Genomic DNA, 70,288 nt, shown 5'->3' on the forward strand with positions numbered 1-70,288 from the left:
TGTAATTGTTATATAACAATTTCATTACTATTATTCTTAGTATTATTTAAAAACCATTTCTCGGCTTTTACCTTATTGTACTAAAATTTTTACTCAATACATATACATGATAGTTTTTTACACTTTTACACATATTTAAATTAGTGAGAATTGAGAAGAGCTTGGAATAAATAAGTACGTTTTAAAATTAATACTTCAATATGCACAGTTAAGTATAAATTTGACGTAATCTTGTACTTTTAAAATACATCAATCATAATTTTAATTACTTTCCACTAAATTTCACAACAAAAGCAATTAATTCATATAACTTTATGTAAAGTTATGTTATTTAAGCTTTTACCACTACTTACTTTAGTGTAAAGTCTAATTAAATTATAGATAAGCATATATTGTATTTCATTACGATTCTGAACCATATCCAACATACCTCTTTTCTATGCATTTTATATAAATCGGTCGCTGCGTGAATAATACTATCATAGCTGTTGTAACGCTTCAGTTCAGCATGTCTATTTCGTATTTTTCTCAGGGCATATTTACTTTTAAGATCCACAACTGCATAAATCGGTTCCTTCGTTGAAGTATTTGTAATTGACATCGTCGGTGACACTTCAAGTTCTTTTGGTATATCCTGTATTTTAGCAGTGTTTAGAGAATTGTCATTTTGCATTATAAATTCTTCCACGTTTGTTGCTGTAGTAGTCACTTTGGTATGTTTGTACTCCGCTGTCGAATTTACTGATTCCTCAGTTATTAACTCCTTAGCGCCTTTAATACTCATTCGATGTATTTTATTTTTCACAATTTCTATTGATTTGCTGAAAAGCATAAATGATCATTGTTACTTCAATATAATCATTTCATAGAGTCAGTACTAAAATCAAACATTTCAATTAGTTACTTTTCGAGTGACTGAATCTGCTCCCATTTAATGGTGCACACGTTAATAATAAAGTCTGTGCGTGTTGCTTGAAATGAGCTCATATTTTAATAGCAAATCTCTTTTTTCAATTTTATTGCAATCTTTGGGCAATATTTCAAAATATTGATATCAGATAACCTCATCAAAACCGATATCCGCACAACTGACACCATTGGATGCTGAACGCATGAATGCCAAACGTTGTTCTATTAAAAAAATTGAGTGTATTTTTTTAAAAATGTTCTGCTGCTTGGCTAATGGCAGAGATGAAAATAGAAAATGTTATTCTTTTTTTAACACATACAGATCTTTTGTTTATATTCGAAGTTCATTGCAGCCCCAAAGAATAACTAAAAATGATGCTTTCCAACTTCCCAAATGCAATGCATACGTGCATATATTTGTCAAGACACACACTAGTACTTATAAATATTTGTACAATACATAGAAACCCACAGCAATCTTGAGGGTACCGGAAAAGCACATAAGTACTGCTTTTTCTTTTAACTCATAGATTAAAAACTATTTAATTATATCTTCCGAAATGTATCCATAAAAAAATATAAAAACACAGCGACCATAAAATAGATTTGAGCTAAATTTAGTTTTTAAAACACTGTTCCAAAATAATGATGTACCCATTGTTCACACCCAAACTAAAATCTTACTATAATCTTCTTCTAAATTTTTCAATTTTTCAATGTATATGCATTGTAGAATAGCAAGTGTTATTAAAGTTAGACGGATTCGAATAGCAAAGAAAAGGAAAAGACAAAAATTTTAGTTAATTTATTAAAATTTGGCTGACCATAGAACGCTGTTTCAAGTATTGCCAAATACTCATCATCAGTGGTCTTAGGAAATATTCGAATTTCTTTTTAAATAGTTTGTAGTCCGTATATAATTGCATCCAAAAAAGGCGCTTTACATATAGTAAGTAAAAATATACATAACAGATATAGCTTTGAAACAAAAATAGGCAACTTCAAAAGTTAATTTGCAATTCGTTGAACTTGTGTTTTCAAATAAAGCTGTAGTTTATTAGCTCGATTTAATTTAAAGCAAAGCAAGTGCTTTGGTTAATGTCACTAATTAAATAAAAAGTGACAAAAAAAACCTGTAACTTGAGTATTGAAAGTTTGTACGGTCTTGGCTACTTGTGAAAAAACCGCTTCTACTTCGACAGGCACGAGTTCTAAGGCGGGCAGTTGCAGTCCAAACAAATTATATACGGACTATAAACTAATTAAAAAGAAATTGAAATATTTCCTAAAATCACTGATGATGAGTACTTGGCGTTGTATGGTCAGCCAAATTTTAATAAATTAACTAAAATTTTTGTCTTTGCCTTTTCTTTACTGTTCGAATCCGTATAACTTTTTTAAATAGTTTCTTTTCGTCATAAAGACGCGTTACTCTTGGCAAGAAAAAATAAACGTTATTAAAATTATTTTAAAGACTTACATTTCAACCTGGCACTTTATCTAAAAATGTTACAATTTTCCTGAGAAACTGCATATGCGCAGAGACTATAGGGTTCTTTTTCATTGCAGTGTTTTTCATGTAAAATGTGTTGCTATTAAATAAGCTCTATAGTTATTAATATGAAAATAATTTATTAATATGTTGAATAGGAATATGTATATTGTATATAGCCAATTTGAAATGATTGAGTTCAATTTAATTTACATCTAACATAGTATTTGGGTGCTACGTATCTCTAAACAAAATGTCAATGGAATAAAATATATGTCTTCGCTAGATTCACAATTACGGAGATATTACAGTCAATTGCGAAGCGGATGAGTTATACAGATAGGGTGTGTTAGGAATACATTTAGAACTTCTGAATAGTTAAAGCACATCGTTCGTGCAAACAATTGTTAAAATCGTCTTATATAAAACATTTTTATCTTAAATGAAAAAGATCAACGATATATAGACATCTGCAAACAATATAAAATATAAGTCTCAAAATTGGTTTGCTCACGGGATTTTATAGATTAGGAAACTAGGCAAAGAAATTGAATATTTCCTATAATAATCTTCTCACATCATTATCATCCGTAGCTATACAGGCTATATACGAGCTAACCTTGTTTTACAAGATTCTTCCATTCTTCTCTATTTTGTCTTCCAGTTGATGACAGTCATATTTCATATTTCTCAGATCTTCACGAACACTGTCACATTAGCTCTAGTTATATGTTATATTATATTTTTAAAAAACGAATGACATCTGAAGTGAATTTTCCACATTTTTGCAAACATCACATGCAATAAAAAAATATAATATTTACCTTTGGTTTGTGAAAGAACAAGTTGCATTGTCATAAAGGTTTATCCAGGAACTGAAAATATTCTTATCATCTAACCTATTTCCATTGAAGTGACATGCTATGCAATTTTCGAGGCCATCGATTTTGCTGTGTGTGTCTTGTGAACGATGACGACCATTACTCTCACTACACTTCGGAGCTAACATACGGCATGTTAAACCCGACGATGAATCTGCATCTTGATATGTTAAATCATTAACTATGTCTGTAGGGCAGGTACAATAAATTTCATCACTGAAAAGTAAAAAAGTGAATGTAACTAAAATGGATACTCAGAAAGTAAATAGTAATGGAATAAGAAAATCTTTGCTTTTAATTTTCTGAGATACATTTTTAATTTGAAAAGGAAATAAGAAAAAAACAAATACCGCTAACAATAATCTTAAGGTTACAGCAATTTCAATTCAAATAACTTTTGTAGTGACTTGGTTCTTCAATTTCTTATGCAGACCAGACCTATTTAACAGATTTCAGCACTAGTATTACAATTTCTTGTATTTTTAAACTATATATATATTATAATTACTATATTTTAATATAAATTATTACATTTATTGATCGAATCAAACTATGTTTATAAACTGAATCCTATAGTTATAATTAATAACTGTCGAGAACTTCTTCATTGCAACATGAAATAGATTTTTATTTAAAATTTTTTCTATACAAGTACAGAAAAAACTAGGATATTTACCAATTTGTCTTTTGATATCGTGTACAGCACGTATTTTTTGAAATCTTTTGGTTGCAAATCATTTGTAAATCCACTGAACTCACGCCGTTCCGCTCCAATATTTTAGCTGTACTGTGTGCAATTGGCAAGCGAACGCAACTAGCGGCAGCAATTGATGACGAAGTAAGCATTTGTTGCTCTTTTTGTTGTTGTTGTTGTATGTGCTGTGTTTTATGCGGAACTAAATAATTCGCTACATAACTTAGGGAGTCGTAACTTTGTGTTATGTCACGCCTTGGTTTGGAATTATTCGAACGCAACACATTCGGTATGTTATCCAAAGATATATTACAAAATCTTTGTGAGAATTTTTGTGTTGCTGTAGGTGCGTAGTTAGACAAGGCTTGAGTAGTAGCAAGACTATCTACAAGCATAGTTATCCACTCGCGATACACATCATTGCCATCATCACAGTGCTGTGATAAATATTAGTACAGTATACCTTATGAGATATGTAAAAAACTAAAAAATTGAAGAGTTTATAAAAATACTTACAAAAGTATATAAAGCTTGGGAGGTTGTTTCAATTGTGAAACGAAAACCTTCTAGTGGCCGAACGAGTGTGCCAGGCACTAGATTTAGTACATCTTTAAATGACACTAATTTATTGTCATAGTCTTCTTTGGAACTGTACGAAAGTAAAAGTTTGTCTTGCAGTACAAACCACATTTTACGCCATCCACCAACTTTCTAAGAAGAAACCAAGGAAATATGTATATTTTGTTCAAAATTCTAAATTTGTTTAAAAAATAAATCGCTGAAATATTTAATTCAATTCTATACTTACATTCCTTTTTTTCTTTAGATAACCACAGAGTTTCACTTTTGGATTGTTATTATAGTTATTCTGGTTGTTGGTCTTATCGTTATTGTTATTGTTATTGTTATTGTTATTGTGGCTTAAGCTGAACTCCTTATTTAAGGGCACAATTTGTGCTTTACTTAACTTTTTTTCAATAAGGTCCATTTTCTTTATACAAAAAAAAAGCAACTACTATTTCGATATGTTATTAAACATTCATATTTTAATGTCAACATATTTTACATTCACTGCCCCAAGGAATTTGTTCGTACCAACAACATGACGAAACAAACGTTAATCACGAACTGAGCAAGCATCAAACTCTTCTCTAGCTTCAAGCGTTATACAGACAGCACAACACGTCGCACATCTAACGAGCTCTGCTTCGTTACTCTACAACTCCATGGAGGGAATCACGGTCGAGTGCGTTTTCATTGTGTACGAGCAACAGCGCCACTCAGCGCTATCCAACAATTCAGTGATCACAAAATGACCATAGAATGAACGGAAGAATGGCAGTGAATCAGCTTTGTTAGAAAAATGGAGATAGAAAATAACGTTAGAATCAACTAAAAATTTTTATATAAAAACGTGTACTTCAAATGGTTATTTGCAATACAAAGTACACACATAGAAATATAAAAGTAGGTAAAATTTAATATGACGTCTATAATTCTTTAAGTGTCTTTAAGTGTTCAGTTTATCTATGTTTACAGAAAATACATATTTTTGTATTTATTCACTGTCTAAATTGATTGAATTAAAATCTGTGCAGGACTTTATGAAATAAATATTCATATTCAAAACTTTAACACGTATACTGGTTTATGTGTATATATAAATGATATTGCATTAAAGAACAGCTCACTTATTAATTAGAAGTTCAGATAATATCAATATCAATTCAATTAAAATTTCCTATCGATATAAAAAAATACTAATCTATTAATAAAAAGGTGTTATTTTTCTCAAAGCATTTAGTCTTGGTATATACATATAATACTATTTATCCGAACTAACCTTGATGCTAGTTTTTAAAACTGCTGTATTCAAAAAAATTTCTGACAAAATTATATATTTTAGGTATAGCTAAGCGCACAGAGAATTTAGAGATACATTCTCATAGATTTATATAAAAGTAGTAGTACTACATCTAAAAACTAAAGGGTTCACTGCTTACATTCTGGAAGGAGCGAACAAAATTCTCTATTTTATATATAAAGAAACACACAGAGAATTTAAAGGAATATTCTCATAGGCAACATAAAAGTAGTAGATATTTACAGCTTAACATGGTACGAAATAATACCACTAAGACTAAAACTGCGGGAAGGATTTAACATTGAAATTAAATAAATCATGGGAAATAAATCATAAAAAGTGGGTTTGTTTTGATAATACAGAAAAACACGTTAGCTATCTGACTAATTTGTGGATATTATTATTTTGAACTGGTGGTCTATTGTGTCATTTTGATAAGGCGATAATTTTTTTAATATAAACATTGGTAATGTAGAATGAAGGAGACTTTTATAAAATATAATATTTCATTGAGAGGAGACCCTATCCTATTCTAATACCTATCTAATAGAAAGTATCCTATTATTAAAGCGACTGTTATGTACAGTGAGAAAGAATGAAGGGGAAGGCAAATTCTTATTATGCGGAAATTTTTAAGAGACGTAAAAATATCGATTTCTTCTTCCTCATACCATAGCTATATAGATTGTACACCTGGTTTAATTTCACCTATTTAAACGGAGTATGAACTTGAAGAGCATAAAATTGTTGTTGTAGCGTCTATAAGACTCAATAATGCTAATAAAATGATTAAATAATTTATTTTTGAAAATGTAAATCTCAAAATATCTTCACATTTTATTGTATGTGGCTTGGTTCACATTTAATTTTGTCGACGCTTGGTGCTTCAGCCGTGCTGGTGCTTTGTGAGTTTGTTGTTGGTATTTGTGCAATTGTATTGTAATTGCTTTAAGTTACCTGTTTCATTATTCAGCGAATGATTCCAGTTAGTAAGTTGTTCCCATGCCAAAGTACGCATATAAATTTTATGTACCCATACCTTAAAAAAGCGCTTTCACTTTGTTGTTGTTATTGTTGTTACTCGAATTAATCTGGGTGACAAAGTCGTTTTCAAACCATGATCTTGCTTAAATATTTTTTATGTTAAAAATGAAAAATTGTGTTTTCTGTTTGGCACGTTAATAGTACACATTAATAATATACATACAGTAAGTGAAGTAAATAATTTATTTATATAAATTAAATGAAAATATTTATTATTATTTTTATGAATTATAATCTCATTATATTTCTTAACAATAAGTAGTATATAGTATTACTATACCTAAAATATTGCGTTTTATTTATTATTATTATTTCCTTGGTGTATTTACAATGTATTTATTATTATTACAATGCATTTATGTATTATTCTTTGGGTAAAGACACCGCTTTTAATAAGAGCATAGGGCGAAGACGAAGTTTTTCCATAGTTATCTGTCAAGAACCTTCTGCCGGATTTCGTTCCATGAACCAAATTACCGATGTTCAGTGCGGATAGAGCGCAGACAGATGACTCGTAGGCGGCCAGGTCTGCGTGAACCTTGGGGGTTCCAATCAAAGGCCATTTTCACAATTGCGGTGTTGTCTTTCCGAAGTGCGTGTCCAATCTGCGTCACTTCCGGCTTTTAACCTTGAGTTCTATTGGTACAATTTCTATTTTGCAAGAATAATGTTTTAAGAGTAATAGGGTTACAAGAATGGAGAAGAGAGATAATGGATAGAGTAAACTTATCAAACTGTGATGTTGAGTTATAAGAAGAAAAAATCTCTATTGCTTTCTTAAGCATGTGCTGAAGAATGCCTTTATTACTGTATTTAGAAAAAGATGAGTACATTATTTGTAGTTAATTAAACCAGGTACATAATTTAACTAATTATACATTTCTTATTAATATTTGATTAATTGGTATACGATTCACTACTTACAATGTTTTAAACTTTTTATAAAATAATCAAACTAGCAAGACACTGTATTCTTTTTGTTTAAAGGTTACATTCTATATCAAGTAATTATTATTGAATTTATTAACCAAATCAGTAAAGAAAACTGTCACTTATTAGTTTCTGTTGTTACTTTCTTATGTTCGATAATAATCAATAATGTTTTCTTTATGTTGTTTTGTCCAGATTTTTATATAATTATTTAGTGGATACATAACATCTTTTATTAAAAAACTTGATTCGTTTTTTAACGGTCTCAGTTTTATTTCTTAATAAAATTATTTTTAGTGTGATATACCACTGTGAGAACAGATCTCTTTGGTTTCTCTTTAAATTTTCTAAACGCTGTTGCTGGTTATCTTCATCACAAAATCGAACACCACACATTTTTTCTTTAGAACCAGGATTTACCTTTTGAACTACTACTTGAATTCGGTCTTGTTGACTACAATATTGTTGATCCCCGTATTGACGATTTTTTGGGCAATCAAAAAACAGATCAATAATATAATCAAAAAACAGCTATAATAATATAACCTAAGATGTACAACAGTTTATATGAGACTACATTAGCACAATTTTTGTGCTTCGGAATATGCAAAATATCAGTATTTTAGATGTGTATATGCAAAACATTGATTAATTAGTGACCTTGTTTATGGACTACGATATAGTTCCCATCAATCAATGGTGTGCCATTGATAGACGATGATGACAAATGATTTTCTTAAGGAATGTTACTCAGTTTTGGAGTCATAAGTCATCATGTCATATAAAGTGAATTATCAATTTAAGGGATATGAATATCTTAAAACAAAATTATATTCTGATATTGTAAATAAGAGTATATATTAATTTTATGCTATAAACATTAAATTTAATAGAATAGAATAATACAATAATTTGAGTATAATCAGAAATTACTTCGATCTCTAGGTTTTTGATTATATTCAATTTCTAGCAGCACAATTTTGTTTGTTTGAGTTTTGAAATATGTATATTATCACAAACTAAAATTTTTTAATTTTCTTTTATTTAATTTTTTTATTTATTTATTTATTTATTATCTTTTAAACAAAAACAATTATTTTCAACTGATTGCTAAAATATATTTTCACAAATTTATTTAATTTCACTCTTGGTATAAGTATATATCAGTGCTACAAAATATAAAATATATATTTTTTCAAGTTTTCATTAATTAATTCAAATATTTTATTAAGTTTTAACATTGACTTAATCATGGTCAAAATTTTCAGTCGAAATTATTTGCTTTTTATAGAGCATGACCTTGGCATTGTAATCCAATGTGTAATATTAAATATGTATGAGTTATTCTTATCGATATTATATAGTAAAACCTATTCGTTTTATATATTGACAATTTGGAAGCACATTTCATATAAATGATAACAATATAAACTATTTATATATATAAAATTTTTTATATTCTTTATTTACTAGAGAATATTATTGATAAGTTGCATATAATAATATATACGTTGTCTATGATACACGTTGCGTTTATTTATGTTTACTGGTAACAGAGTACCAGTAACCTTTTATAAGATCCCACTGAGATAACTTATTGTACTAGAATGATAAAGAAGGGTTCCTCAAACTGCATTCAACAACAAATAGAAGTTTTAAAAAGCTACTTTTTTTCAACCTTTTAGGCTTTCGAAAAAAATTTTATATTTTTCCCCTAAGTATAAATTAATATATATAGAATTTGTTACAGTTTATATTTAAAAAAAAAATCTAAAAAAGGAAAGTTTAAGGCATGAAAACGTATCTAGGTTTCACGGCTTTATTTGTATAATGAAAAAAAGTGCATTTTTTCTTCAAAAATAATTTTCAGCTACAATAAAATGATTTGATTGACTTAACAAATAACTAGGTAATAAAATTTAAGGATCGTGTCTTAATAACGTACAGGGAGAATTGCAACTAACAATTAACAACATTATTATGCTAATTTAATACGTTATCCAAATATGAAAGTATATTAAGTACATAATTTATGCAAATATATCTTATTATCTAGATATGCTTAGAAGTATGTCTGTGTGAATATCTAAACTAGGCACATATGATAATTAAATAATCATTTAATAAAATTAATTACAAAATATGTTAATACATGAGTTAAATCCATATTATATAATAGTAAAATATACAATTGGGTGATTTTAGAATGGTTATCTAGTAGTGCTATATTAGTTAGAAAGTAGAAAATATATAATTCCATTACGCGCATTATGTGATTATTTACGGGCTTGGCGATTCTAATTCTTTGCTGAACGACAATTTAGAACAATAAAAATACAAAATTGGACGACTGTAACACGTTTCGAGTTCCATCAAATGAAATCAATGAATTGTCAACATAACCTATTATGCGTAGAATGGAAATTTCTTAATTACCTAATTATGTAGTAACCAGGGACCGTAACAGTTATCATAAAAAAAATAAAAATCATCTTATAACTGTTATCATATGCATTTTAAAATAAAACTCAAAAAATAATAATTAAATTTGATTTTTATTATATTCATCAAAAATAATAATTATTATATGCCTTTTATTTTTTTCGCGCAGCAATAACTCTTAAAATTTGCTTCTTATTTTAAAACGCACAAATAACTGGTATACTTGCGTTATATAATATAAAAAGCAAGAGTATCGCGCAAATTCTGCGCGATATTTTTAAAATGAAAATATGAAATGCAATTTTCATACAAGGTAGTTGTTTTTGTAATTCCATAGAAAATGTTTTAAAAGGTTGGTGCAGGTAAAGATTTAGTTTAGTTTTTTGTTTTTGTATTTTGCATACATAATTTGTTCTTCTACATAATACATTTATAGAATACAAAATTTGTATGCAAAATACAAAAACAAAAAACTGAACTAAATCTTTACCTGCACCAACCTTTTCAAAACATTTTCTATGGAATTGCAAAAACAACTACCTTGTATGAAAATTGCATTTTATATTTTCATTTTAAAAATATCGCGCAGAATTTGCGCGATACTCTTGCTTTTTATATTATATAACGCAAGTATACCAGTTATTTGTGCGTTTTAAAATAAGAAGCAAATTTTAAGAGTTATTTCTGAGCGAAAAAAATAAAAGGCATATAATAATTATTATTTTTGATGAATATAATAAAAATCAAATTTAATTATTATTTTTTGAGTTTTATTTTAAAAAGCTCATATATAAAAAGCATGCATAATATTAAGGATAAAAGTTATTAGAATGATATTTACTTAAATAAGAGTTTAGACAACTTTTTGTTGCTGCTTTTTTTCATAAAAAATTTTAAAATAACTGTTATTTTCGGTCCCTGGTAGTAACTATAAATTCACAAAGTTTTTGACGAAACTCTCTTTTTCTCTCTCTCTTTCTCTCTGAACTATACATTTACTATAGCACAGAGTTGCTTTATACATAAATAGGAGATTTTAAACTCCCATAAACAAATTCATTAAGATTAAAGAGACTCCTCATGTTAGGTTTTTTTACTTTTCCTCTTGCTACGGGCGAACGCATAAAATAGATTTGTAATACTGCTTTCGCTGGTGCAACAGCTTTCAGTATCACTAACTCCACTCAAGGACTCCGCAGCCAATAAGCAGCTTGCGCTATGAGAATTATGTAGATTTGTTTTTAGTGCTGCCACTTTGGGAGTATGATTTTTTAATTCCGGAGAAAGTGAAACGTAATCTTCGCTTTCGTTTTTTAATACTGCCGTCGAGACTTGTGCTTTCAGCGGCGTATTGGAGTGAGTTATCCATTTGGGTATCACTGTGTGTCGACGTACCAGTGGTCGCAAGTGTGGTGGTGGAGGACGCAACACAACACTTCGTCTTGCTGCTAAATTGCAAATTGGATGACTTTCCCGCTTGATCGGTTGTTGAATTTGTTGCACTAATGAAAGATGTTTTCGTTGCAGGGATTTTGGATGACAAAAATGACTCTTCGACTTCACTGAGTTGAGGCTGCTGCTTGCGATGATGTGCATATTGTTGCAACATATGCTGATGCTCGTAGATTCGCTCTTGCGGCGACCACTTGTCTGTAATGGGATTATATCCTTGAGTGGCGTTGATGTATTCGACGGCGGGAGGTGCAGACTGGACGGACGATGAGGTGGATGAGGTAGATTGTTGACTTGCGCTACTGTGCTGTTTAACCATTTTTTTGTTGTTGTTGCTGCCGCTGGTAGTTCTAGAGTTTCCTGTTGCGATAATTGTATTAAAGGGTTGTTGTCCGGATATTCCACTTGATTTTGATGTGTGTGCTTGTTGCTGCTGTTGTTGTCTGGAGAAGTATGTAGTGTAGATTTCCGTTGGAACCAAGTCGGTACTTTGGGATCGCAACATTTGGCTAATTTAAAAAAAATTAATTTTAAAAACAATTAAAAACTTAATAAGCAATGGTATAGGAATATTATATATTAGACTTTTAGTAAGCTAACCCAAACCAATAGAATAATAGTTAAGTGTGTCAATAATGACACATTTTTAATAAATATTTTTTTATTCATTGTATTCTTTAATTAGCAATAAACGTAGGAAATGTTTTTATTAACAATTTATGTTATTGTATTAGTAACAAAAGAAAGCAAAGACACAACAGCGGCTTAATAAGGTTTTATTCTACTAAATGAATTACAAATATATACGAAATTTCAAATAAATTAATATGAAAATATAAGGGATATCTCTTTCAAATTTTCTTCATCTTAATATTAATTTTAAACTGATTTGTCCTTTTTCGCCGATAAGTAAGTTGCTATGTCTTTGCCTTTACTTAAATAATTTAGCGCTTGTTACGTACATTGATCTTTAGAAGGAAACTTATGTATAGTTTTTCTACTTTATACCAATATTAAATTAGAGATATTCATGTCCTTAAACAATAATGACAAACACTCTATATTATTGACATTTTGGAACTTTTCGCATATTTAGAAGCTACAAAAACACGAAGAGTTCATGTAGATTTTTGTTTTTGCGTTCTGAAATTGTAAAATTAAAGATATAAAATATAATAATAAATAAAAAGACGGATGGCTGAAGGATGAAATTAACAAAATGTTTATGTTGCTTGCATAATTGATTAGTTAATAAAAAGCATAATTTTCTAAAACGGAAGTAGATTGATAATTTATTTGTAATTATGTGTTAATATTAATAAATTGCTAATTAGAGGTGATATATTAAAGCATATATTAAAACAAAGTTAGCCAAAATGAATTCACAACAGTTATGTGTGGTAATTTACAGTTTAGGTTGTCAGTCGTCTTTTAAAAGAAGATTATGCTACCTTTTTTATATATTTTCGTAAAAAAATATATATGATCAACATTATATTTCTAGGGGATATACATATATAAAGAGTAAAATTGGTTTATTTTATTGGTTTATTTATTGAATCTTTCTAAATAGAAATTGACAATAATTTTGCAAATCTTAAAAAACTAACATATATGCTATTGAGCTAGGGTATTCATATTTATCAATGGTTTCCTTTTAAGGCGATTTAGTGGAGTTGCAAAAGATAAGTGTCGAACACGAGGATTTGGATGCGAGTCCAAATATTTGTCATTGTTAAGATCACCTAAGAATGATCTGAAGACAAATCATCAAAATATCTTATATCTGCTGATCCAGGAATATATTTCTGGATCGGCAGAGATATATTCCTTATTTAAACACTTGATAACACCGAAATCGAACAAATCGGGAGTTTTACTGGTATCGGTCAGTATCGGCCAATAAGTGGGATTTCCAAATGATATGACTTTGAGTTCCTTATTTAAAGTCGTACTTTAGAGTACGAGTATTGCCGAAAGTGTGACTTAAAAAATCATAAAAGTTTCTTTGCACGTGAAAATTAAAATCTCATTACCGTGTATTATTTTATGTTATAGGTTGACATTTCCTTAAAATAAGTATTACATACAATGACTACTGAAGTAGGTATAGTGAGAAGGAGGCAGAAGAAGGATATATTCGCATGCAACGCTAATTTTACAAAAGTTGGACGTGAAAAAATTAAATCTGTTTATTTTTATAAATAGACCAGAATTCTTATTACTGGACACTGTGCTATAGGTTGACAAGCCTCAAGATTGGATACTACAAACAATGAATACTGCAGAAGCTGTTGGTTACTTATCTCTAACAAGATTTCTATAATGTGTGATAAGATAATGATTCAACGAGGGTTGATAATTTGAATTAGATATCCTATTGGTATCATGCATGTTGAAACTGGCTCTAAGAGCGAACGGAACTATGTTTCGAAAGCCAAAAGCAGTTCATCTCCCCTTAAAGAAACTCATATTGTATCTGAGAAATCAAACGATTTATCAGGAACAATTAACAGAGATAACAGCGCTGAGTAAAACTAACCTCTCTTAGAAAACCCTAAGAAGCATCATAATGGTCAGCATGTCTTTGAATAGAAGTGCCTTACCTAACCTGATGTTACAACAGCAATATGTTGAGACATGGTTCTACGAGAGGCTTAGTGAAAGAAAATGGTGAAAAAATACAGTTTACAACTATAGTAATATATTGAGGTAATTATTTATTAGAACTATATGCTAGCCATACAATTTCAGCATAGTTTAATTTATTACAATTTATAATCACTGTGTTAAACTGAAATAAAGAAAATCCTCTTCCATAATTATTAGCTAATTCTACTTGTTTATAAATACGATTTTTATTTTGCTCTCATATTAAAATACGATAGGCATAGATTCGTTAGTTAAAATATATTAATATTTATTAAGACTAAATATTAGTGGGATTCATATTGTTTTTAGTACACAAAATTGTATATTTGAACCAATTCTTTTTTCTAAGGACTGTAAATAGAGAAAGGTTGGAAAACAGTGAAGTAAGGGTCAACAAACTAACTTTAAAAGTTTATTAAAAAACAAACCTCGGAGTCGATTTTCGAGGTGGAGGTAGAGGTACCCGACCTATAGGTCCACTCGGTGGTGGTGGCACTGACGAAGGGTAATTATGCTTTTTAGTACGAGGAGGTACCGTAACTGAATGTTCTGATGATGCAGATGGACTATGACGGTTATCATCTCCGATGCTATTCAAATAAATACATTAAATATCAAATACAGTTTATATATTTAAAAAATATATATAATGCGGAATATATGCAGATAGATAGGTGACATAAACGTATATAATGACCACATAAACAAATATTAACAAACTTGATGATGACCTACCTATCACTAAAAGTGAAATTCGTTTGTGCATTATTGTGCGATGGTAACGCTGGTGGAGGTGGTAAAGCGGAACTTAACGGCTGTATTGCAAGAGGAGTAGATGGTATTGTTGAAATCGATGAATTTATATTATTGCCAATATGATTTATAGCTTCTAGTGGTAAAGTGGCACGTTGTCCTGCAATATTCGCGGGCAGCGTATTTGTAATGGAGGGCGTTGTTGGCGCCGTACTCAAATAAAATTGTACAGATTGAGTTTCAGCACCATCGTCACTGCATGAAGAATCATCCCGAATATTATTTGAGCTGCTATTTATGATACTGCTGCTGCCACCACCAAGTCCAGCGGAACTTCTGCTGTATGTGTCGAGCATGCCTGGATAAAGACACAAAATTTCTTTCTCTTTCGATAATCATGTACTATAAATAATCCCTTAAATGCACATTTTACGAGTATTTTCACTAATTTCAATTTATAATGATATTTATGGATATGCCGAAATACATTAATTTGCTTTTAAACTGATTTTAAATTAACTTTATATTTAAGTTCAAAGTAAAAGTAAATAACTTGAATAAAAAATATTTAAGAACAAACTCTAAACACAAAAGTTTATTAATTTACTTCAACAAAGGACATCAGACACAATGAAATTGCGTTAATCATGCCAACACTCATGCACATATAAATCAAATAAACAAAAAAGAACAATACGTCAAGCACAAAAATTATTAATTACCTTACCTTTGCAGTGATACTTTTGCTACATAAAATTAATCAGGAACCATAAACATGATGCATAGAACTCAGAAATTGGTGGGGAAACATCAAAAATAAAAATGAAACAAATAATTTTCTTGTGCGAATAAATATGAACTGAAAAATTTATTGCAAAATTGTCGTTTTATTACAAAAATGTATTATTCTTTTTTATTGTTATTGTAAGTTTTTTAAACTTAAAAATATAACGGTTTTGTTGTACAATTTGAACAATTTGCATATTAAGTTTGTATGTGAAATTATTTAATCCATTCCGGTGAGAATCGTAAAACAAACAATATTTTTATAATAAAATTCGGGATAATTAATTTGTATAATGAATTCGAGATATGGATGAAGTTTCTTGTGTTGTGTTGGTGTTGGACATGACTTTAGCAACTTCAGTTAAATAAATAAATTAAATATTTAAGTATAAGTGGGACTTGTGTTGTTTGCAGTTTGTGCTGACCTATCGTAACGAAGTAATAAATTTAATTTTGAAACTCAACTCAAAACAATCATTTAAAATCATTATTCAAACAAAGAATTAACATACAACGTGTAACACCGGAAAGGATTAAGTACTTCGTTATTACATCGAAAAATACTTCTTAGTATAACAGATATGAATATGCAAAAATAATTTAACAATACATTATTTAAAAAAAAAACAAAGCTTTCTGTTTAAAAAATATATTTAACTAATTAGTTTACGATTCATTTAAGATTGAAAAATATGCAGATGTACTGGGGTATTGGTAATTAAAAAAGAAGTATTATAAATTGTGATATAAACTGTAGATGTGAAAAAAAATTAAGTAGTAATGCCAAAACTATGCAACTTTTCAAATATGAATAATAAAAACGTATTTAATTCTTAAATTTATTATTGATCACTCTTACGATATATGTTTGTTGTTGTTTTTGCCAACAATCAATTGGTGAACAAAACTTGTGTCTGGTGTAAATTTAAATCAAACTTCAGATATTAGATATTTTGGATAATTTAAATTTTCACAATTAAAGCGGAAATTGAATGGAAATTAGTATTTGTAAACAAATTTTGAAAAAGATCTAGCAAGGATATTTTGTTTTTATATATATGGCACATGTACATACAGCACATATAAGTTATGGTAGCACAAACTGAAACTAATTTAATACAATCACTAAGTTATAATATATTGTACATATTAAAATCAAAAACAATGGAATGAATAAAGAAGAATTTATATCATAGTATAAATTACATTATTACATTATAGTATGTGTAATATAATATATAATTAGTTTTATCGTTCACCAATATTTTTTATTCACGCTGAAGAGCAACACAAAATACAATAAAATTTTTCAGAAAAATCTTTAACGCTTTAAAATTCGTTACTGTAATATTAATAAAGTAGCTATCTAAAAATATTAAAAAAGATTCATATTTTTCACAGCTTATTGTTAATCTTAGAACTAAATAAATTTATATAGTTTATTGAATCTGCACACGTACTTTCCTCTTTCTTTTTCGAACTTTTTAAATGATTCCATTCAGTTTTCTAAACTATTTCTGTTGTTTTTATCAAACCAAATCATTCTGCTGCGAGCAAAGAAAAGTTCTCAAAATTGAGCTTACCTTGAACGGATTCATCATCTAAATCATCAGTACTGCTGCTTGTAATGCGACCTATTGTTTAATATATTAAATAAATTAATAGGTTTAAGTAAATTTTGAAGTATCCCAATAGTTACCTCTTGAACCTTTAATAGTACCACCATTTCGACCATATAAGACACTTTCGAGATATGGTAAACCGTTGTTATTTACAATATTTATTCCTAGGCACGTTTCAATTTGTTTCCATCGATGTAAACGTTCCTGCAACTCATGGGTTACTTCACCTAGTGCGTTACGGGCTTCAACTATTGATCGATCAACGTCATCAATGCTTTTGCCATGTGTCGAAACGAATGCACCAACTAAACTTGAACGCTTCTTCCGCAGCTTTTCACAAGCTTCACGTGCTGATTGCAATTGCTTCTCGGCAGATATACGTTTTTTCATATGATTTTTACTTTCTAATTCATAAGTATATTGTAACCAAGACTGCAATTGTGGCGGTGGTGCCCAACAATTATCTACTAATTCAATTTCAGCACGTGACAGTTCTGTTCGAAGTATTTCTATTTCTTTTTTAAGTTGTTGCACCTCAAGATCTGAACTGGAAGAACTAAGTGAAGGCGCTTCTTTTAAACGTCGCTCTAGATCCATTTTCTCCGTAGCTACATTTTCTTGTTCCATTCGTGCACGCTCCAATTCCTACAAATGTATAGTATCATTCAAAAATATATAACACATATTTTATATAGCTTAGAAATTACCTTCTGCATCTCTAAAAGACTTTGTTCAGCGCGTTGCAAACCTTCCATATCTTGCGCCATTCGTCTTAGGTGACGTTTAGCATTTTTGTTTTGTTGATATGCATACCAACATCCAATAATTGCACTTAATAATAATGTTACTAATATATAATCTTTCCATCTAGTACCGGTTTCTATAAAAAGCGTTAAAATGATTGATAAAAGATTTTAATAATATGTAACATGTGTTATTTAAAGTATTTACTAACCACGAGGTGGGCCAAAAAGAACCACATCCATTGCTTTTAATGATATTTTCTGTTTGTGTATTGGATCCTTGATGCCTAAAACATTACTCACATAGTGCATATTATTAACCGCTAATCTGAAACATATTTAAAAGAAATAATATATATTTTGTGGTTAATCATTTAAATGTCCATAATAAAGAAAATATATTATTGAAATAACCAACAACCAACAACAACAGCTAACATTTTTGATTTTTCAGCTTAAAAAAACTTGTATCTATTACTAACAGAACTTTACATATTTTAATACTGCGATGTATAGACACGAAACAAATTATTTTAATAGTAGCTGTGAACGGTGCACAACTAAACTAGACAGTTAATAGAATAGAAAATTTTGGTCCCAAGCTCAAATCGGTTAAGTAATCATTAAAAACTAATTACAAAAGCAAGCTTAATGTTTTATTTAATACAATAGCTTTATATAGAAACAATACATGCACAAGTACATAAACAACTTTATAAGTAAATAATTTGACTGTTTGAACTTGAAATGGATAAAAATGTTTCATTTCAAAAAATTATTTAGGTATATCAACATTTCCTTAAACGTTGATATTACATTTCTGTGTAATCTTTACAATGTGTGTTATAATTGCATGGTTTCGTATTTCAAATATGTATTTAAGAAAAATAAAAATTAAAAACTATAACTACTAGGTTGAAATAAAAACTACAAATCTGTCTTTACTGTCTTTACCACCAACACATCCTTCCCCTATCTCACACAACCCTTCTTCTCTTATTTCACACCCCATCCCAACCCATTTATTAGTCATATTATCCTTTTCTGTTTTCTTCTCTTTTAACAAGAACATTATTATCAGCAATATTAGAACTACTCTTGCATGGTGAATTTTTCTAATAGGTGGATTAAAACATCCGATATAATGAAGAAGAATATCTATTACACGTAATTGATGTTAAAATTTTATAAACATATTATTATGATAAAGACTATAATAACCCATCCCAGCCCATTTTTTGGTCATGTCATTGTTTTCTGTTTTCTTCTCTTTCAATAAAAACATTATTACAGTGGAAGTTCACAAATTAGAATTCTCTGAAATTCGAATCTTTCAAAAATTAGAATTGAAGTTTGTAAAGCATTAAACGCTCTAAAATTAGAATTAAAAATTCTAATTTTTGGGCGTGTTTTTTTTTTTGTATGGATTTACCTATGTTATTTCTGTTCATTTAGCAGAAATAGATCTGAACAATAGCATCTGTATAGAACATATTGAAAGATGGAATGAAGATGTGCTTTATGAAGGATCTACATATGAACCCAGTAGTGTTGTTGAGTATTCAGATAGAAGCAAAAGCAATATTGTTGAAGTCTTAACAGTTGTTTCAAACTCGACAACCATTGAGAACGTTAATAATTTAACGAAATGATGCAACTATAGTGAATTATTTTCCACTAAGCACATAAGCAATTTACTGGCTCCCCACTTTGATATAGTTACCTCAGTTTTAAAAAAACCAAAAAGCAAACAAATATATCTGAGAATATAACATATGTCACAGAAAGATTAGTTTTAAACTTATCGATTGCGCCTCTATTAACTTTGAATTAATTTCTTAGTTTTGAACATTATCTCAATTATCCATTTTTATATAAAAAAATATAATATGTACATGTGATGTAATTGCAGTAAATCTTTATGTTTTGTTGTGCATATAGTTAAAAAATACAAGTTATATGTATTCCCCCGAGATTGTTTAGTTTCGTTTTCTTATTTTTAATAAATAAAATAAATTGAAAAAAGAAATCTATTGTTTTTTTTTTTTAAATAAGTTTTCTACATTTTTTATTTATATTCGAATAAAAAAATTGTCCAGAAATTAGAATCTTTCAGAAATTAGAATTACCTTAAAAACTGTATTAGCAATACTAGAACAACACTTGTATGGTGAGTTTTTCTAACAGGTGGAATACAACATCCGATATAATATAGAAGGATATCTATTGCACGTAATTGATATTACAATCTTGAAAAATTTTTTGAAAACATTTAATCACGCTATTAAGCATAGTAAGCATGTATTTTCAAATATTTATTCATAATTATATAGTTCATATAGAAAGTACAAAATAAGAAAATTGTTAATATAAATTATTACAGCAACATGATTACGGTTAATAACTACTCTATTGAATTATTAGTGTTATAATTATCTAATTACCTGGGTAAAGTTGCACCAGTAACTTTATGTTGTTTAAAAAGTTCCACATATTGAGGTAACTGCACGGACTGTGCTAACCAGTCTGTCGTTTGTTCTATAGTCCAGTTGTGAACCTGATTACATTTTTTTAAATTAAATCTTAAAATTTTATAATATTTTTAATAATTTAAAACATTTTACCTCAGAACGCAACCATGCTTCCCACAGTTCCTTAACAGAAATGTGCATATCATCATTAAAGTGGAACACTTTTTGACGTTTTTCATATCCAGAATCATATTTCAGCTCTTCACGTAAAAACTGTATGAAATGTGTGAGAAAAGCGGAAATATTCATTAACTTGAAAACAACCACAAAATTATGTATTATTTAAATATTAATTAATAATTATATAAACATGTGAATTCTGTGATAATAAAAATGCTAATATTAGATGAGTATTTCATATTCAAATTCACAAATTGATGTAATGAAAATAACAATTAAATTTCAAAACATAACACATACATCATCAGATTCACTTAAATCAATATTGCCATTATCATCATCATCTAATTGACGATGTAAAGTGCGTATAGCCTCCATGCCTAAACGATCTTGCACATTCCCACTATAGCAATCCAAATCATCAGCTTGACAAGCACCATCTGCAGATCCACTACCTAAAGCACCTGAAAATTTGTTAATATTTTATAAATTCATATATATGCCAGATTTTTAGTTATTATTTTTTAATAAAAAATATAAAAAATAATTGTGCCTCATTTTATTTTTTTAAAAAAAGTTTATTTGAAATATAAAATATTCAAACTAAATGTGCGATTTTCGTTTATTTTTAAAATTTTTTTTAGGCGTGAAAGTATAATAAATTCTGTATTAGATACAACAGCTTAATAACAGTAACTTTATTTGCATTTTATAGCTTTTATCACATGCTCTATTATAACTGAAGTGTTATCTTGGTATGAATGCAAACATTAAAAAAACATTTTATGTATCAAATAATTAAAATAAACAATCTGATTAAAAAAACATTTTATGTATCAAATAATTAAAATAAACAATTTGATTAAAAAAACATGCGCGATTTTGCAAGAAATAAATTTTTTACAATTTATGTAATTAAATGAAAATTCGACAATTTCGTTAGTATATTAAGTGACCACCAGACTGTAATGGTTGAGTGAGTATCTGTTATCCAAAACTAGCACTCATTGTCACTGGCAATATTTATATAACATTTTCAGTTCAATGTTTTATTTTTCGGGTCATTTTCAAGCTGTAAGAATACTTTTTTTACCGCTTTAATACACATGGGAGTCATAGGAACTGAAAAACCAAAAAGAGAGAATTGTAATTATAACATATAACTCTTTAATTAGCATTAAACTGTTCTATTAAAATCGCAACCAATTAAAAATCGCTCTTTACTACCAATAGGTTATGATCAAAACATCAAATCCGGTAGGATTACGTTGACATCAAATTCTTTTTCATAATATTTAATATTTGGGACAAATATACCCCGATATTAAGTCACATATCAAGTGTGAATAGGACGAGTTGCGTGTGCACGAAAATTCTGTCCATTACTCACGTCAAATAAATACCAATTGTAATAAATAGTATAGTATTCTAAAAAATATTCCCGGTAATAACAGAACAAGCCTATATTTAATTGGTTATTGTGCGAGGATAAGACGAATGTTATATGATTCCATCCTTTAGAATGTTCGTTATAGGTGTATATATATATGTATATATTAGAAAGTTTTTAAAATGCCTATTTTAAATTACAAGTAATTAATGAGAGAATTATGTCGTTAGTTTTCTGTCATGTATGGTATAGAACGAAAAAAAGAAAAGTTTTTAGAACTTACTAAATTCGTTGCTAACAGCTTGTGACATCGCTTCGCTAAGTAAATTATAAGAATTTCTTTTCTCCATATGGCCACTACCAGGTGCTGCATGATATATTGAATGTGGTCCTCCTTGTGTGGGTACATTATTATTGCTACTACTGCTGCTGACTTTGTGGTACACGGAAATGGTTTGGGCTTGCTGTTGAGTATGATGATTGAGATTTTGTGGTTGTTCCTGTAGGTTTTGTTGTTGATTTGCTGCTACTGGCACTGCGACCGATTCGCTTTGTAGATGTGTACTATATCGATTTGCAGTTAATAGCCCAGCTGAATTAACAGCAGGTTCATCTGCCAATATAAGGCATCTTTGAGATATTAAAACCAAAAGTACTATCAAATGAAGGCACATTTCTTTAAACATTTCGTTAGAATTTTTCTCTCTTGTACACAATTAAGTAAAATTTCTATCTGCAAGCAAAGTTAATTCTTATGTAATTTATAAACACTGTAAGCTGTTCAGTATATGCATTTAGTCTATTTTAAAGTCAAATATAAATTGAAATATAAATGTACATCATTTTATCAATCAGTAAATTTATCTCTAAATAATCAATGACGAATTTATTGAAAAGTATAGAAATTTACTTATATTTAATTAATATTAGTCTCTGTATGTTGTGAACTAAATAACTTTTATTTATTGTTAGATTTTAAATGTAATAAAAATTAATAACTTCTAAGCCTTAAGAGTTTCTCTTAATTGCCAGATGCTTGCGTAGATAAGCCTTGTATAAATAACAATCTACATTCATGGAGTGCACATAAAAATGTATCTACAATATCAATGAAATGGTTTTGCCAAAAACTGTTATTTCAATTTTGTGTGACTAAGATCTAAGATATTTCTAAGATATTAGAAAGAAGATTTATAAAAAAAATCTTCTGTATTTAAATATTAATGTTTTAACTCTATAAAAAGAAAAAATAATGGAAAGACATGCAACAAGTTGTGAATAGTTTCCACTTCCATTGTGATAACTATGATGCATCTGTTTCCCCTCACCAATAGTTTTTTAATTATTAAGCTATTTTAAGAAGCCATACTTTAAATAATTATTAATAATAATTATTTCTACTTTTTATTAACTATTTTCGTACTTATGCCTATGCCGCCAGTGCAAGAGTCAATAAAATAAAACGAACAAAGTCAACAAAAATAAATTAATTAAAAAAATATGTACTGTAAAATTAAATATCGATTTTCTAATATTTTTTATACTTTTTTCATAGAAAATAAAAAACAAACAACGCACAGAGTCAATTTCGCAGGAGAGGAGGGCACGAATTATCGTAACAAACGTTACGCGGTTCTGGCGCTACTTTATAATGTAGCTTTAATAACAAACAATAGATATGATCACACAGTGAAGCAATATTAAAAAATTTCAATTTTTATTCTTATTTTTCTCAAATTATAAAATAATAATTGGTAATTACGATTACCTTAATATATATAAGTGCGGTCAGTCAGCTTGATTGCACTGTATGCACACTTAGACATATAAATATTATTATATGTAAATAATTTATATTCTGTAATTGCAATAATTCTTAGTTAAAAACATCAAACTTAGTTTGAATGCTAATATATTTATTTAAAATATTGAAAGCAAAAAAAACTGTTTTGCTATATCTTAAAGTCTTTACAGTAGCTTGAGACCAAAGAGGCAGAAGATTATTTATTAAATGTTGAAATTCAGGCTAAAGCACATATGTTTAATTTTTGTAATGAATAAAACGAAACCAATATCTTACAATAACTTTGATCGGAATTGGTTTACCGTTTTAACCTACTGTACAATGTATTACAGACATATATAGCTTTTCATGATCACACCGGTTTTTCAAGTACCAAAAATTTGATCACAAATTATATATGAAAGGCGCTAATAACTGTAAAGTAATTTAAAGTAATTATTACAACGAAATCTAGGGTAGATGCGAAAACAAAACCGAAAGATCTCATTTACCATTTAAAACATTTGTGTTTAATTTGTACTTATTGTCATATATATCAATACACATCTTAACGATTTTCATTTTCTATTATTTATGCACAGATTTAAATAAGAAAAAAAACTATTTTCGAGGTCGAAGCATTGCAAATTCTTTAGTCATTTTTAAACAAACATAATTTGTACAATTTTTACTATTAAAATGTAAATATATATTTTTTTTAAGATTTTGCTAAAACAATTGTGTACTAGATAAGATGCGCACTTCTATAACTTTTAAGTTAAATTATTTAATGTATTTTATATTCTTTGATGAACTTCTGTTTTACGTATTGCATATTAAATATAAAAATATTTTTAACCCATTACGATTACCACAATTAATTTAACATTTTCAGGTCACACAATTGTTTTATCTTAAAAATATATCACAAGATATTACATTTATTTTTACTAAATTCACTATAAGATTCATCCGTCGTCAAGAAAATGTATGTTTTGCAATTTGTCAAAATACTTCTGGTCACAGTGTTACCATATGCGGAGATTTTTTATTACAACATATAATACAAATATCAGACCTTTCGCTTGTACACAGTGTGACTTGCTCTATTACTCCATTTTTGTAGATATACATGAGTTACATATGCATTTACTTAGACGCATAATAAGTACAAATATAATATAATGGGCAATAAAGTTAACCCATTATAAAACATACATTTTAATAACTTTATTATATTGGATAATTTTATTATTGTTCCTGACAATTTCTGATAATAGAAATTTACTCATATATTTTTATCGTTAACAATATTGAATGATTTCAATATTGTTCGTGACAATTCCTAATTGGACAATTCATCACACAATTTGTATAATAAATAGAATCATTGTTTAATAAACTAATAGATGTTTATTAATTATGCGTATTTAAGATATAATAATGCATCTTTTTGACAACAAAATGCGATTATTAAACACGTACTCAATTATATCAGAAATTCTTTGATGATAATGTATTCAAGTAATATTGGTATAAAGTCACGATCCTAACATAAAATATGTTTTACGACAGATTTACATTTTAGAAGCGTCGATCCTATTGAATATTTACACAGACGCTTTTATACTACGTTTCCACTACGTACTTAGTAAGTCATATAGGAACATTGAGCTTTTTGCGTTTACATTATCATGAGTTACTTAAGAAATGGGAAAGAGCTTTTATGTGTCAAAAAGTTCTAGATTTAGATCTTTTACATTTTAATTGTGTACAGATGATATTAAATGTTGTATTATTAGAAGAAAATAAATCAGATTGAAAGAAAATGTAGAAAATTTAAATAATTTAATATATAATGTTTGTAATGTTGTTCACAATATAAAAGCGGCAGTTGCTACATATGTAAAAACACATACAATACTTTTTAAAAAATTACAAATAATTCAAAATCAACAAATGATAGCGCTTTCTTCAATGATTACTAGAAAAAAAGGAAGTGCTGGACTTTAGTAAGTACGGGCAGTAAATATTATTAAATAAAGAATAAAATTTTACTGAGTCGCTACTTTAGATAAGAATGAAATCCGTATGTCGATTCTAAGAAGACAACAGAGTGCTTCAAAACAAGTTTGAACACTAAATAACCACAATCTCAATAGAAAAGAAATAAGGCGTTGTTTCAATAGTTTTAATTTTCAGTAAGTATTATTTTCACTAAAAACTAATAATAACACTAATAACTTATAAATTAACTTATAAATTTTGTTTCATGTGTCAAATATGTCAAATTTCGATCATTTCCAATGTTGCCCATTTCCAAATTGATCGAATTTTGTTTACTATATTCTACAGTAAATGAAAAAGCACGGAAGCACTTTGTATGGTTAATGCAATTTACTCACTAAATGAAACTTACTAAGTACGTACTTTTAGATTGAAAATAGAACAACTATTCTGATTGGATAATCCAATCAGTATAAAAACAGTACACCAGTGAACTATGTCGTCGTTGTAATATCGATTTCCGAGCATAAACACATCTTGTTAATTATACTTCTTTCGTTTGATTCTTTTCTTCTTCAAAAATATTTAATGTTAAATTTAATGTTAATGTAAAACAAATATTTTTATTCAAAAATATAAATCGCGTTTTTTTAATATTTATGTTACGTAAAAACATAATTCATGACAGTTGCATAAATAAAACATATGGAATCAGTTGAAATTAATTAAAATATATATTACATTAAAAAGCAGATTGCGTAAAAACCAAATTTTATGAGTCGAATTATGCAGATAACGAATATTTATAAAAATTTTTTTAAGTGGGAAATTAAAAAGTTTGTTCCCATATTTTTGCTAGCAAAACTTTTGTCAAGAGCAAAAGAAGAAAGTCATGTACGGAAAAATTGGTAATAACTTGCCAAATATGAGGCAGCACAAATCAAATGTTCTATAAATATTAAATATTTATCAAATTTACATAATTAAAATTAAGTCTTCTAAATTAATACAGTTATCATCTATGTTGTTATCCAATTGAATTGTTAAATAAATTTTTCTTATTTGTACTTTTAATATATTTCTTAAATGCTACCAAATTTTTATTAATTTTTAGTTCTAAAAGTATTGTCCGTAAAAATTTATATATCTTTATAAAATAAGACATTAACACAAAACCATTATGAGAGGAAAGATTAAAATAGTGTTTTGAAATATTTTCTAATTATAAATTTTATTAATAATATTTAATTATTATCAAATAATTTTTACCATAGCTACAAAAAAATCTATTAAAGCCGTGTGAGAGTTCGGGTAAATTGAGGTAAAGTACATTGAAATTTCATATTGATTTTTTGCACTGCACTTATGTAATATTTATTTATTGCACTTATTTATTATTTTTAGTTAAAAGTTTCCATATTTATTTATTTATTAAGGTCGTGTGCGAGTTCGAGTAAATTGAGGGAAATAGTAAATTACGTCGGCATGTCAGCGAAAGTTGGTATTTACCAGAATTTCATAGGGTACGGTTAATTAAATGAAAATTAGGTAAATTGGGTGTTACTATTGTGAACATTTTATAAATTTGGAAACTTTAAACCAAAAATAATGAAAAAGTGCAATAAATAAATATTTACATAAGTGTAGTGCAAAAAATCCCTATAAAATTTCAATTTACTTTTCTTCAATTTACTCGAACTCGCACACGACCTTGTTAAACATCTTATAAAATGTTCACAATTACAAAACCTAATTTACCTAATTTTTATATAATTTACCCTACTCGTAATTCTGGTAAATACCAACATTCGCTGCCATACCGACATAATTTACTGTTTCCCTCAATTTACAATCAATTTACTCCAACTCGCAAACGGTCTAAAAATATTTGTTTTTCCTATAAAAATAATACACGAAGGACCCGTTTGCTCCGCTGTTTAACTGCACTATTTATGTGTGTTTAGTTGTTGCACGCCACCATATGTTATGCTTGATTTTGACATAAATAACATTGGAAACAGTTCCAAAATTTCTTAATAGAATATGGATTTTATTTGTAATTGTTTTACTTGAAGTTTTATAACAAAAGCAAATCTTTTTAATGTTATTTTGTTGTTTATTGTATAATTGGTAGAAAAATGGATCGTGTTAATAAATGGTCAATTTGTTGGATATGTACCAAAGAAGTGGGCACTTATTCTATTTATGATGAAATAATTAATAGTTACTTTAAAAATTTAACATCGATTGAAATAAAAGTACAAAGTGGAAAACCTGAAATGGTTTGTAAAACGTGTGTGGATAGTTTATTTAAGTTTCAGGAATTCCGGTCACAATGTGAGAATTCATATACTACCAATTTTTTAGAAGCATCTGCGGTTCTAATGGAAACTAAAATTAAAGTCGAAAACGAAAATGAAACGTAAGTAATTCAAGTAATCCTTCCATATATCCGTTATATTGAGGTATTATGGAAATGTAATGAAACTGTGATATCCTTGATTGTAGAACCATTATTGCTCTACAATAATTTGTGAATAAATAACTACATTTTAAGCAATAACTAACAGACAAAACATGTAGAAAAGTATAAAAATTTTTCTTTTTAAGAGCAACGTTCGTTGTTATACACGACGAAACTAATTTTGACAATATCATGGCACAACAAGGAGATTATTATAATAACGCTTTCGAAGAGATTGACGTTATGGAAGATAAATTGCAGCCGCAACCACTTTTCAATATTGACATTGTAAAACATGAATCACATATATTGGCAAATGAAAGTGATGCAAATTCTTTGAAATCAGGGGTTCAGGAACCTAAAATCAGTGATATTTGTCTTAATACGCCTGATGATGCTTCGAAAACACAACCGAGAGAAAATAAAGAACAGAATGTTGTAACAACAAAAAAGCATAAAAAACTTTGTAAAATTTGTGGGTCAACGTTTACTCAAACCAGCTCCCTTAAACAACATATGTTGAAACATACTGGCCTTCGACCATTCGTTTGCGAATTTTGCGAGAAAACATTCAACCGCCGTAATTGTTTAATTAACCATCGTCGGCTTCACACTGGATATCGGCCGTACCAGTGCGACGAATGCATTCTAACGTTTACAACGAAAGATAGATTAGTGGTAATATATGTATTAAATAAATTTCAATGCTTATTACTTATGAATGTAAGGCACACATATAACATACATATTTATTTATGTTTTCATTTAAGCGTCATAAAAACATTGACCACATTCAGGATGTTTCCAACAAAAGTGACAAACGCATATTTACATGTTCTATATGCAAAATTACAAAAAGCTCAAAGTTTTTAATTAAGTTACACAAACATCAGGAGCACGCAGAAAATATGAGAAAAAAATGTTCAGTACAAGTTCCATTAACACAAGACGAAGATTCTGTTACTTTAACTAATTCAAAATATTGTGATACATGCCATCAGGTATTTGCAACGGAAGTGGAATTGCTTACACATCAGGAAGGACATTTAATTTCAAAAATTTTCAAATGTAAGGAATGCAAAAAGGCTTTTAGTAGAAAAAGCGATTTACTTTACCATCAACTAAGATCACATAAGAACGCTGAAGACCTTATGAAGAAGACTATGGAATCTAATGAAACCGATAACATGAACAGTGAGGAGGAAGAGAAACCATTAAAAGAACGTATCCAAGAGATGAAGGTTGTGAAGCGTTTACGAAAGAAAAGTAATAAAGCAATGCAAATATTGTCAAGTTTTAAATGTCGTGGACCAAGAGAAAAATCAACGGATGAACATAAGTGTCTAATTTGTAAAAAAGTCTTTACAACTGGACCATCTCTTAAAGTGCATTTACGTACACATACCGGTGATAAGCCTTTTAAATGTGAATTTTGTCCTAAAGCATTTGCTCGCAAAAGTGTACTAAATGTTCATCGCAGAACACACACCGGTGAACGGCCGTATAAATGTGATCATTGTGAAATTGCATTCTCTACTAAATATGCTTTACTCGTGAGTTTGTTCACTTCCAAACAAAAACCAAATAAATGAAATTAAAATATTTAAATTCTAGATACATTTGCAAGAGGCTCATGAAGATAATGGTGATATAGTGTTTCAATCCAAATGTTTTCGCTGTAATAAAGTGTTCCCAGACAACGAGGAATTGCAAAAACATTTACCAGAGCATCAAGATCAAGATCAGGACCAAACATTTAGGTGTTATTCATGCGAAGAAACCTTCTTTAATCTGTCGGATTTTAGAAAACATGTAGAGTCTCATAATTCTCCTAATCAATATCAATGTGGAATCTGTTTAACTTCGTTTAAAGAAAAATTCAAATTGGACTTCCACCTAAAATCGCACACTGTGCATCAACACAGTTGTAAAAAATGTGGAGACACATTCGTTCTCAAGTAAGTAAAACACCGAATATATCAGATTATTATTTTTATGTCTCAAATATTTAAATTAATTTAAGGAATAGTTTAATATTACACATCAAGAATGTGCACATAAATAAGAGAAATTTGGAATTTGCCTGTAGAGCTTGTGATATTATGTGCTATGATGAGCTATGCTTAAAGGATCACTTAAAAACAAAACATAAGGAAATGCAGTGCTTATATAGATGTGAAAGTTGTCGACAAAATTTAGGGACTCCAATGCGCTACTCTAAGCACATTTATGAAAAACATGATCAAATAAGTAAAATCTGCTATGAAGAAAATTGTGGAAAGGAATTCTATTCCCAGAAAGCTTTTGATATACATATTTTAAAACATTTTATAAACTAATTTAATATATATAAAAACATAATTTATAATATTTATATATAGAGAAAATTCTTCCAAAGGGTATCTCTATTAAATGGATAATGCTGTAGAACGGAGACCCTAGATAACGGATATCCTTTTCAATAGACATTTTTTCAAATATAAGGTTTTTGATCATTAAGAACAAGTTAACTACCTTCGGTCAGATGTCAGTGTATATACTTTTAAATAACTGTATAATTTCAATGTTTACTTTTTTATTAATAGATTTATAAGTTAGCTAATAATATTATAAAATACAAGACCTTTATTTATGTTATTTTTAAATATTTATTATAATTTAAAATTAATGTGTTTTTAAAGTCACAATGTTAATAAGTTTTCTTTTATTATTTTTATAATGAACACTTCTACATTCTATTTTATGTATTTTACTTATACATGATACTTTACCTTGGCGACAAGTAGCGCTTAATTATATAATTTGCTATAAAAAATTTCGATATTGTTTTCTATTATACAAGTATATTGTTATTAAAAATGTATGTAAGAATAGAGAGATAATAATTTTTTTTTTACCAAAACAGTTTATTTTATAGTAAAAAACATTGTAATTAAAATTAATTACTAAGACGTAAACTAGTACTTTTAAGTAGAAAATATAAATACTGATTTTATATTATTGTGTCATTGTCTACGATAGTTCAATTTATTTAAGATAAAACCATTTTGCCCGTTAAATAAATATTAAGTGTGCGAAATTGTTGAAAATTCTTCTTGGCATTTCGCTTTATTATATAAATTTGTTTTTTAAAGTTCGCACTACTTTATTTTTTCATAGGTAAGCCGTCAGTTGGGTTCAGCAGAGCTTCTTCTTTTCCAAGTTTCTTAGCTCCATCGCCAACTTTTGTGTGTATGATGTACTTAAGGAGATTTTTACGATTGGTTGTAAAAACCGCATTTCCATTTAGAATATTGTGCTAAATTAAGAAATATAATTTAGTATATATAAGACTTAAAAAAGAAAAAGTTTTTATTGACCTCAGTTTTACTATATTCAACCGGTATACCTTTAAGATATTCTACATTGTTGGCGGCATCATTTGGAAAACTAATCTGAATGGCTGAAAGCACTTGTGAAACGTTTTCTTCTAGTACATATAAGCAAGCGTTTGGACCGGCATCAAATGTGTAGGCGACCACAGTGCTACCTAAAATTTTGTTGAATAAGTGTACAAATTCCACTATAGCATGAGAAACATCATTCATATAGACACATGGTGGGAAAGTGTCTAAAGCAATAGCATGGAATTGATTTGAATCTTTCATTGTAAGTTCTGCAAAACTACAGAAGTCTTGATTTTTAATTGCACTTGTAATTGCTTTAATCCGTTCAGGTACACAATGTTTGGCACGGTGTGCTATTAAGTCGCTAGTTTCAAGAGCACGTTTCATGCCTTTAGTCGAACTCGTTTTCTTTTTTGCATCATTTACAACTAATATAAGTACATGCATATTGGGCCAATGTGATTGTGGTGCAACTGGTACTGCCAGAGAATCAGTACCATCAGCTTTAGTTCCCATATTCCATCTTACAAAACCACCTAAGTAGAAATTCGTTTTATAATTCATTTTTCGAATTTGTTTTTACGTTTGTTGACGACTAACCATACAAACTTCTGCAAGCAGATCCACTACCTTGGCGTGCAATAGATGTAAGCTCTTCATTTTCAACACCATACAGACATGCTAAAGTATATACTAGACAGGCATACCCAGCTGCACTAGATGCCAGACCAGCTGCTGTTGGAAAATTATTACGAGAAACAACATGTAGTTTCCAATCAATTGGAAATTTTAAGTCAGACCTAGCAATAGCCAAACGTTGTACTAGGAGTTAAGTTGTTAGTATTTAAATTAACCATGTAATGAATATGCATTACTTTCTTTTAAACAGCGCAGTACTCTTGGATTGTCGTCAAAAGATACATCTTCGTCATTCAACCACATCCTATTCTGTTTAAAATTAGGCGATGCCGCTGCTGTTGTTTTGGCACACATCTGAAAAATTTAAATAAAAATAAAGTACGTTCAAGCGTTAACAGCAGCTTACTGTATAGCAAAGTGAATAATATTAACCTCTTTGGTACTTAAGGTCATACTCAGTGAATCGTTAATAGGCAATATTAGCTCTTCATCACGTTTTCCCCCTGTTAACAATGCATTTTAAATATATCACGACAAATGGAGAAAGTTATGATTTTAAAATTGCTTACAGTATTTAATTAGTGCCATATTCACAGGCGCAATACATGTTTCTATAAACATTTTATCAGTTTGATAAATTATATGCTTAAAAAAATTAAATATTTATTTAAAATCAAAGCAAGTAAGCAAAAAACAAACGCACAACTAAAGCACATCCAACTTAACTGAGACTTTCTCTATTAATAAACAAAACTTTTGTAAACATACTGTATGTAGATTACTACAATAATATGAATGCTGCCAGATTCCATATATTTTCTATGCAGTGTTGGTAAATGTAGAAACAGTTATGTACGGTATTCTTTTTAAATTTTGTAGTCAGTGTGAATAGGTTTGAGTCAGGGATAATTGAGTTATGTATGGAATGATGTTAGGTAGAAAAACAAAAAAATACAAATTAAAATAAAAATAATTAATACTCAATTCAACTTCGAAACCTTTAGTGAATTCAAACTCCAATCATAAAAATAATTATTTAAATTAAATATTAACTATGTAATATGTGTTTAGTATATATTGATAATATTTTATTATCGTATATAATAGTGCCGAGTATAATATATAACACTGTTTGATTATACATATTTAATAGGGATTAAAGAGCGTTAGCTCGTATCAATAGAATTAAAATAAAAAATTTAAAAGCAGTAGATAGTATTTCAATTATTAAAATATTTAGGCTGCAGCCTGCACGGATTGCTTCTGAGATGAACTTATTTTATCACCTAAACTAAGTGCCATTCCCTGTAAGAGACTTTTTTTTATAAAAACTCAAAATATAATAAATATGAACGTACTTGACTTTTTGCGCGAATACGAATATGTCCAGTTACTTTCGAATCGGGATTGTCAACTGGTTTTTCAATACTTAAATTAGCGAGTGCATTCTCTCCGAAAATCGATCTAAAACATGAAATTATATAATTGCATATATGAGAATATACAGATACATACTTTGCGTACATATTGGCAGCCATAAATCCACATTGTCCGGACAAAGCCTTCTCTGGTGTCAAACATTTCATGTTTGTGCTCTTTAGCAAATGTTTTAAGTACTCATGCAAATCCGTAAAGGTTGTATTGACAGTTACCTTAAAATAAAATACATCATAAATTCCAAATTTTCTGTTACGATTTAAAAATATAATTAAATAAATACTTTATTTTCCCATTCGAAGTCTTGCCACATTTGCCTGAATTCGGTGTCAGTGCAACTAGCAGGTATAATGTAATCCATTATGTCAATGTGTATGGTGTTTAGAACGACCACATTTGTTTTAGTTGAAGTATCATAAACTGTACAATAAATATATATATATTGTTTTAAATTACAAAATATACATTTTGTTTCAAATTGTTTGAATTCTCCTGCTTAGAGAAGAGAATTTAAATAAATCTTAAAATGCTTACCGATGTTACCAAATATTATTCCGTTTTCCGTAGAAGAAACTTTGACATTCGCTTTAATATTACAGAAATCGTGTGGTGCTAGAACGACTGGATGTGGACGTTCCACTAATTTTAAGTCGCCTAAAGTAGCTAACTCAAGTGTACAATTTTGTAATGTATCGTCTATGTAAGAAATGTGAATTAAGTTATTCTTTCAAAATGACTTTCATTTATTCGCTTACTTGTTTGGTTAACAATGAGGACATCTAACACAATGTCATATTGATTGACATTAACATACGCTTCAGCATATACTGGATCAGAGAATCCAGTTAATTGAGTGACTTTATTTAGTTTGTTATTTGGAGATGTAACATCGCTTAGGTTGGTATGCTTTGTGCCAGCAAGTGCTTGATTTAGACTTGATTCAAATACATTTTCACCCAAAAGGCTATCGCGACCATTGGAAAGCTGATTGAATGTAACTGGATCATCTGGTTGGACTTTAGCGGTTGATTTTTGTTTTTCCTTTAAAACACGTTCGTCTTCTTCGTGCTGCGCATCTAACATCTTACCTAAAGCATCGCGGCAATAATGTTTAAAAACTTCTACAGCTTCTAATGTGCCCTCGCTTAAAGTCCGTAGACAAATAAAGATACGATCAATGTCATCGTTGGTTATAATTTTGGAAGCAAAACCAGATTTTCCTAAATGCAATATGGAGCTCATAATGAGCATTACTTGTGTAGTTAAACGATTCTGTTTGTGCTGCGTATTTAAAGCAAATATTTGTTCATTTAATATCAATAGATTAATAGCGTTTAAATTCAAACATTACCAAATCATTTTCTAAGTCTGCATAGCGTAAAGCTAGTTTTGTAAGTGTGGCAGATAATGCGGCACCAATAAAGAAGTCACCATCCATCATGTATTGCCGTAGTGGTGGACGTTTTTCTTTCTTAGTTACTCTATAAGTTACTTATTAATTATTCGGTAAGATTTAATTTTGTTTTTTATTGCTTACGGGGCCAAACTGAAAGCACTTTGTGTGGCATATGTACCATCTGAAGTAACCTTGTTAGTACTCGGAGAAGTGGTTGAATTAGCAGCAATCTGCTCTGATTCTTCTTGTGTTTCACCTGTTAGGCGGCGCTGTTCTGCTTCTACCATGGGTATTTCGCCAAGAGTTTGAAGAATAACATCAATTACCTCTTGTATTTGATCACATGAATCTACGTATTCACCTAAAATCCAAACTGCAGCCCGATGTATTTTAGACGACTTTATTTGTAGAAACGATTCAAGCAAACGTTCTATTATTAATTTTCGTAACTGTGGGAATTTCTGTATAGCTTCTCGTATAAAGATCAATACATCTGCAGCAGCTAATTCATTTGTATCTGACAAAAATTCAACCAACACTGGGATTACATTGCCAGCTACATCAGGAAATTTAATCGAACAAGAATGCAAGGTACGAACAAGCAATTGCCGGTATTTTCCAGTATCCTCATGTTCAATATTATGTGTTTTAGAAACTTCTTTTTTCAGTACTAATACCATTTCTCCAATATTACGGGATGAAACTAAATCCATTGCCAAGGCCAATGTCTTGCGTCGTACTTCAATATCAGGCGAAGCTAAGACTCTTAGTATATCCATAACAAGATCCTGCATAACTTTTTCCATATTTTCATTTTCTTTCATTGCAATTAGTCGATCCAAAACGATAAGCTTGACATTATTGTCGCTTTCCTTAACAATAAGCTCAATGTAGCAGCCTGCAGCAGCTTTGATGGCAGTTGGTGCTGAAGATAACGTTATAAGCGTTCCAGCTGCCTCATATCTGACTGCATTTGATGAAGAATTTAGTAAGTTATAAATACAGCGTATGAATCGCGACCGTTCAGTAGGATTTGCATGGCATACTTTGTATATGAGTTCCACAATAACTAATTGTAAGATGTCACCAAAGTTATTTACTTGGTCAATGCATGAAGCGAGATAATTAAGAGCTCTTTCTTGATCAGCATGCAACAACATTAGGAAAGCATTTCGTTTACACGATAAATCCTGTTGTGTATCTAGAAAGTTAGCTATCAATTCTGGTCCATCAGGCACAAGCCAATCAAAGTTTTTATATATTGTAAAAATTGCTAATACTGCGTTTCGACGCACATACGAATGGCGATGCTCTAAACAAGCGCGAATAGCAGGCATAAGTGGCTCCAATAATTCCGGCTCTTTCAACTTGCACAAAAACCGAAGTGTAGATCCACGTAGAAATTCATTTGGATGTTGCAAGTCCTAGTAAATTTTATGATTATATGTATAATTTCAATAGGTTAGTCGTAAAAAATATATACCTTTCTATATGCATCACACACTAAAATCATTTCCTGCAGCAACTTACCATCGGCTGACGTTTTTGGAACAATTTCCCAGAATATTAGTAACAACTTTTTGATTGTGTGATTCTGAACTGGTAGAACAAATCGTATTATTGTCATAATGAGACCGGATAAACGTTCCCCATTTAACAACAACTGAATAACTTTCTTTAATGTTTCAATTTTGACATTTGTATCGCCTTTTTCCAAATCTTGCTTCAATTGCATTTCATTAGGCACTTCAATATCGGGGGAATTAATTATGGTATAACAAGGTACCTCAGCGAGTGCCATGGTATTAATTTTTAGCTTTATTTTTATATGCAAAAAAGTATTATTATTTAATATAATTAGTGTAATAATTTTTTGTGGTATAATACACTATAAATGAAGAGACAAACTCGCTTCAGCCGATTGACGTGTCAACGATTGACGTGACAAAAAAAGCAAAATAAGCGTTGACACAATTTGCAAATTTTGTATCATAGATTAAGACGTAACATAAGTGATTTTTTTTATAAGTTTACCGATTCATTAATCAGTAACAAGCTTATTAAACAATTTCTGTTTTTAGAAAACTTTCATTTACCACGTACTCCAAAATACAATTTCATTGCAGTTCGACATACTCTACTAAACCTCATGTTAGTGTTGTAAGTTGTTAAGTTTTAAAGGTGAGAGTTACATTCTTATACCTTTTGTATAAAAATATCATTTGTTTTAATTATATTGTATAGAGAAATACATTCTTTTGTGGCGATGTAAGTAGGCAATGAGTTTATTGAAATTGAAATGTAAAATTCAATTTCAGAAATGTTCAGTTTTTAATTTTGGTGAAAGAGACCGTTCAGACCGAATCGAAGACCTTTTTCACAACCACGCTGACCGCTACCGTGAACTGCCTATTGTGGAACCCGACGCAGACATCAGTTTGGAAGATTGCCAGGGCATACAGTAGTTGTCTTGTCCCTAAAACCGAATTGAAAGCAAGCGATTATCCGATTTGCAGAACTAAAAGAGATCAGTTTGCTAGCTATGAAGGTTATATAGAGCTTACTGACTGAGCTGAGGAGGGAACTCTATTATGCTTTTGCACAGACAGCAAGCATAAAAATCGGTTCTCAGGTGCATAATGTACTGAGAGAGATATTATGCATTTCAGGGTTAACTTAATTTGACTACGCGTTTCGACTTAAGGTATTGTAGAAAAAATATATATATTTAATATATATAAGTTAGTCTTAACATGCATTTAATAAAGAAAACATCTAAGCTAAGCTTTGTGTTTTATTCAACTAACATTTCTTGCGCGAATCTATTAAATTTCTCAAAAGCTGTAACTTTCAACAATATCTAATTATAAAACTCTATGAAATTAATTTGATCATTTATATGTAAATTATTTATTTACATCAATAATTTGTCTTATCTCATTTAGGCACTCGCTCATTTATATTAGTGAGTGAACGTTCTCATTACAATGATCTAATTTCATGCATTATTTGAAATGTATAAACTTCATTTCATAATATATTACACAAAAATACTAAATATTTTTGCGGATGGATAATTGATACATTTGTGGCGAATCCACCACACACAGACTCCAGCGCCATCTAGTGTCAAAACATTTCAGTTGGCATGACAACCAACTTCAGCATCAAGAAGAGAAGAAGAAAATGGCATTGTGCCTTTTTGTAGTCAAGCAGTTTGTTTCAACGACGCGCCACTCGTTAACAACCACCGTTTGTAAAGAACCAAAAACACATTTATTTTAATTCATTTTTCATTATCGTGTAAATAATTAATATTAAGTTTGTAAATAATTCATTAGCAGTAAGAAATAAACATTGTGTGGCAAACTAGCCACATATTAAATCATTTATATATATTTTACATGTCAATTACATATTCATTTAATAAAACCAAAAATTTTATTAAGTACATTTCATTTAAGTAAAAATTGGTAGTTTTAATAATTAGTTTAAACGTTATCCGAACTTAATAAAAAATATATAACATATAACATAACACTTGACTGCGAGTCCCTTACTAAATTGAAAATGGTAGTGAATTGCAATACTAGATACGTCTACAGCCTTAAACGGTTTGATCATCTAATACTTTATAGGAATGCTTTTCTGGGTTGTGATATTGAGCAGTATTTAAATATTCGAATCTGTTTATTTCTGTTTAAATTGAAAACTACATTTAAAAAACTACATGTATTACATTTACAATGCCAATAAAAGTAAAAAAATTAGATTTTGAAATTTCTTTTATAATATACAGTAGGCCTTTTCGGTGGCAACACAAAACAACAACATTATTTTCTCTACCTCGGTCAGTATAGGTATACTAGCCATACACATCAGCCATTAAGAAAAAATGTGCTACCAACGCAAATTACATTGTGTATAAAAATAAAAAAATTAACATAAAATGAAAATTAAATTGGATACAAAATTAAAAGGAATGGTAAAGTTGTTGAAAATATCAAAATAAAACATTAAAATTTTTTTTTCCAATTTTTTAATTTTGTAATTTTGCTACCAACGCAAATTACATTGTGTATAAAAATAAAAAAATTAACATAAAATGAAAACACTTTCTTTTTATTGACCGATGTGCTTGGCCAGTATACCTATACTAACACTTTTAAGAGTTTTTATATGAGCTTAAAATGTATTTAAAGAACTTCAAAACAACTTTTAAGACTTGTAGAAGGTAAAAAATCGTAAAACTATGTTAATATAGTCAGTATATGAGTACAGTTTCGCTTTATTGCTATCCGTAGACTTATGTCAGCTACTATGAAAATGTAAAATTCAACAAAGAAAACTTGAAGAAACAGCTGATTTATTTTGGCTTCGTTTATTTATTTGTTTTGTTTTGTGTATAAAGTTATAAAATAAACTATAGAAAATGATGTAAAAAGAAGGTACTAATAACGACACGAAGCATACAGCTGAGAAGATTAAACTATATAACTTTTTTAAGAACCAATGAAATCACTGCGTTATGAAAAAATGAACGGACGTTCCATACGCATACATCGTATTCCTGCAGCTATTGTTGCCATTTTAGTGATATGTTTATTAATATATTTATGTAATACCGATGAAGAACAGCAGCCGGCAATGTATGGTATGCTACGCAACCAAAATAAGGTAAACATGAGGAAATTATTAATTGGTTCAATACAAGCGGCGCAGCGTGGAGGTCTAGAGATTTTAAGTGTGGCTCGCACTCGCAATTTGAAGGAACGTAGTAAAGGCAAAACGGACGAAGGAGTGAGTATAATTTTATACAATGTTTATTTTTATGTTTATTTTATAAACATTTTTAATATTTTACAAAAGGCTAATGATCCCTTTACTGATGCAGACGCTCGTTCACATTGCGTAATGAAGCATGGTTTACAACGTATATTCCCTAGAATTCAAATATTTTCTGAAGAAGACAAGGAGCAATGTAACGAAGCCAATACTTTCGACTTAGATCCTACAGTTTTACATGAAACAGCAAAAATCCCTGATGAATTAATTAATATAAGTGACGTAACTGTGTGGATTGATCCTTTGGACGCAACTCAAGAATTCACAGGTATTTGTTAATAAACAAGTATAGCGTCAATATCATTAACATTTTTCAATTTCAACTTTAGAACAATTGTATGAATATGTCACTACAATGGTGTGCGTAGCTGTGCGTGGCAAACCTGTTATAGGAGTAATACATAGTCCGTTTATAGGACAAACGGCTTGGGCTTGGATAGACCGTTCAATGTCAGAGTATCTGGCAACAATTATAGCAGGTGAACATGACACATCAAATCCAATTATAACTGTTTCACGATCACATGCTGGAGATGTAAAAGATTTGGTTCGTGCCGTTTTTGGTGAAAAATCAAATATTCTGACAGCTGCCGGTGCAGGTTATAAAGTGTTACAAGTTGCATCGAATAATGCGACAGCATATCTACATTCCACCAAAATAAAAAAATGGGATATATGTGCAGGGGATGCTATACTGCGAGCTCTTGGCGGTACCATGACGACTTTAGATAATAAGCTGATTGATTATGGGCGAGGCGAAAGTCCTGTGAACGCTCGAGGCTTACTAGCAACAGTTGTGCAGCATGATCAATACATTGAGAAACTAATGACCTATCGAGAAAATCAAAAAACGAAACAAAGATAGCTAAAATCTATTAATAATAATACATAATTGAGTTTGGTTTTAATTTAAAAGAATCTCGCTCATAAAACCAAAAGTATACATATGTTCTTACATCTTTCACTTTGTTTTAATTTGTTCATTTTATTTTGTGTATTCTGTTTGAAGCATAGGTTGGTATGTAAAACCTGTTTCATCAAAGTTTGGCACGCATATGTTATCATCTTTTTAAATTTGGGGTTAATAAACTTTATTAAATATTTGACAAAAAGTATACAAATGTTTACCTTAAAAAAAATATAATTTATTGCTTTAGAGTTTACTTTACTTTACTTCAATTATCTAATACTAATGATTAGATGGCATTACGTATAGATTTAAACGCTTTAATAAACCTTAAAATCGGAATTTGTTATATCATATTTCGTTAAACGTATGTATTTGCTTAACAATTTCAATGTGTAGGTTAATATTGATGAGTTATGTCGTTTTTAGTTCGTAACGAATTCGGAACGATAAATATTTTGCAATAATAATCAAAGCAATATTGATACTCTTAGGACTGATTTCACAGTCAAAACCTAAGTATCCATACTGACTTAAGTCAGACTAAGCCATCAATTTTGTTGATTTGATTTATACTTAATTCAGTTTTGAGATTTAAGTCAGGACTGTGAAATCAGTTCTTAGTGTTTAAGAAGTTATGGTTCGTGTGCTTACTGGTCTGTAAATAGAAATACGGTTCCAAATTTTTAAATTTTAAAAATATCCCTTTTTAGAGTTAATAGCATTAAAAATTAAGCTTATTGGTGTCCTTAGGTATAAAAATATGATTAAAAATGTGTATTTGGTTAATTATATCTTTTGGTACATACTCGTTTTTAACGGTTAAGGTGAATGAAAACATTTTCCACTATTAATGTTTATGGAATATCTTTTATCTATTTCTTTTCATCTTTTTTCTTTTAAGCGCCCTTTACCTAAGAACTGCATAGATTAATAAGAAATATTCAAAAGTGATACCTATAACTCTATATTGTTATCTTTGACTTCTTTTCCAGTACTATTGGTTATCAATGTGGTGATATAAATTTTTTACTTTAAGAATTTAATATGTAAAGTCAAAGTAGCTTTTATATTACGTATATATTATATATATATATATATATATATATATTGTATATTACGATTTTGCAACGTATATAAAATTTTTTTGATATTTTGCATTAATTTCGTTAGTACAAATATATACAATATATGAATTAGAGAGATAGATTTAGATTTAGCTAAAGAATTTGCTAAATTCTTGATATATACAAATATATATATACAAATATATATATATATATATATATATATATATAAGATATAATGTGTTAATAGGGTGCAACACATGATTGAGCAACATATCTTATAGCACATTCACAGTGTCTCATTTAAGCGGTTTTGCTCAGTATAGCCACTAATGAGGATGATTTACCATATAAAAATCTTTCATATAAATGAGTTCATTATCAATAAATCAGCTCATTTAAGGCGAAAAATGTCGAATGCAACTCTTAAAAACACATTTCCCAAAATGGAAATTACTAAAATTTAAAATATGTGTCATACGTCTTATATGTAAAATGTAAACAAATAAGAACTGAGCTGTAAACAAAGGTACTGAGGAAGTAAATATTTAATAAAATCTTTGTTTTTATTAATTGAATATGTAAGTGATATATAAAATGTATATAAAAGATTAATATGTCAATTATATATTTAATTTTTTGTGTGATATATTAGCTGCGTTTCAGCAAACATGATCCGCTCAATTTTACATGCAAAACAAAAACAATGGGGTGAACCAGCAATTGATCTGGTTCACTTTCTGGTTCAATGTGGAATGTATGTAAAAGATAAAAGTGGAACGCATTTTAATGCAAATGAGGTTGGCAATGCGATGCAACGGTGCAGTAAAATTATAAACAAATCTACATTTATATTTATTTATTATTGATTTTATTTATTTATTATTTATTTTATGTACTTATTTATTTAATATGTCATTATTATTTATTTCTTTGTTTAAAGTAATGCTTTAACTATAACTATAACAAAAATTATTACTTTATTTATTTACGTTTTATTATTATTGAAAAAGTGTTTGATAATTTATTAAAATCAATTAATTTGAAATGAATGTATATAAATTAAGTTGAATATATTTATTTAATTAAAACAGAACAATACATAAGGAACCAGGCTCTCCAACATACACGTTTATAAAAAATCCATTTTCATCACAAACTGCCTGCAAGATTAAGCCAGTCATGCTTCCTTTTGAAATAATCCTATTTGCTATGGTTTGGTGCATTTATTTTTACATGTATACGGTCTATGCAACTAATACGAACGGGAATTTGTTCGAAACTTCCACTTTTGCATTATTAGCAAGTGCGTATTTTATAAATTAGTGTCCAATTGATATACGCTAAACACTAATTCTTTTAATTATTCTCCATACAGAAGCTCTTGGTATGCCAAAACAAATATCAAATTCGGAAAAAGTATTCATATTTGCCATATACTACAAAAATATATAAAATTCATTCATTACTCTCGTCCGATTGTGATCATCACGGTTATTTTGCACTCGCTGATTGGAATTTATTAACAAATCTATTAAAATATGAAACATAATTAATATATAGCAATTGTATATTTTATGCGCAAATATCAATCAAATAGTCTTTAACGGAACAATTATTGATCATTTCCACAAAATTTCCACTATATCCATGCTGATGCACTTCATCCCCTGAGCTTAATAAACTTGGACTAGTGTTTAAAAAGAAAATAGAGGAGTCAGTTTTGCTTGATAATTCTAATAAAACCTGCAATTTTCATTTATTTACTATAGAATTAAATTTAAGTTTTTAAGTAAATACTAAATAAAAACTTACATTTAATACTTCAGACATTTCAACAAATTTTATTTTTTTTCTATTTTTTAGATTTTTTGTATTCAAAATTTTCTCACATATTTTTTTAGTGCCAAAATTAATCACACAAATCAAAAATTTTGTACACAAACCCAACTGGCATAATTCATGCGTTGCCAATTATTTTCAAACGTGATCCGTATCGTTTCAGCAAAGATGTTCCAGATCATTGAGCGGATCATGTTTGCTGAAACGCAGCTATTATTAAGTGAAGTTTATAAAAGTTCTATTAGGGCCATGTTATGTAAAGTGTCTCGGGCACGGAGTACAATTGTTGTTGTTTTCAATGCATATTTTAAATTTGAGCAAGTGAGAGAAAACAATATGGCCGTTCAAACTCCGGCATGAGAGCCGGCGTATTTGTGCCCCGGCACTAAAGCAAAACAGTGTTGTTTAGTAATAAATTTTAAAATTTGCGCCTTTTAGGAGCAAACTACTACAATTCTAGTACGTTTTGGAGAAAAAATGGCAGTATGGCAACACAGTATTTTTTTTATAAATCGCTAATAATATAATTATTACTCTTTCCGATTTTAAAGAAACGCGTAAGTACTGTTAACAATTATTATAAGATAATACAATAATAAATTAACATTATTACAGCCTCTATGTATTTTTTCATGCGAGTTATTTTTGGTGGCAAATTGAAAGTGAGCATACCTAAATTTCCTTTTAAATTTAGGCACAACCAAGAAGTAGTAAAAATACAAAATTGGCAATACTGATGTGACACTCTGCATAACATGCATTTTTGGCATAGCCTGAAAGAGCGTAATTTGCCGTGCCCGAGACACTCTGCATAACATGGCCCTTAGGTTCATAAATGAGCTCATTATAATGTGAGCGTTCACTTATTAATATAAATGACCAAATACCTAAATAAGACAGTGTGAATGTATTATTATCGTGATATAGTAATTTTATAATCAATACATATTAAGTACACAAAAAACTATGTAAACGAAAATTCTATATACAACACCTTATCTGTCTAAAGAGAGAATCTTAATGCAGTGTGTATCAGCTGATTTTTGCATCCTTCAAAAAAAATTTCCAAATTAGGATTATTTACATTTATAAAGTTTGTCATGTCTCGTTGTTGCAAGAATCATTTTATTGAAGTTTTAAATATTAGTGACGGCGAAACTATAAGGCATTCAATATTATTGATCAAAGGTCGCGTCGCAAACTATTGTTTCAAAGAATCTGAGATATTTTTGCATTTGGAAAAATTTCCAAATTAGGATTATTTACATTTATAAAGTTTGTCATGTCTCGTTGTTGCAAGAATCATTTTATTGAAGTTTTAAATATTAGTGACGGCGAAACTATAAGGCATTCAATATTATTGATCAAAGGTCGCGTCGCAAACTATTGTTTCAAAGAATCTGAGATATTTTTGCATTTGGAAGAGAGGATTCTTAAAACGTGCATTTCGCGTGCTGGTGAATATAAATTTTTACTAGATTTGCAATCCTACGAAGCGAGTAATGTGGTAAAAATTCTAAAACTAAAATTTAACTTTTGCAGCGCTGAGCGTGAACTTAATGTTTTATTTAAAATTAATGAAAATTGTTACAAAATTCAGCCCATTTACGTTGTGTGTAGTGACGAAGAACAGCTAGTTAAAGATATTGACACTCAGAGTGCATTACAGATAATTGATCTAAACTTGCGCTTAGTGCAGTGTATTTATGCTGATAAATTGCGTGCTGCTGGATTCGCTAGAGATACGTTTAATCTAAATGGTTCCTGTCACCTGTTCTATACTTCACTTAAATGCGAACAAGCCTGGGAGCTTAGTGAGACAGAAATTTGGCAAGTTATTGCAGAAGAGATACTAACTTCCCAATGGGCAGCTAATACATATCTGAAATTTGTAGCATTTATTGCATGCACAAAGTATGATAGCGCGGCTGTGGTGGCGAGTGGTGATTTCAGTTATGCGAATATAAGAAAACATTTGAAAGCGCATGCAGCTTTGGGAGGCGGTGGTCTTGCCTTATTTGGAACCGCTTATTTCTATGCTTGGCCAAAAACTTTTGGAAATATAATTAATTGTTTCTATAATCAAAAACCCATTGACTTGGCCTTGCTTCCAGACGATAGTAACTATCGGCGAACTTATGGAGGTGTTTATGCTACCACTTTGGGCGCTATTTGTCACGAACTGGGGCACATATTTGATTTAGGACACACTATTGAAGGTGTGATGGGTAATGGATTTGACTATGTTAATCGTTTGTTCACAATAGACAATAAAACTGAAAATTTGCCAAATAGAATTATTGTTGAAGGAGAAACAACTAAAATAAAAACTATTCAACCACGATTAACTCAAGTTAAACGACAGTCAAATAGCTTTTTGGAAAAATATCATGAACAAAAATTAAATGATGCATTTTACTTTACGCGAAGTTGTGCTTTGATACTATCGAAGCATAAATGGATATACAGTTCCAGGGTGGAGGAGAAGGCTGAAATCTTTTTAAATTTGAATGGATATTGCATTATAATTGAAAGTAGCAAAATTCCCTTCAAAATCATTGAGGTGCGTCGTAAGGAAAACAGTCTAGTGGAAAACTTTTATGAATTTGATGATTCTTTACCTGTATATTATTTTGAAGTTCCAAGAGAAGTAACTCAGAACGTAAAATCAAAGTCGCACTATTTATTTGTGATGGTCATAAATGGCCAGAACATTTGTTGTGGAAGAGATTAAATATGCTAAATTATTTTGGTGTATCTAAGAATCTATAATCTGCAAATTAGAATTTGTAATTTTATTTTAAGTAGGAACACACTAGGATTTCTATGTACTACATGGTGATTAATAAACTATACAACAAACCGCAGTACAAAAAACTCTTCATTGAGTTCGCGTTAAAATGAAATAAAAATAATTGATACTTGCATGCTTTCAGAAGCCACAAAAACGTACAGAGAAAAGCGAACATCTTCACAAATCACGTGTGGTTATGATGAAACGTTCGTGGCTTTTGATTGAGAGTCGTTCGAATGAGTCGATCAGTAGCAGACAGAAGTGAGTCAAGAATTCGGTTTGTCGCAGTTATTCGCAACACTCAATTTGATACGTCATCAATGCTTGATTAAATGTAAACATTCCAGTTTGTCTTTGGTGATTACCGAAAGTGAAAATTTATCAATTGAATGATAACTGAAACAGGCGAACACACGCACTACTGATAAGATAATTATGTATTTAAAGCTGAATCGATGGCAAATAGAATTTGTTTTTATTAAATGAACTTAGTGCTAAATCAGAGTTCATAGTTACAAAGCTGAAGCGGAACGTGTCAAAACGTTTATTTATTAATATTAAAAATATTATCGAAGTACACAAATAAATTTTGAGCTAAACTAAAAAGAAATGGAACAACCAAGAATTCAATTCAAAAAACTGAAAGGTTTCCCAAAAGTAGATGAGGAAAAAGTACAAACCGTTGCCTTTCTGGAAGCAGCCACAGAAATCGTATCAGTCCTTGGTGAGTCACTATAACTAGTTTATATTTTTGCATTAATCTTTTTTCAATTATAATATTTATTAAAATAAAATCAAGTTCAAATCGTTCGAGTCATTATAAATTTGTTAACAAATACTAATACATTTTTTAATACTTTGTTTTCATAGCAAAATATCATACACACATAGATAGCTTAATAGGTAAATAGGAAACATGTTTATGACAATTGATGAGGTAAAGATATTAACATATACGAGTATAACGGTATGAGTTAATACACTGTCAAATAAATTTCATATATATATAAAATATCTACAGATAGTATAGTAAAATTTAGTAAATTAATAAATATCTATTATTTCCATTTTTTTAGATTAAATTCTTTTTATTGTTTTCGGATTTATTTTAATACGAATCGAATTCCATATTACTATTTTCGATCTATCTACTATTTACGTACTATTAATTAGATAAATATTGTTTGGAGTACTCTCAAATAATATAATCTCATTTTAAATTTCGGTTAAAAAGAAAGATTTAATAAGAAATTTCTTTCTATTATTCATTCCTAGTGTATTGCGAGGAGTGAGCAATATTTGATCATATAAAAAGATGAATGACTGGGGAAGTAAAACCTATCGTTATATTACAGAAATATTAGAAGACAGAGTGGTACACTGCTATCAATTAGATCTCTAAAAATATAAACATTAGTTTAATTATAATTTGTTTAGTAATTTTGTAAATTTTGTTATTTTTTTTGGTTCTCTGTAGTACTTACTTTTTTATTATTATTTTTATTAAAATAGAGTACTACAAAAATTATATCCGCCACTTGAATATTGGAAGTTTTAATAGTTTTTTTTTAATTGATTAATGTTACTCATTTAGCCATATGGGTCATCATGTAAATGTAGACTTTAAGACTCGTTAAATTATTAATCATTATTTGAAAATTTTTGGCAATATTCGACGACAATAAATTTTATCTTTGATGACTAATTTTCATTGTTTTTATGAAACTATCTAACTAGCAAGTAAACATAATATAGACGACCAGATTTTTTTGATTGTAATTTATTTATTTATTTATTTATATTTATTTATTTATTTATTTATTGTTAACAAAATAATTTTTGTTTTGATTAAGATTAAATATTTAATGCTAACAAATTCTTTCAATTATTGTAAATTGTAAATATTTAATTAAGAAAAATTAATTTCTATTTGTGACCAAAAAATCATTTGCCCTATATCGCATATTTAGGTTAGGCTATAATGTTGATCATAAGAATTCGACTATGTCTATGACACTTCATGTTATCGTACAAAAGTCGAAAGGTAAAAAACCATTTGTAATCTTTAATAAAGCTTACGATACTCTATAAGGAGACTTAGCTGACTAAGATCGTTTAAAAAGTTATGAACCTACTCGGTTCAAACATCGATGCGCAATTTTTAATGCAGGTAGTGATAGTGCATAACTTTCTATTACTGTTCTTCGTATTCGGTGTTATGAAATTATAGAAGAATCCGATTCATCGAATTTCAACGAAGCATCCGGAGACTTCGTGACCAAAAGTTAATTTCGAATATGGGTAATTACGATAATGAATGGGATTCAAATATATAAAATGGACGCTTTCAGTACTGTTATGTGTTAAAGCATATATGATCTTTAATTAGTAAAAATTTATTTTATAATCCTTTCTGTTATATATTCGTAAATTACTGATTACTTTATTTTATCATATTTTTTGAACTGATTATAATTTCTCTCAAAGCCAATAAGAGTTATTTTCATTATTTTTATTAACAATTTGGCTATTAGGTAAAATCAAAAACTAATTAATTTATTATTGTAGAAACATTTGGAAAGCTTTTTTCACCTGTGATTAGTGATATGAATGGAAATATATTGGTAAATACATCAAATTATTTTCTGTAATATAAATTAAATAGTTCTGTCACTTTAAGAAACTAAAAAAATCTTTTGAAAAGGATGAAATTAAATATGAATACTTGGAGGACATGATTACATTAAACGTGAACGTGGATAACTTTGCTGCAAATGCTTTGCTGTGGTTAAAACGGGGATTACAATTAATTTGCAAATTCTTTGAAAATATTTTTCATGACAAACAGAACACAGAAAGTTTAAAACATCATTTACAGAATGCCTACGAAAATACACTAAAACCTTATCATGGTTTCTTGGTGCAGAGCACTGTCAAGGTTCTATTTAAGTCAATAGTCACCCTTACTTATGTTAAAGTTCTTTTTATTTTTAGATAATTTATAGTTGGGTCCCCTCGAGAACTCAGCTTATTGGAAATGGTGCTGCCCATGACGAAAATTTGGAAGTATTAGAAATTTTTTTACCAATTATGCGCAAACATCTAAATAGAATTGACATTTTATTAAAGAAATATAATTTAGACGATGCAAGTAAACCTTAAAATTATCTGAAAATAAATCATTTATATAACGATGCTTTGGTTAGAAATTTAACAACACAATCAGTTAAATTGTATTAAGTGATGAGTTTTAGTATTAAATAAAAGAATAGTATTTTATATCAAAATAGAGTCTTCTTGCAATGCCGCTAAAAATTTTTAAAATAACAGCAAATACGCAAATACGCAAATACGTTCGACTTTGTAACAAAGTATATTCAAATATCTTATAAAATATTTACAAAATAGTAAAATTAATTTGACGTTAACAAATTAAAAGTTTAATTAATCAAAGTAATTAGATTAAATAATTTAAATAAGTATTATTGTTTTGAATACAAATTATTGTAACTGCATAGATTCTTTTAATTGTAAACATAATGCAACCATTTAACATTCGAAAAAATTTTAATAATAATGCACGTTTCAGTGTAAGATAAAAGAAATTAATTATTTATATATATATATTAAATATTTTTATTAATAATAAATGAATTATGTTCTTGTATGCGCATTTGTCTTTTTAATTTGTATAGTTCAGTTTGGTGATGTGACATACTACGCCAAGTTATAATGCCCACTATTGTTTCGAGACACAGAACATTAATATAGATCGCTAGCAAAATAGTTATGAGCATCTTGGGACTTTTCACTGATAAGAGCAAAAAAAGTAATAGCGGCAATTGAATTAAAGGAAAAGCTGCTAAAAATGTACTCAAGTGTCCAATCTATTAAAAATTATACAAAATAAATTTATGTACGTATTTAACATAATATATAAATAACCTTTGCTTTCAAATTGCCTCTGTAGCCCATGTACAACCGCCAAGGTTCCACTGTAATCTCAACCACGAAGGCAATTATGGTGAAACTGCTATGAAAATTTGTTAGTTCTGTTATCTGTTATTCGAAAAGAATTATTTAAAATTTATAGTAAGATTAATTAATAAGTAATTTCTGCCCATTCTGATTTCTTTTCACATACAATATCGAGAATATAAAATCCATAAATCAAACAAAATACCACAAACAAAAAAACGTTTAACAGCAACAACATTTGCAATAGTAGATTTGCTTTGTACGGCGCGTCTAAATTTATGTAAATAAATCATTATTACAGCATTAATTTTTCAACAAATAATAGAATTGAAATACCTTTTAATGTTTGAATATCTAATTTAGCCATTTATTACACTTACATATGTTTTTACAACAACTAATTAGTGGAAATTAAAATCTGTTGCCATGGAAAATATTGCAAGCATTGGGCATTCGTTCAATAACTGTAGTGTCAACCCTTATTACATTAACTCTTAGTATTCTTTTGTCCTTATATTTAGTTGTATTAATAACAAAGCTGAACTCCATAAAATCGTTTTTTATACTAATAATACCTTATTTCAATTTAAACGAATTACACAATATTATTTGGTAGGTCAAAAAACCAGGCTTTCTATTACTGTATTTTCGAATTTCTTTTTTTACAAAAGGATTTTCGAAGTCATTGGATGAAGAAGTTTGTTACATATCATGAAGTTTTACTATATCTTGTGATATTTTTTATTGATGTCTTTATAATATTTCTTTATTGAAAATCATGTAGTACTCCAAACTTCTATGACGTATGTGTAAACTGGTTTAAGTATAACTTCTACAACAGAACCTTGTTCTGTTCAGTTTTCTATACTTTTTAAAGAGTTTGTTTGAACTTCTATTTTTATTTTATTTTATTTTAATATAAATTTATATAAATACTTTAATAACGTACTTTTCGCCAGTTTTCTTAATTATTGATGAAATTTTAATTTTTATACTTTAATGTTTAAAATATGGTTAACTATTAGTTAATAATAACACATGAATACTTTGACTACCATAGAGCTTATCTGGATGCTTGTATAATAAACGCGTGAAGCCAAATTAGTCCATGATCTTCAGCGGTGCATTGTTTCGCAAATCACTATAATTAATTTTAATATGATTTTCTGAAATTATCCATTCGCGTTTATACTATAATAATAGAAATTTAATCATAGCATTAATATGACAAATACACAAACAAAGTAAGCAACTCATAGTTTGCTTTTTAGGCAAAGCAGAGAAACTGGCAGTCAATTCACTATAACGGGTTTTGATCGAAATAATATCCTTATTGATATATCAATAAGGAACGCTTGTACAAAATGCAGAATCTAGTCCGGATACTGTAAAAATGAATATTTTATAATTATTTTTTTTTTGCTTAAGTTATGTCTTAAGTTATGCTTACAATAATTATTTTGATTTAAATAAACCTCATTGTGTAATGAGTCTGCAATATATTGGTGTATGCGTATATAAGTAATTTCAAGTTCATCTATTTGTATATTGTAACGACTTTGCTGTAAATTTTCATCTACATCTTCAGCTAAAGGATGCTTTCGATTTAATTGTTTGATACAATCTGCCCAATCTAGTTTAACAATTAAAACCATATGAAGAAGCTAAAAAAAGTAAACTATGTCGAAGGTTACGGTTTAAAGTAGTTAAAATGTATACCTGTTCAATGCCAAGTTTCAAATGTTTTAATTTATTTGTTAGAAAACATCGTTCTATAATAATATTTATATAGTTTTTATGCAGATCTTTAATTTCAGTTAGATTTTTGCATTCTTTTAATTGTGTATCGAAATTTTGATTTTCTGAACTTAACACAGTGGTCATTAAATAATTTTGTATATTTTGTACAGCATACATCATCCATAAACGGAGCATTTCCAAACGGCGCATTGTCAAGTCAATTGTATCAAAGGGCGAAAGTGAACGCATTCGTTTATCCGCAGTAGAAAATGTTAAATTATTTAGAGTCATTACTGCATATTTAACTTTCAGTAGGAAATTCATAAGCTGATTGTAATATTCCAATTGTTTGTCATTAATAATATATGCAATCTCTAATGGTGTATTGTAAACTATTAAAAACTCATCTACAGCTTTTATTACCTTTAAGATATTTATGCAATTTGAAGAAAGTTAATTTTTTTTTTATATAATAAAATATTTTATGAACTTACTTTACTTGAAAAAGTGGTGTAATTTGGAGCAAGTTTAACGCGAAACATGGCAGTCATCCATGGAAGTTTGGCATTTATTACATCATCCAACCGCGAAGTTAATATGTATTCATTAGCCCAAAGTTCATTAGACTCAATCTAGAAAATGAAGAACATATAGGAAACTCACATCTCATAACAATAATCATGCATTACACACCTGAGTAAATAATTTTTCAAAAAAGTAATACATCAGATCTGCCGATTCAAGTAAGAAAACCTTTCTTATATTTTGTAAATGTATTTCAATACAATATTCTTCAAAGTAAAGTTTTATCAAAAACGAATTAGTAAGATTGAGACGAGTTTTTAAAACTATTGCCAAGGCATCCAATACCATTAAATTAAGTTGCAAGCCATTTGGAAATTTATTAAAGTATTGACATATTTGTAGTGCGCCCCAATTATGATATTGGGATCCCGAAGCAGCTTTACTTATAACTTCAGGTTTATTATCATCATAAGAAAATGCAAAAGTTAGAAATGGATCTGAAGTGGTTAACTGAGTTTGCATAGTTGAAGTACAGATTCTCTCAACGTCACTAGCTTTTGAATCTAGTGTAGTCGTAATTTCAGTATCTAAAGTAACATCGGCTTTCAGCGTATTATTAGCATCGGAATTGATCTTTTTTACAATAGTTATGATTTTGTTTATAAAAACCTCATACAAATCGATTTCAATTGTTTTATGAGATTTATGTAAATCTGTAATGCGATTGATGTCATTTAGTATATTAAGTGAGTAAACTGCCTCTTTTGAATATTTAACCATCAAATGATAAAATTGCGATGTCGTTATAACATTAGATATGTTTACAGGAATATTAAGCGAAGAATCTTCATCTTTGTTGAAAGTTCGTATATATAAATTAGGATCATCTTCATCCTTTCTGAATCAAACATACCACTTAAAATGAAAATAATTTATAATAAGACATTAACGTTTACCTTTCACCTATAAATTCATGCCGCCAGTCACCTAATACTCCTAAATTCCAGCAATCGTTGATGATACTAAGGTATACTTTAAATGTTGATAGAAATAATGACATTCCTATATTAACTTTCTCTGTGCTTACATTTTCCTGACAATATTTTAATAATCTTGTTAGTACAAACGTACTAGCAACATGAGGAGGAAGTTTGAGTAAGTTTTGCTCCACCTTTATATGAATCATAAATACATTTTCTAAATGCTTTAAAGACTGACGTAAAGTATATTGAAAGTTCATTAGAGTATTAGTGTCAAAGTTTTGTTGGTTCATTAGACGTTTTTCATAATTTAAAAGATCCTCTTCTACAGGATTAAGTAATGCATTCACATTATATGCATAACATTCGACAGTTTTGGGTATTATCTTGCCCTGATTCTCTTGCATTGATTCAATAAAAGTTCGTAATCTATGCATCATTTTGATGTGTGGTAAAATTTTGTTTTCCATGTAATCAAGAAGACCTTTCTGAAAGTGTTTTTTAAATGTACTAATGTAAATGGTTTAACAAATTTAAGGGAAATTACCACTGTTAAACTTGGTATGGTAACATATTCGCGCATATTAATACTATCTCCTTTAACTTTAAAAAAGAAACAATCTTTGGGCACAAAAAACATCCAAATTATTTCACGTAGTAGACAGTACTCAGTTGCAGTAGAAACTGGCTCACATATTAAATACGTATTTCTCTTTAAGAACTCTTCATAGATTTCAGCTGTATGTGCCTCTGGGTGAACGCTTCGAATACTTGCTGCATTTGTCTTATAATTTTTTATCCACCATTTATCTTGCAGTAAGGTATCTACATTTTGTTTCGCCTTACTATCATCATATAGAACATATGGCACTACTTTTTGTGGTGGTTTAATATTGGCAGTACATTTTAATATTTTTTGTTGTATCAATACCGTTTCATTGAGAGTTTTCTCTGCGAAAGGGGGTGAAGTAGTTTCGTCTTGGTTAGCATTTGATTCTTCATCGTTCGACCAATCCTGTTGGGTAAATATGTTATTTACAGTTAAAAATTAAATTTTGAATTCTTACACTTAGTTCAGATTCAGATGAAAACGTACTTAGTGGTGGTAAGTCTTCATTTAGTAAGTTTTGCCAGTATTTTTTATTATAGATCTTATTGTCGTTTTGTTCATCCGATTGCACTTCAAGTAATTTTATTTTGTGTTTATTTTTGCGAAGTACTGCTGCTGGATTGTAAGCTATTGAAATGAAGAAGTCCACCAGAGCCCAATTTAAATCAAATTCGTAATGATTAAGACACAACGGATGTGTTATGATTACATTACACAAATCTCCAAATTTTTTCGCATATTCTGCACAATTTTCAGCAGTAAATTTCTCTTGTATACCTTCAATCTTTCTCTTTATTTCGTGGCTACTGATACTTATTTTACGATAAGTACGTAAGACGGACCAAGCAAAAGATTCACACACCTTTAAATTTTCATCGTCATCCTGGTAAAGATATTATTAATTATTTGCGTTTTACAAATTGAAATGTTTACTTTAAAACCAGTTAAAGATTTAACAAGTTGAGGTATGTTTTCTTTAATTATCTCATTGCGTATTTCTTGTATGGACATTTCGTTTGTAAGATTATTTTCAGTAAATACTTATTTACAGCTAGTTAACTTTAATAAACTAGGAACATATTGCGGAGAGTAAACAAATGAATTAAATTAATTCACCACTTATTTACAATTTGATGTGTTGAGTATGTTCAGTGTACACCTATTCAAATGTCAAAAAAATCTAAATAAAATAAATGTTGCGATATATACATAATTTTGAAATGTATACCAGATTTGTAATATGTGTGGCGAACCCAGTTGGGAAAATTTTGAATACAAAAAAAATCTAAAAAATTGAAAATAAATAAAATCTGTTGAAATGTCTGAAGTATTTACTTAAAAACTTAAATTTAATTCTATAGTAAATAAATGACAATTGCATATGTTATTAGAATCATCGAGCGAAACTGACTCTTCCATTCCCTTTTTACTAGTTCAAGTGTATGGTATTAAGCTCAAGGGATGAAATGTATCATCATGGATATAGTGGAAGTTTTGTGGAAACGATCAATAATTTTTTCGTTAAAGATTATTTGATTGGTATTTGCGCATAAAAAATACAATTGCTATATATTAATTATGTTTCATATTTTAATAGATTTGTTAATAAATTTCAATCAGCAAATGCATAATAACCGTGATGATGACATTTGGACGAGAGCAATGAAGGAATTTTATATATTTTTGTGGTATATGGCATATATAAATACTTTTCCAAAATTTGGTATTTGTTTTGGCATATCAAAAGCTTCTGTATGGAGGATAATTGAAAGAACTAGTGTTTAGCTTATATCAATTGGACACTAATTTATTAAATACGCACTTGCTTATAGTGCAAAAGTGGAATCTACGAAAAAATTTCCGTTCGTGATTAGTTGCATAGACAGCACACATGTTAAAATAAATGCACCTCACCATAGCAATTAGGCTTATTTTAAAAGAAAGCATGACTATGGCTTAATCTTGCAGGCAGTTTGCGATGAAAATGGTTTTTTTTATAAACGTATATGTTGGAGAGCCTGGTTTCTTATGTATTGTTCTGTTTTAATTAAATCAATGTATTCAACTTAATTTTTATATATTCATTTCAAATTAATTGATGTTAATAAATTATCAAACAACACTTTTTCAATAATAATAAAACGTAAATTATTAAAGTAATAATTTTAATTACATTGATAATTAAAAGGTTACTTTAAACAAAGAAATAAATAATAATGACATATTAATTAAATAAGTACATAAAATAAATAATAAATAAATAATATCAATAGTAAATAAATATAAATGTAGATTTGTTTAAAATTTTACTGCACCGTTGCATCGCATTGCCAACCTTATTTGCATTAAAATATGTTCCACTTTTATCTTTTACATACATTCCACATTGAACCAGAAAGTGAACCAGATCAATTGCTGGTTCACCCCATTGTTTTTGTTTTGCATATAAAATTGAGCGGATCATGTTTGCTGAAACGCAGCTAATATCAAATAAAATAACACAATGCACTTTTACGAAAAAACACGTGTTATGATTTTACTTCTTTATTTCTTAATTAACACAATAATAATAAAATTTCAAAAACATTAAGTAATGTGTTTCTTTTTGCTGGTCAATTTCATCTGCTACCGGCAACAGATTGCCATGCGAACGTAACAAATTATAAATGACACTTACATCATTACACCAAAGCCAAATTACAAATTATAATCGAACGTGTATTTCAAAAGCTGCAGCAATACAAGTACAGTTGAACGATCTCCTAAAAGACAAAGAGGTTCGATACGATCGAAGTAGTGTTGTTGTCGGAGCTCAATGCAGCATTCGAACAATGTAAAGTAAGTATCTCATCAGCCGCCAAATTAGTACACTTATCACCAACATATCCATTACGATTGTCGACGTAATTGCACCTAGTTCCCCAACTGGTTCTGTTCTTAATCAACAAATAGGTGATCATTGGAAGCCAGTTTCAATTTACTCTGCAAAGTTAAGTGCAGCCCAATTCAATTACAGTGCTTACGATAAGGAGCTCTGAGCAGTTTACCTTTCGATCAAACTTTTTCGACACATGCTAGAAGCGTGACACTTTACAATTGAAACAGATCACAAACCACTCACTTTCATATTCAGACAAAAGGGAAGAACTATCACCTCGCCAAGCGCGACACTTAAGTTACATTGCTGAATTTTCAATTGATATAACACACGTGTTTGGTTCTAACAACATAGCAGCTGACGCTCTATCACGGGCAGTCGTAATAACAATGGCTCAATCATGCAGTTTAGAATGCATCAGTGAAGCTTAAATCAATAACGAGGAGTTGGAGCTCAAGTCCAAATCAAGTACGCCGAATCCAAAGTATGTTTGGCCGTCAAATTGTAAAGATGTAAAGTCATGGGTTCGTCAATGTCATAGCTGTCAAAGAGCAAAGGTCAACAAACACAATAAGCCAGCTTTAATGTTCTTTCCAGAAACAGACCAACGATTTGATCACGTTCACATTCACCTGATCATTCTTCCAGAATACCAACGTTATAAGTATGCTCTGACAATGATCGATAGACGTTATTGTTGTTGTAACCCGCCGGGACCTGAAAGCAGATAACATGTAAGGATTACGAGACTAACTAACCAAGATCCAGCCGAAGAAACCTAGCAATCTCAAGAAGACGAGTCCAAAGGTCGATTGGATTTAAATTGGTGTGTGCATTGGGGCAAGAAAACAGACTTCAATGAATTTAGAAGACCTACCAATGAAAATGTTCAACCCTATTACCTCTAAATATTCGTCATTCGTCGAGGATAACGTTAGCTCACTGTGTGATAATGAATCTCTCAACAGAAAGGCAACTCCATCTCCGGCTTCCCTAGGACGGTCCTTTCGTATAAGGGTGAAAGGTCTAAGGTCTAAGATGGCACCATCCGTTACAGGAATTGCAACGTACAGTTATGGTGTTCCTAGAGATTGCTCGATTGCAAACTGTGCATAGCCAGTTGGTAGAAAAAGGGGATGCCATGGGGGGAGGTTGGAAGGCGTTGATTGGAAGCGGACTGTCAGTGATTGACGAAGATGTAGATGGTCTAATTGGAGGAGTAGTATGACAACAAGCTCCTCTAAAGGCAGAGTTCCAATCGGTATGGCTATGCAAACCTGAACAGTTACGGAGGTGGCACCAGTTATTGCAACTGTTGTACCTAACAGATGTATGGTTTCTTCGAATAAGATTGTTGCAGACAGAGCAGTGCTATTTTGAAATAGCTGGTATGGCAGGACCAGGATTTGATTCAATTCCAGCCATTAGAAGTAACAAAAGAAGCAAGATGGCCGGAACTTGCTTCTTAGTGGGAAAAACTCATATAAACGACATATGTCAACAAACACATACCTGATTGTAAAGTCCCTTTGGGGGTGGTTGAACGCGGCTTGGTTGTCTTTGACGAGTGGCTCCGAGACGTAGACCTGGTCGTTCTTGGAGCCATGATCGATAGATCCAGTCGGTGGCCGGAAATAACACTTCTCAAAGACATGATAGCAGATTCAGTGGCTGCAACTTTCTTTGCAACCTGGCAAATTTTGCTTTTTATTTTAAAACGCACAAATAACTGTTTTTTTTTTCTTTATAAATATAAAAATTACGAATAACTTTTATTTTTAAAAAGAAAATATACACACTGGCCTTAAAACCAGTGTCAATGTGTATTTTCGTTTTTAAAAACGAAAATATAAAATTAATTTTTCATAATAGGTAGTTGTTTTTGTAATTTCATACAAAATGTATTTAATAAGTTCTTGTCTTACAAACGCATAGCAGAAAATTTAGGTTTTTTTTCCTGAACGGCATACTAACTTTATTTGATAAAATATTTCAATTTTAATATCATTATTTAATTTTATAATTGAACTTCGTCTTGTATAATAAAGTTTAAATAAATTTTATTTAAGTAACTCATTGAGAAAATATTTGCTTTCTATATATTATAAAATATTTTTTAACGTATACTTTTAATAAATTTTATAATATTTTTGAAAAAGATTGACAAAAAATCACGAAACCGCTACTGAATTAATTTGATAAAATCAATTGGCCTGTTAATAGAAATGAATTGATATATCATCGGGAAGAATATGAAATGATGTTGAATGATTGCAAAGTATTTAAATAGGTTCTTTTATTGTTATATTTTATGATGGGCCCTCCTATAACGTTTAGTAATAAAATTTTTTTTAATGTGCATATTACATATGTATGTATTTCACTATATAGAATAAGTTTACGTTAAATTATATGATTTTGGAGTGGCAGTCTTTGGTAGCAAAGATCACTTGGGCACAAAAAATGGGCCGTTGTGATGCCACCGATGAGTCAGATATAAAGAACCATCTTTAATATAGGAGACCGAAGTACATAGTGTACGAATACTGTTTCTTTGAGAACGCATGTTTACCTTATTGAAGTAAAAGCGTATCAATCTGACAAAAACTTGGCTAAGTCCTTAATTTAAAAAAATGAGAGTTCCGTCAGGTCAATTATAGAAGGGGTCCAAAGAATTTGAATCTTCTCATAGGTAATGCTGGGTATTAATACATGACATGGAGAACAGTTTCCTTCTTATCTGCAGAGCCCCAACCTTAAAGAAAGCTGTAAAAGGTAATTTGCATTAGGTGAGTCTTGTAATCGGACAAGAAACTTCATCTATCCTGGTTTTCTTTGTCTACTCAATATATTTTTATTTTATATTTTATTGTTCGTTTAACCATTTTAAGAGGAATACCAATATCAGGAAAGTGCATTTCGAGTGTCAACGTACTTGCTTTGGTTAGTTAGTTGGTTTTACAGTTAGCGGAGATGTCTTTGTGTCCAGGCACTTATATGAGTTAAACACTGACACGCCTAGAAAACTGTTACATCTATTAGAGATTTAATTGCGTCATGTTTTTTCGAGACGATTGTGAAATTCACGCCAAAAATGGCTTAGGACTTACTTTGTAGCATAGTGTAAATGTTTGCCACATAACTTATTCCCGTATAGAAGGATAGGTTTAAAAAAAGCTGAGTAGAATCTGGGGATGATTTGAGCTTACAGACCTCATCTGGAGCTAATTACTTTTCCACAATAAGAAGGAATACACGTTACTTACGGATTCTTTGAGCTTCCAATTAGCCTTCCAATTTAGTTTAGCGTCAAGGATGTGACCAAGTATTTTCATTATTTTTTTATTATTTTAAATTATGCTAAACGAATGTTATTAATTTTAGGTAAGGAAAATGTATGCTTCTCGTGAAAAAATTAATCTCAATTTTTGTTGGGTAAACCTAAAACCAAATTCTCCGTACTATTTTGTTACAGTGACAAATAAAGAATTTAAAACATTCGACAATATCCTCGAAAACCTGCCCAATACAACAATAGCAATGTCATCCACATAAGCACTACCACTGCATTCGGATTATTAGAGTTGACACTTTCGATATTGAAAGTGATTCAGTAATATCTCTACAAATTTTACCAGAGTAGTGTATATTTTAAAATTTTAAGAAGAATTTTGTGATTACGATTGGGCTATCATCATGAAAGGCATTGGGCATCCAAGGTATCAATAAAAGTGGTAAGTGCATATTTCTTGAAGGTACATATATCTACATATATTTGATATACACACATATGTATAATAATAATAATACATGAGTTTGGCTTTTAATTGTGTTCAATAAATTTATTAATTTAGTCTTATAAATTTTTACATATATACAATATATTTGAAAAGCAGTAAGTTAAGAACTTACGCCTATAATAGATTCTATGGAAAAGCTTAATTTTGGTTTTTTTGTGGAATTTGTTAATTGTTCAGTATATATCTCCGAAGTTAGAGTGTTTCCTTCTTCGAAATGCATTGGTGGACTTGGTGTAGCAACTGTATTAGATTCCTCTTTATTAATAGGCTTAAATAGGCTTATGTTGTTGTTGTAATTAGGAGTTTCTGGTACACTTTTAAAATTCATTGTAGTGGAATAGTACTGAGGTAAATTTTGCTCAGCCATATATTGTGGTACTAGTAATGTCGGGATAGTGTTAAATGTTGCGGCCAGACTAGCTGTAGGTATCTGCACTACATTATGTATTTGAGAAACAGCAGCTGCGGCAATGCAATTCAGTTCCGGATCGGCAAATGCGCGTCGCTTGCGTATTCTTTCCATTAGTGGAGAATGTATTGTGGGAAATCGGTGCTTGTATTCTGTAAAGGAAAAAGGGTGTAAAAAATTAGTTAAGGTTCAGATTATCTAATGATAACTCTTTGAAGTATGTGTGAAATTACAAATAAGTTAGAGACTTAAGGTACTAATCAGTCAAAGAGCATATGCGTTTGAAAACGATTTCACCGATGCGTTCAACTATGAAATTCTTTCTGTTACATGAAATTCAGTGATGTGCTAAATAACTAAGGAGAGAATGGTGTGTATGAAATTGTTTTCCCTTGCTATGCATTGGTCGATTGAGATAACTAGGCAACAAACTATGCAGACCAGATGGAACGTGCAATTTTAAGTGATTTTGAAAGGTTTTCCATATTTGGGCATAATTTTTGTTTTGGTTAGATATGCTCGTATTTAAAATTGAAATTCAAGTGTTTTTTCCGTTTTTAAATATCAATTTTCAATATTTTAAATTTTTTTAAAATTATATATCACTTAGCACATTAGCTGTACGTGTAACATCCTGACTATTTCACGAGTATTTATTTAGTACAAATACGCAAACAGCCGATGGGACTCCGATTTCATTTGACGAGTTTGTAACAATTTGTTGGTATAATGCGTATCTTGCACAGAAGAAGATGTTCTCGTATCAGAGCAGTTTATGTCGTTTAATGCATTTTAACGCGTCAAATTACCGAAAAATAATAAAAAGTATGGTAACAGACACATTGTCTACCAAACACAAAATTAATGCCAGACTGCCTGGCACCATTTTTACTAACACTAAAAAATGTTAGATACTTTTTCAGCACACCGTTCAGATTTGATTGTGTGTTTGCCAGTAATTGTTTGCCTTTTAATGCCTTTTATTTATATAGAATAAATAATTGAATATAATTGGCGGAATTGCAACAAAAACATTTATAGATAGGTTTCTACCAACAGTGCTAAAGTTATAATTGGTTTTTATTAACATTTATACGGTGGTGTATTAGTCATGTCTCCGTAGAGATAAAAAAAGTCTATTACCTATTGCATCTGGGATAGCAGGGTCAGATTGACCTAACGTAAATCTATGAATTTATATAAAGGATACATATGGACCATTGTCAGAAAGTATGATATTCTAAGACGAAGTTTTATTTAAAACTGAGTGTACTAATGTCGATCCTTATTTACACCTATGATTTATTACTCTTCACAACGAAGGTAATGAAGAGCACAATATATGGGTAAGTTTATTAGATAATACAGATAAAATAAACCGGATTTTGAAGAAATAAATCATTAATTTTAAACCGTAATAATGTATATGCTGCTATTGACTAGCTTTTATCAGGGATCTTTATTAAACTTTATTTATTTTATTTTTTTAACTAAAAACCGATCTCTTTTCGTTAGTCCTAATTTTGAAATATTTGGCAGTAATTAAAGAAGTTTAAAGTGGTTTATAAACCCCATAATTAATCGATTAAAACCGATTAAATTTATTAACGGTTGAGCAACAAAGGTATGAGCAGAAATTAAATGAATTAATTTCTTTAAATTCAGTTTATATTTTGATATTTCATTTTATCAAGACATTTGCAATACATATGTATATGATTACAGTACAACGACTACAGTTCGGGATTTTTATATAACAACTGCTAACCATTTTATGATACTTAACTTATAACTTGTATACTTTTTCTAAATATAAATTTCTTAGTTTTTGAAATCACTTCACAAGAACGGTATTATCTGAATCTAAGCATATGTATCTGAAACTTTCCTCTTGTTAATTGTTTACAAATAATAATCAAATAATGGAAATAACGTGAATCAATTATCGTTCGCATTATAAATTTCGGTCGGTGCGAAATGCATTTCAGTTTGATGGATTTGTGATGTTTCGAGCAAACGTATAAACCCTTTCGAAAGATTTTATAAATTTTCTTTGTTGAAAATTCAACTAAAATACAAGCACAAACATGTATTCCAGCAATATAAGCAAGAACACATGGTGCCAAATGAATGTGTCCATCAAATATTTTTGGAATATTTACATATTTAAATTCTATTAATTTCTTGACTAAGAAAAATGAGGAAGCACAAGCGCAGGATTAATGAAAAACTGCTAATTGCTTTTGCATTTAAATGGCATTAATATGTGATAGATCAATTTCAACTGCAGTAGGCAAAATTCAAAAATAGATGAAGAATTTGCAATAAATATGGAACTCACCTTCCAGGGCGGCGGTCATGTGCAATGTCGTCTGTTGAAGGGAGCGTAGGCGTTGTTTGTAGATCTTCTTTTGAACGACTAATGCTTCTTTGGTGCGCAATGCATTGGCTCGATTTGATGCGTTACTTTGAGGTATTCTGGTTGATGTTATTGATAAGTTGTTATTGTTGCTTACAGGCATGAGAGTTGTGTCTTCATTACTAATGCTGCTAATATTCGCTTCCAGTGCTTCGATTGATTGTTGACGCCTTAGTGCTACTTGTGCGGCCATCACCTTCTGTCGATCCACTACAAGTTGACAATTCGGACAACAGCATTCTCGCCAGCGACAGAGTTTTTTGTGGCCTTTAACACAAGAAATGACTCCATGATTCCGACATCGTGCACATTTGGGTGTGCGTAGCATTAACAGACGCTGTTCCTTACTGGAGTTTGGCAATAGCGGCCCTGATAACGGTTTGGTATTTAATTTATCCATTTGTTGATTAAACGACAAGAATTCTGTAGTGGTAGATATCATAGGCAGTTGTAGTTAAAAAATAACATTCAAGAAAAGATGATATATTTAAGTATATTTTATATAAAATGCATAACTTCTTTAATTTGTGTTGATGACTAAATTGAAATCCCTTTTTCAAAGATGATATTTATTTTCAAATTTAAAAACAAAACTAAAATTTAAGACTTTTAATTTATTTGCCTTTTGTTTTACCGCAGCTTTAATAACCGTGAATATGTAGTTTTGTTTCTAATTTTTATTTACTATATATTTGCTAAATATTTACACCTACACATATAAAGTTATTTTTTGCTTTTTGACTTTAGAACTCATTTTGAATGAATGAGTTCTAAATGGTAGGGTCAATCAATTTATTTTATATCTAAACTTGATCTACCTAAATTTACAAATATTTCATAGTTGTGAAGTAAATTATAGCCATCCAGACAGACAGTTAACTCGTCTGTTTTACTGGCTAAAAATATATTACTTGATCTATATCTTCTTCTCTGCATTATACATAAATAACTTGAAACATCTAATGAACCAATCTATAGTAAATAGTATAAGGGGAGAAAAAGCTGTTTATAAATATATACATATTTTTTTATATACAAACAATATTTTTCGATATAAAAAATGTTTTAAAGCAAAATATATTGGTAAAAAATAAGTAGAGTTATTATATTTTTGATAAATAAAGTTAGAAGAATCAATCTCGTCGTATCTCCGGTCTTCTGATTATTTCAATAAAAAGTTTTTTAGCTATTGCGCTAATTATACACATTTTTGAGATTATTTGTTAGTATGCAGTCTAGCATGGTTAAATTAATTTATTAGTTTTTTAGTGTGCTTTTTAGTATCTTCTATATAAAATTTTTAATGAATGTATTACAAATATAAGGAAAAAATTAAAATACTTCAGTTATAATACAATAAATAGAAGATAAAATTTTTTTTTTGCAACCCGAGCTTTTCCATAGGAAACGTGACATGTGATATTTCAATATGAGTGAAAGGTCATTATAACTCCGGGATAATAAGTCACGGATGCGGACTCGTTGACTCTTGGAATGCAAATATATAAATTAATCTATTCTTAATTTAGTAATTTGAAAAAAAAATTTGATAATTTGGTGCACTGTACTTTGCCATGTTATATTATTATTATATATAAGAATAATCAATTAATTTCTTTAAAAAATTTTATACAATTCATAATAGTACTACCCAAATTAGAGTTCACATTTTAAACTATTTTACGAACATACACCGGTGGTACTTACTGCTTTAATTTAGAATGTTCAGATGTATTTATTTTTTATATAATATAAAATAATTTTTCTTATCACAATTTGTTGCAAATATTTTTTAATATTTATTTTGTTAACCGTATTATAAAGTTCAATACAATTTTCATGATATTTTTGGTAAGATTTTTGTTGATATTGAGCCGTTTATTTCATACGCAATACAACTTAACCCGCGAGAATTATTTAATAAACTGGAAAAAATATTCTTTGCTTTCCGAATGATTTCACATATTTTCCAATACAGAAATACGTGAAAAATCGTAATTTGAAAATGTTTTAAATTTGTATCTTTTCAAATGGTTGCAAGTATCTAGCTAGAATCGTTTAATGGCAACATGCGATCTTGAAGTCAAGTGGCTCAATGTCCACAAGATTGCCTGCTGCGATTGGCTGTGCTGAGGATCGCTAATCGCTGATATTAAAAATAGCTCACCAATGACATGACACAAGTTCAGATATGTTAACTGCGACGGAGAGATGCAGTGCCAATGTTTGTTGAAAGCAAAATATATTGTAAATTATGTTCAGATAGAAACATTTTGATTGATATGAACATTAATGAGTGTATACATTATGAAAGAAATTACATTTTGAAAGTAAACAATTCATGTTAATAAAATAAAATTAAAGTAATTTCTAATTAAAATTCTTGTGGTCCGTGATAAGAAATTTATTTCGAATAGATAAAAAAATTTTACAAAATTATCAAAATATAGCATTTTAAATTTTATTTTTATATACTTCACTTCACAAAATTTGTAGAATTACTAGAATTACTAGTTACTACTTTTATGTTATATTAGTTTCTAAAATTTTATTGCGTTTATTCCATGTAAAAAGAATTTTGATCATTTTATCAAGAAAATATATATCTTTATTTTCCAGTCCGATTATTACAGAATCTCTGCTCTTTAATGTATACTTTATGTTGTTTTAAAATAGAGGAGTAAGCTTAATTAAGGTTTGTTCAAATATGATTCTCGCATAATTATATGCCTTCTTTTGTGCCCTTTGCTCCAATTTGAAACACCAATGTTTATAACATTATTGTTAATAATATTTGTTATAACTAACTGGTATATATTGTCTATAGATTAGGTAGGAACAAATTAAACACAGTTTTTTGAATTTTTATTTGATAAATTTTATTATTTATTAACATCATGTGTTGTATTTATAATAAATTTATTAAAATTCAACAAACAATATAAATTGATTAAATATATATTTAACATTATTTTCATATAATTAAATTTAATAATTACATTATAAACAGTTTTAATGAAATAAATTTTTGATATTAATACATATACCTTGTGATCAAAAACGAACGAGAATTTAAATTTTTTAAATTCTCGCGTCTATCCAATCGGTAAATTTTTTTTATTTTCACATTGGCAACACTATTATACACATTCTGTCAAAGTTCTTTTTTGATCTATTATAAAAATCGCGGAAATTTTTCGACTTCTTTGTATAGACGCCTAACAAAAACTAATCGTACGATATGCGTTAAACTTTGACAGAATGTGTATAATAGTGTTGCCAGCGTGAAAATGACACAAATTTACCGATTGGATAAGTGCGGGAATTCAAAAATTAAAATTCTCGTTCTTTTTTGATCACAAAGTATATATATATATATTTATATATAAACTTTTTGGTATAACAATTACGCTAATATTTGCTTTCTTTAATCTTGTTTATTAATATTTTGATATAAATATCATGTTTAAGTTTTAGATTTAAATTATTAATGCGTTTACATTTTATTAAGTTAGGTGAAATTTGTACCTTCTTAATTCTTAAAAGCATATTTAAATAAAGTGTATCTATTAGATTCAAAAACTCATTTAATCAATTAAATTATTTAAAAATAAAACTATTGGGAAATCTAGATTTCATAAAGTTTTAAAATCTCGTGTTCAAATCAATTTTAATGAATTTAAAAAGAAATAGTAAATATACTTATGTTCCTTAAACTTTAGTTCGAAAGAGAAAAAGAGAAAATAATGAATTAATTTGTTAAATTTGTTAATTAATTAATTAAGAATAAAATTTCGTTTTTAAAAGTTTAAACAAATTTAGGTAAACAAAAGTAAATTTACTTCAGCAAATTTGATATTTATTTGCATTTAGTCTTGCGCATCCACGCATTCACGCATCCACGCATACATTATTACATAATTAAAAAATAATAGCAACAACAACCTCAGAAGTCTCAGACTCAGACTCAACAGCCTTAGAAATCAAATAATATAAAAAAGAAGTCAGATAAACAATGAAAAAAGAGTTAAGATTGTGTAAAATTAGTAATATTTGCTGCAAAGAATGTAATAACATTAAATAAATATGTACAACTAATATTAATAATAAATATAACAAATAATATTAATAAACTATTTATACAATGTAATTTCAATAAATATAACATATAATGATAAGATAATAACTACATAAGAATATGTACGAGTAGTTGATATTTTTAATCTCGAAATACGAGGCAGTTATCGTTTAATAATAGCAGTGATAACATAAAAGTTTGATGATGGTCAACCACAGACTTTCACAGATGGATGTTGTTCAATTATAAAATTTTAAAGATGAATATGCTTTAACCATAGATTTTCAGAGATGGATGTGATTTCACCACAAACCGTCGCATTTAAATAATCTGTTTAGTGACGTGAAATTAATTACAATTTCTTAAGTTAGTAGTTAAAAATACTGAAAAATATTTATTGTCATTATAATTTAATGTTTTGATTCATAAAATACCCATTTATTAATTCATTATAAATATATAATAATAAATATGATAATTATTTTATAATAAATCAGCTGTTTAATTCGTTATATGACTTAAAATTTATTTAATTTTTTGAAATTATATTTATTAATTTAACACAAATAAATTGTATTAAATCATATATTATGATATAGTGGTTTTATCGGTACCTACTAGTAATTATTGGAATATCTCTTTTATTATTTTTATAGTATATATGTATATAAATAAAAACAATATTAAATGCAAAAATTTTTTTATAGATTATGTTTTATGGTGCTGTTTGTTATACGATACGATATTTACGTTAATATATTCTCATTGGCTTATAAGTACATATATTATATCATATAAGTATATAAAATATTTTCAATAACAAGAAAATTTAATATATTTATTAAAAATTAACATTGTTTAATAAGATTTTATTGAATTTTTCATGCTAATTATTTATACAACAAATTCTACTATATTCTATTAAATATTTTATTAACAAGTTTTGATTTGAATACATTAACATATTTATATATTTCGTAATATTATTACATATAATATATAATAATTTTTTTATTTTATTTATGTATCACAATTTTAGGGTTACAAATATAATTTTTTTCTAACTTTCTTATTTATTATTTTTCTAATTCTCAAATAAATTATGGTTTAACCACATTTTGTTTATATATTGTATGTATATTTATCTATATATTGCATGACATACATATAATATAATTTATAATTTTTCTTCTATCAGGGTACGAATGTAGTTTCTCTAAAACGAAGATTATACTTTTTATATTAATGATTGCCGACAATTAATAAATTTTTCAAAATTTATTTATAAAACAATAAATAAAAGTTATAACAATTATAATTATATTATTAGAATTAATAACAAATATGTATTACACTTTAATAAAAGCTTATAACAAACCCGTATGCGTTCTATTTATTAATATTTATTAATTACGTGTATTATATATTTGTTATATAAAAAATGTATAGTTCCAATTTTTGATTAAAATTCTGATAGTTTTTGGTTCTGTGCTACGCTAATATGGATATTAACTCCTCTTCTTATTAACTTATTAAGTTAGCCTATAGGTGATAAGAAATACCAGCAATTTATGTAATATATAAATTTAAATAGAATCTAAATAGAATAAATAGAAATTTTTTTGAAGATTAATACCTTCCAAGTATGAGAGTAAAGGACATTGACAACTGCAGAATATTTGAAATGCAAAGTGAACCACTGCCTATATTATCTATTCGTTTCTTGAATTCCCATTTGGTTTTCATTGAACTGTCACAAGGAACGACAAGACTTCTATATAACAACATATGTTGTAGACCAAAGATCATTTTATGTAGGTATGTTCAAAGTGCTACTAAGAACTTCAGTCGGAGTTCACGAATTTCTATCTTACGAACAGTGGTAAGGAAAACACAGTTAATAGTCTTCCCCAAGAGCAGCAGAATCACGAATTTAGAATAGCGGAATTTGTAAATTTTTAATTTGATAAATTAAATTTAATAATTTCACGGCAAATAT

The 70,288-nt window shown here is 29.0% G+C and overlaps 10 protein-coding genes across 19 annotated transcripts; 4 read left to right on the forward strand and 6 right to left on the reverse strand.

The window, feature by feature from the left end:
- Window positions 1-430: 430 nt before the first annotated feature.
- LOC119676021 lies at window positions 431-5,086 on the reverse strand (the record flags this gene model as incomplete). Its single annotated transcript, XM_038087247.1, is given in 5 exon segments — window positions 431-821; window positions 3,226-3,498; window positions 3,959-4,413; window positions 4,493-4,687; window positions 4,785-5,086. Coding segments are annotated over 5 exon segments (1,494 nt in total), but the record flags the coding sequence as incomplete, so codon positions are not given.
- A 6,037-nt stretch (window positions 5,087-11,123) lies between these two features.
- Window positions 11,124-25,100, reverse strand: LOC119671971 (stromal interaction molecule homolog). 7 transcript variants are annotated; one of them, XR_005251855.1, is made up of 13 exons: window positions 24,961-25,001; window positions 22,589-23,038; window positions 21,216-21,379; window positions 20,889-21,008; window positions 20,709-20,821; window positions 18,477-18,592; window positions 18,229-18,401; window positions 17,599-18,166; window positions 17,483-17,533; window positions 15,096-15,492; window positions 14,789-14,950; window positions 12,671-12,851; window positions 12,129-12,217 (listed from the first exon to the last, which is right to left on the reverse strand). XR_005251855.1 is itself a non-coding variant. In XM_038082894.1 (12 exons), exons 2-12 carry the CDS (start codon window positions 22,989-22,991, stop codon window positions 11,482-11,484), a joined length of 3,003 nt encoding a protein of 1,000 aa, XP_037938822.1. In that variant the 5' UTR covers window positions 22,992-23,038; window positions 25,028-25,100; the 3' UTR covers window positions 11,389-11,481. The 7 variants fall into 7 exon arrangements, 6 of the variants coding, with proteins under 6 accessions (XP_037938826.1, XP_037938822.1, XP_037938824.1 ...); XM_038082894.1 differs by lacking the exons at window positions 12,671-12,851; window positions 24,961-25,001 and adding an exon at window positions 25,028-25,100 and having other exon boundaries at window positions 11,389-12,217; XM_038082896.1 differs by lacking the exon at window positions 12,671-12,851 and having other exon boundaries at window positions 11,389-12,217; window positions 15,096-15,471.
- A 2,967-nt stretch (window positions 25,101-28,067) lies between these two features.
- Window positions 28,068-31,166, forward strand: LOC119671972 (zinc finger protein 616-like). Of its 2 annotated transcripts, XM_038082900.1 has the most exons (6): window positions 28,068-28,151; window positions 28,230-28,517; window positions 28,706-29,237; window positions 29,330-30,112; window positions 30,174-30,517; window positions 30,583-31,166. In XM_038082900.1, the coding sequence occupies exons 2-6, from the start codon at window positions 28,234-28,236 to the stop codon at window positions 30,896-30,898; spliced, it is 2,259 nt and encodes a 752-aa protein (XP_037938828.1). In that variant the 5' UTR covers window positions 28,068-28,151; window positions 28,230-28,233; the 3' UTR covers window positions 30,899-31,166. The 2 variants fall into 2 exon arrangements, with proteins under 2 accessions (XP_037938828.1, XP_037938827.1); XM_038082899.1 differs by lacking the exon at window positions 28,068-28,151 and having other exon boundaries at window positions 28,165-28,517.
- A 478-nt stretch (window positions 31,167-31,644) lies between these two features.
- Window positions 31,645-33,361, reverse strand: LOC119671973 (diphosphomevalonate decarboxylase). Its single transcript, XM_038082901.1, has 7 exons — window positions 33,288-33,361; window positions 33,154-33,229; window positions 33,017-33,087; window positions 32,821-32,938; window positions 32,546-32,767; window positions 31,919-32,481; window positions 31,645-31,857 (listed from the first exon to the last, which is right to left on the reverse strand). The coding sequence occupies exons 2-7, from the start codon at window positions 33,203-33,205 to the stop codon at window positions 31,705-31,707; spliced, it is 1,179 nt and encodes a 392-aa protein (XP_037938829.1). The 5' UTR covers window positions 33,206-33,229; window positions 33,288-33,361; the 3' UTR covers window positions 31,645-31,704.
- A 354-nt stretch (window positions 33,362-33,715) lies between these two features.
- On the reverse strand, window positions 33,716-37,561 carry LOC119671975 (coatomer subunit beta). 2 transcript variants are annotated; one of them, XM_038082903.1, is made up of 10 exons: window positions 37,305-37,561; window positions 36,901-37,233; window positions 35,559-36,841; window positions 35,373-35,502; window positions 34,777-35,302; window positions 34,556-34,717; window positions 34,305-34,441; window positions 34,100-34,236; window positions 33,943-34,048; window positions 33,716-33,889 (listed from the first exon to the last, which is right to left on the reverse strand). In XM_038082903.1, exons 2-10 carry the CDS (start codon window positions 37,216-37,218, stop codon window positions 33,821-33,823), a joined length of 2,868 nt encoding a protein of 955 aa, XP_037938831.1. In that variant the 5' UTR covers window positions 37,219-37,233; window positions 37,305-37,561; the 3' UTR covers window positions 33,716-33,820. The 2 variants fall into 2 exon arrangements, with proteins under 2 accessions (XP_037938831.1, XP_037938830.1); XM_038082902.1 differs by having other exon boundaries at window positions 36,901-37,561.
- A 1,962-nt stretch (window positions 37,562-39,523) lies between these two features.
- Window positions 39,524-41,237, forward strand: LOC119671976 (putative inositol monophosphatase 3). Its single transcript, XM_038082904.1, has 4 exons — window positions 39,524-39,651; window positions 39,722-40,217; window positions 40,287-40,530; window positions 40,592-41,237. Exons 2-4 carry the CDS (start codon window positions 39,930-39,932, stop codon window positions 41,125-41,127), a joined length of 1,068 nt encoding a protein of 355 aa, XP_037938832.1. The 5' UTR covers window positions 39,524-39,651; window positions 39,722-39,929; the 3' UTR covers window positions 41,128-41,237.
- A 3,771-nt stretch (window positions 41,238-45,008) lies between these two features.
- Window positions 45,009-46,830, forward strand: LOC119671977. The gene has a single exon (XM_038082906.1). The coding sequence runs from the start codon at window positions 45,361-45,363 to the stop codon at window positions 46,810-46,812; it is 1,452 nt and encodes a 483-aa protein (XP_037938834.1). The 5' UTR covers window positions 45,009-45,360; the 3' UTR covers window positions 46,813-46,830.
- Window positions 46,831-46,848: 18 nt separating this feature from the next.
- LOC119671978 (glycolipid transfer protein) lies at window positions 46,849-50,212 on the forward strand. 2 transcript variants are annotated; one of them, XM_038082908.1, is made up of 4 exons: window positions 46,849-47,596; window positions 49,441-49,496; window positions 49,577-49,810; window positions 49,867-50,212. In XM_038082908.1, exons 1-4 carry the CDS (start codon window positions 47,482-47,484, stop codon window positions 50,032-50,034), a joined length of 573 nt encoding a protein of 190 aa, XP_037938836.1. In that variant the 5' UTR covers window positions 46,849-47,481; the 3' UTR covers window positions 50,035-50,212. The 2 variants fall into 2 exon arrangements, with proteins under 2 accessions (XP_037938836.1, XP_037938835.1); XM_038082907.1 differs by having other exon boundaries at window positions 46,852-47,596; window positions 49,553-49,810.
- A 1,572-nt stretch (window positions 50,213-51,784) lies between these two features.
- Window positions 51,785-55,853, reverse strand: LOC119671979 (gamma-tubulin complex component 5). Its single transcript, XM_038082909.1, has 9 exons — window positions 55,639-55,853; window positions 55,163-55,588; window positions 54,643-55,110; window positions 54,072-54,583; window positions 53,284-54,013; window positions 53,085-53,222; window positions 52,570-53,013; window positions 52,301-52,514; window positions 51,785-52,235 (listed from the first exon to the last, which is right to left on the reverse strand). Exons 1-9 carry the CDS (start codon window positions 55,714-55,716, stop codon window positions 52,192-52,194), a joined length of 3,054 nt encoding a protein of 1,017 aa, XP_037938837.1. The 5' UTR covers window positions 55,717-55,853; the 3' UTR covers window positions 51,785-52,191.
- Window positions 55,854-61,483: 5,630 nt separating this feature from the next.
- On the reverse strand, window positions 61,484-64,628 carry LOC119667252 (doublesex- and mab-3-related transcription factor 2). The gene is made up of 2 exons (XM_038076542.1): window positions 64,134-64,628; window positions 61,484-61,944 (listed from the first exon to the last, which is right to left on the reverse strand). Exons 1-2 carry the CDS (start codon window positions 64,609-64,611, stop codon window positions 61,484-61,486), a joined length of 939 nt encoding a protein of 312 aa, XP_037932470.1. The 5' UTR covers window positions 64,612-64,628.
- Between the last annotated feature and the right edge of the window lie 5,660 nt (window positions 64,629-70,288).

Source organism: Teleopsis dalmanni, chromosome 1, assembly GCF_002237135.1.
Source record: "Teleopsis dalmanni isolate 2A chromosome 1, ASM223713v2, whole genome shotgun sequence".
NCBI lineage: Eukaryota > Metazoa > Arthropoda > Insecta > Diptera > Diopsidae > Teleopsis > Teleopsis dalmanni.

What these genes read in the sequence shown, in the direction of transcription:
- LOC119671977 (XM_038082906.1), top strand. Translation starts at nt 45,361, where the DNA reads ATGTCTCGTTGTTGCAAGAATCATTTTATTGAAGTTTTAAATATTAGT.
- LOC119671979 (XM_038082909.1), bottom strand. Translation starts at nt 55,716, where the DNA reads ATGTCCATACAAGAAATACGCAATGAGATAATTAAAGAAAACATACCT. An exon ending in CATCTGAATCTGAACTAAGT is followed by an intron (nt 55,111 to 55,162) that starts GTAAGAATTCAA and finishes TTTACCCAACAG; the next exon opens with GATTGGTCGAACGATGAAGA. An exon ending in CATGAATTTATAGGTGAAAG is followed by an intron (nt 54,014 to 54,071) that starts GTAAACGTTAAT and finishes TGTTTGATTCAG; the next exon opens with AAAGGATGAAGATGATCCTA.
- LOC119671975 (XM_038082903.1), bottom strand. Translation starts at nt 37,218, where the DNA reads ATGGCACTCGCTGAGGTACCTTGTTATACCATAATTAATTCCCCCGAT. An exon ending in CAGACTTAGAAAATGATTTG is followed by an intron (nt 35,303 to 35,372) that starts GTAATGTTTGAA and finishes TTAAATACGCAG; the next exon opens with CACAAACAGAATCGTTTAAC. An exon ending in ACTTCGAATGGGAAAATAAA is followed by an intron (nt 34,237 to 34,304) that starts GTATTTATTTAA and finishes TTTTATTTTAAG; the next exon opens with GTAACTGTCAATACAACCTT.
- LOC119671972 (XM_038082900.1), top strand. Translation starts at nt 28,234, where the DNA reads ATGGATCGTGTTAATAAATGGTCAATTTGTTGGATATGTACCAAAGAA. An exon ending in CTACTAAATATGCTTTACTC is followed by an intron (nt 30,113 to 30,173) that starts GTGAGTTTGTTC and finishes TTTAAATTCTAG; the next exon opens with ATACATTTGCAAGAGGCTCA. An exon ending in GGAGACACATTCGTTCTCAA is followed by an intron (nt 30,518 to 30,582) that starts GTAAGTAAAACA and finishes AATTAATTTAAG; the next exon opens with GAATAGTTTAATATTACACA.
- LOC119671976 (XM_038082904.1), top strand. Translation starts at nt 39,930, where the DNA reads ATGAAATCACTGCGTTATGAAAAAATGAACGGACGTTCCATACGCATA. An exon ending in AAGGCAAAACGGACGAAGGA is followed by an intron (nt 40,218 to 40,286) that starts GTGAGTATAATT and finishes ATTTTACAAAAG; the next exon opens with GCTAATGATCCCTTTACTGA. An exon ending in CGCAACTCAAGAATTCACAG is followed by an intron (nt 40,531 to 40,591) that starts GTATTTGTTAAT and finishes TTTCAACTTTAG; the next exon opens with AACAATTGTATGAATATGTC.
- LOC119671971 (XM_038082894.1), bottom strand. Translation starts at nt 22,991, where the DNA reads ATGTTTAAAGAAATGTGCCTTCATTTGATAGTACTTTTGGTTTTAATA. An exon ending in AGCTGTTAGCAACGAATTTA is followed by an intron (nt 21,380 to 22,588) that starts GTAAGTTCTAAA and finishes ACAAATTTTCAG; the next exon opens with GTGCTTTAGGTAGTGGATCT. An exon ending in AGATGATGAATCCGTTCAAG is followed by an intron (nt 15,493 to 17,482) that starts GTAAGCTCAATT and finishes CGAAAGAGAAAG; the next exon opens with AAATTTTGTGTCTTTATCCA.
- LOC119671978 (XM_038082907.1), top strand. Translation starts at nt 47,482, where the DNA reads ATGGAACAACCAAGAATTCAATTCAAAAAACTGAAAGGTTTCCCAAAA. An exon ending in ATATGAATGGAAATATATTG is followed by an intron (nt 49,497 to 49,552) that starts GTAAATACATCA and finishes TGTCACTTTAAG; the next exon opens with AAACTAAAAAAATCTTTTGA. An exon ending in TGGTGCAGAGCACTGTCAAG is followed by an intron (nt 49,811 to 49,866) that starts GTTCTATTTAAG and finishes TTTTATTTTTAG; the next exon opens with ATAATTTATAGTTGGGTCCC.
- LOC119671973 (XM_038082901.1), bottom strand. Translation starts at nt 33,205, where the DNA reads ATGTTTATAGAAACATGTATTGCGCCTGTGAATATGGCACTAATTAAA. An exon ending in TGACCTTAAGTACCAAAGAG is followed by an intron (nt 32,939 to 33,016) that starts GTTAATATTATT and finishes TAAATTTTTCAG; the next exon opens with ATGTGTGCCAAAACAACAGC. An exon ending in ACTGCGCTGTTTAAAAGAAA is followed by an intron (nt 32,768 to 32,820) that starts GTAATGCATATT and finishes CTTAACTCCTAG; the next exon opens with TACAACGTTTGGCTATTGCT.
- LOC119667252 (XM_038076542.1), bottom strand. Translation starts at nt 64,611, where the DNA reads ATGGATAAATTAAATACCAAACCGTTATCAGGGCCGCTATTGCCAAAC. An exon ending in CATGACCGCCGCCCTGGAAG is followed by an intron (nt 61,945 to 64,133) that starts GTGAGTTCCATA and finishes TTTCCTTTACAG; the next exon opens with AATACAAGCACCGATTTCCC.